The 59,157-nt window shown below is 41.1% G+C and overlaps 1 protein-coding gene across 1 annotated transcript; it reads right to left on the bottom strand.

The window, feature by feature from the left end:
* Positions 1 to 14,842: 14,842 nt before the first annotated feature.
* TGM4 (transglutaminase 4) lies at positions 14,843 to 58,867 on the bottom strand. Its single transcript, XM_040353137.1, has 14 exons — positions 58,847 to 58,867; positions 51,920 to 52,099; positions 47,948 to 48,054; positions 44,665 to 44,797; positions 42,997 to 43,115; positions 37,615 to 37,722; positions 32,732 to 32,906; positions 29,781 to 29,919; positions 26,014 to 26,117; positions 22,933 to 23,184; positions 19,629 to 19,925; positions 19,290 to 19,459; positions 16,540 to 16,676; positions 14,843 to 15,424 (listed from the first exon to the last, which is right to left on the bottom strand). The coding sequence occupies exons 2-14, from the start codon at positions 52,095 to 52,097 to the stop codon at positions 15,283 to 15,285; spliced, it is 2,061 nt and encodes a 686-aa protein (XP_040209071.1). The 5' UTR covers positions 52,098 to 52,099; positions 58,847 to 58,867; the 3' UTR covers positions 14,843 to 15,282.
* Positions 58,868 to 59,157: the final 290 nt, after the last annotated feature.

The following is a 59,157-nucleotide window of genomic DNA, read 5'->3' as shown; positions in this document are numbered from 1 at the left end:
TTCATAGTATCTATTAAGCAGTGTATTGCAAAAATCTGCATTTCCATGCCATGGAGCAAAACACTGCAGTATGCATAGACCTAATTAGGGGACAGTCCACACATGCCATTTACTCTCTGGGTATTTTATGCAGCTTAGAATTAAAACAGAAGTTTATTCTCAAATCCCACCATCCTCAACCCCATACCCTTTTCCTTATTAATTAAAATAGTGTAAATATTCCTAACTTCATGCTCATGGATTACAAAGACATCCAAGATCTGGAAATAATATTTATTTTTGAATAAATCTTTTGTACCCAATAGTTGATTGTTACATTTTCAGTTAAAAGGGGAGAAATATGTGATACGTGCCCCCGTTGTTTCTTAGCAGCCTTGGTAAGGTCAAGGTGTGTCTTGGCGATTTAGCATGTAAATGTCCTATTGTCTGTCTAGCGTAGTTCCCATCTGAGGTCATCCTTACTGGAATATGGTCTAAAGGAATTATTTTATTTTATAAGAAGCCCTTTTTTTGAATAACATAAAAACTGCTGGTGAACACATAATCAGGATCAGTTTGGATCTAGATTTTTTTCTGCACGGTTCTGAAACGAAATTATCCCACACAGCGTGCAACTAAACTGGAAAGGTTAGGTACAGTATCTCTGTTTTCATGAGATCACCATGATTGGCTAACCTTATGTAGTACACTCCTAATTAGGTTGCTAGGAAGCTAGGCAAATGTACGGTAGTTTTTTTTATTTTGCTCCTCTGTACAAGATGAAGCAGTCGATTTCTTTTTGGCTGTTCTGGATTTCACAGGCTGCAGGTTTGATTGCTCTCCCCTGCTTTCCAGAGGCTTTTGGGAAATAAAGGTCTGAGCAAGGCAAATGGGCAGCCTGAATATTTAGTGTATAAAAGTAAACCAATGTTCGGCACCTATATATAAAAAACATAAACCAAATGTAGTTGCCCCTTTAAATGGAATAAATCCACTTGTGAAAAATTACAAATTATTATAGGTGTGGCGCTTACATGCAAATCTCTAACATATGAACAGTGTTACAGTGCCCTGAAAAGTATTCATACCCCTTGAAATTTTCAATGTTGCAACCAAAAACGTAAATGTATTTTAATGGGATTTTATGTGATAGACCAATACAAAGTTGCACATAATTGTGAAGTGGACAGAAAATGATAAATGGTTTCCAAATCTTTTTATAAATAAAAATGCGAAAAGTGTTGTGTGCGTTATTCAGCCCCCCTGAGCCAATACTTTGTAGAATCACCTTTCACTGCAAGTCTCTTGGGTTTGTCTTTACCAGCTTTGCACATCTAGAGAGTGATCTGTCAGATTGGATGGAGAGCATCTGTGAACAGCAATTTTCAAATCTTGCCATTGATTATGAATTGGATTTAGGTCTGAACTCTAACACACAAATATGCTTTGATCTGAACCATTCCATTGTAGCTCTGGCTGTATGTTTAGTGTTGTTGGAAGGTAAACTTCCACCTCAGTCTCAAGTCTTTTGCAGACTCTAATGCCCTGTACACAGGGCCGGATTAACAATGGGGCTGATGGAGCTGCAGCTCCAGGCCCCTTTCTCAAGATAGGCCCATTTGCCCAAAAAAAAAAAAAAAAATTTTTTTTTTTTTTTAAGATTTTTTTTCTAAGATCGAATTTGGGGGGTTGTAGCTCGATGACCAGAGGTCACAGAAACCCCACATTTGGGGGTAGGCATGGGAAGAACTACCCCACAACTGGTTAAAATATGGGACGGCTATCATTTATGGTTCCGGAGATACGGGCCTGCTTGCACAGCCTGTCAGAAGCTACATTCAGAGCGGCCAATATAAATACAAGCTGACACACTACAGCAGACTGATAGAATCACAGTGCTTATAATAATTATTTGTATATTACTCATGGTAATTAACCCCTTGCCACCCAGGCCAATTCTGACACTTCTCTACTACATGTAAAAATCATCATTTGTTTTTTTGCTAGAAAATTACTCTATGGTGGTCTTTGCACTTTTTATGTTGCACGGTACAGAGCTGCACGATTCTGGCTAAAATGAGAATTGCAATTCTTTTGCTTAGAAGATAGATCACGATTCTCTCACGATTCTTGTGGCGTAACATCATCTTTCACATTAAAAAAAAAAAAAATGGGCTAACTTCACTGTTTTGTTTTTATGGTTTTTATTATTCATTGAAGTGGGCAAATGCAGTGTGACATAAAATATTGCAGCAATAGCCATTGTATTCCATAGAGTCTCTGCTAAAATATATATAATGTTTGGCAGTTCCAAGTAATTTTCTAACAAATAATATTGCTTTCTAACTTAAGAAACAAGTGTTGGACTTTAAGTGGTTACATTTAGTTACAATGTTAGTTAGTTACAATGTTTCATTTTGTTTACAAACTTCGCAGACTTCCCAGATTTGTTCTTTACACACAGAAGTGTATCCCTTTGATCTAAGAAGGAAGTGTTAGTTACAATGTTTCCTGTTAAAAACTTGGCAGACTGCCCAGATATTTTCTTTTGACAGCTGAAAGTCTCTCCACTTGTTATATGAAAGAATCAGCAAACTCTGCATTGAAGATCGTCAGGGGGGTTGAATCGAGATCACGATTTTTTTAACGATTAATTGTGCAGTTCTAGCACGGTATTTGCGCAGCAATTTTTCAAACATGTTTTTTTGGGAAAAAATGTTTCATTCATTAAAAAAACACTAGTTAGTTAAGTTAGCACAATTTTTTTTTGGTATCCTAAGCGATGCTTTACATTTTTTTAGGTTACATGTTTAGAGTTACAGAGGAGGTCTAGTACTAGAATTATTGTTCTCGCTCTAACGATCGTGGCGTATGTAACCTGTGTGTATCTGGCTCTTATACTACCAGTGCCTACCCAGCCACTGACTACTATCTCTCCCCAGCCTGTCCCCACACACCCTCTCACCTGCTGACCTGTGGATGGGGGAATCACTCCTGCAGTGTTATTGTGTTCTGCCAGTGCGTACAATGATCAGTGTTGCTAACTTTAGCTGGCAGCACTGATTGTTTTAAGAAAAAAAAAACAGGCTGGTTGTACTCAAGTTGATTAATAGATTGACTTGTGTAAAACCAGCTAGCCCATACATAGATTGACTATGGCTGGTCTCTGCATAATTGGCGTAATTTCAATCCATGTATGACCCGCTTAACCACTACTCAGTCCCTAAATATCCTTCCACTCCTGTACATAGTGCTCACTGTCATACTCTCCACACTCCTCTCCTGTACATAGTGCTCACTGTCATACTCTCCACACTCCTCTCCTGTACATAGTGCCTGCTGTCATACACTTCTCTCCTATACATAGTGCACACTGTCATACTCTCCACACTTCTCTCCTATACATAGTACCCACTGTCATACCCTTCACACTCCTCTCCTGTACATAGTGCCCACTGTCATACCCTCCACACTCCTCTCCTATACATAGCGCCCACTGTCATACCCTTCACACTCCTCTCCTGTACATAGTGCCTGCTGTTATACACTTCTCTCCTGTACTTAGTGCCCACTGTCGCACCCTCCACACTCCTCTCCTGTACATACTGCTCACTGTCATACCCTCCACACTCCTCTCCTATACATAGTGCCCACTGTCATACCCTCCACACTCCTCTCCTATACATAGTGTTCACTGTCATACCCTCCACACTCCTCTCCTATACATAGAGCCCACTATCATACCGTCTACATTCCTCTCCTGTACATACTGCCCACTGTCATACCCGCCACACTCCTCTCCTGTACATACTGCCCCATCATACCCTCCACACTTCTCTCTGGTACGTACTACCCTCTGTCATACCCCCTCACTCTTCCTGTACATACTGCCCATTGTCATACCCTTCACACTCCTCTCCTGTACATAGTGCTTTTTTCCGTACCCTTTGTACTCCTCTCCTGTACATAGTGCCCACCGTTAGACCCTCCACATTCCTCTCCCTCACCTGCACATACTTCCCAATTATATACCGTCCATACTCCTCCCCTATGTCGCTTACCCACAAAAACAGTTCTTTAAAATTATACTGAATATCCTCAATGTTACCAGCTCTAGAATGGACACACTTTTGTTAGTTCAACTAAAGGAAATATCAGTTCTCATATTTGTTCTGCCCCATTATTAGTACTCATTTAATTTTGTGATTACTACTATGATGTATAGAGGAACATCGGGGATCTCAGCTACTCTAAATATAGCACTTATATAAAAAAGTGGCCCTGAAAATATTTTTTAAATGTTGGCAACTGTGCACTTAGGCACTGCCCAAGGGCCACCGTCCACCGGGTCAGTAGGGGGCCCCATGAGAGGCTCCTGGGATCCTGTGATAATAAAGCGGTAGTAAACTTTCCTGACATTACTACTTTTTAGAGGCCCTGGGGTAGGTTATGCCACAACGTACAAGTATGCACAGCATATTAGCACATTAGTGTACACTTCAATTTTCAGACTGAGCCCTCCAGTGCTGCGATGAATCAGGCGGGGCCTGGACACTTCCATCTTCACCCGGTCTTCCTTCTGGGTTCTGTGCCTTTGGTCACTTGCCTTGGCTGGGCTGCGTTCATGTCATTCCCACGCATTTATTTATTATTTATTACACCCCATTCACACCTCTGCGACAAAACGCCCGACGCCGGCCGCTCGTGCCGCTGGAGGGGAGAATTCCCATTGCTGTCTATGAGATGGTTCACATCTCATAGACGCCGTACACCTGCGGCATGGACCCTTTTTTTCAGGCGGCATTGGCGTTCGGCCATACAAAGCAATAGGAAGGATTTGTAAAAAAAAAGTTACACTATTCGCGGCAAAATACGCCACGTACGCGGCGTTACTTGTCGCAGAGGTGTGAATGCAGCCTAAAAGGCCCCACCAAAATCCTCAGCACCAGGCCCATGATGTTCTTAATCTGGCCCTGCCTGTACACACAGCAGGAATTTCCTATGGGCTAAAATCTGATGGAATTTTCTGTCAGAATTCCGTTCAAGCTGTCTTCTATCAGTCTTGCATACACACTGTTAGACTAAATTCCGACCGTCCAAAACGCGGTACCTTAAAACACTACGATGAGCCAAGAAAAATTCATTTCAATGCTTCCAAGCATGTGTCGACTTGATTCTGAGCATGCATGTTTTTTTTCTCCATCGGAGTTCCACACAGACGATCGGAATTTCCCATAGGATTTTTTCCAGCAGAAAAAAATAAAACGTTCTATTTCCAAAATCTGATGGAAAAAATCCTATGGGGCCCACACACGATAGGTATTTCTGATGAAAAGAATCCATCACAGGTTTTCTTCTAAGATTGCCCTGTATTTGGCTCCATCCATCTTCCCATCAACTCTGACCAGCTTCCCTATCCTTGCTGAAGAAAAGCATCCCCACAACATGATGCTGTCACCACCATGATTTACGGTGGGGATGGTGTGTTCAGGTTGATGTGCAGTGTTAATTTTCCACCACACATAGCACGTTTTTTAGGCAAAAAATTAAATTTTGGTCTCATCTGACCAGAGCACTTTCTTCCACATGTTTGCTGTGTTCCCCACATGGCTTCTTGCAAACTGCAAATGGGACTTCTTATGGCTTGTTTTTAATAATGGCTTTCTTACCATGGGCCTCTTGTGTTGGTCTATCACATAAAATTTCAATAAAATATATTTGTTTTTTGTTGTAACATGGCAAAATGTGGAAAATGTCAAGGGGTATGAATACTTTTTTAAGGCACTGTATAAAATGAAATAAATAAGTAAAACAAGCCAATGTGACAAACAACAAATTTCCAGTTTCTTCACCACTTGTGCGCAAAAGTGTGAATTTACACTCACCAGAGATGTTTGAACCCTTTTTACAAGTAGGTCAAAAAGCATTTTTGCCTGAAATCCCCCTGGGATTAGGCTCCAGTGTCTCTCTAATTTTACTGATATTCACTCATAAGATGACCGAACGGGAGACAGGATGTAAAATTTAATTGTGTAGTATTTATTAAAAGAGTTGGAAATTAAAATACGAATGGTTACACTGACATGTAAGCATGGGCGTAGGAACCGGGGGGGACGCATCCCCCCCAGGAAATAATGCGGGGGGGACAGGTATTGTAAAATCCCCCCCAGGTTAGAAGGACTAGAGCCGCGGCCGCCTCTCGCAGACGATCGGTGGTCCAGGGCCGCCTGCCCCGCCGATGACACTGTCTATTGTGTCTGTGAGTGCGGCATGTCTGTGTTGCTGCTGCTGCATACTTTACATGTTCTGTTCCGCTCCGCTCCCGATTGGCTGGCGGCAAACAGGGGCGGGAGCGGAGCGGAACAGAACATGTAAAGTTTGCCGCCAGCCAATAGATGATTTTCTCACTTTACAGCCCCGCCCGGCGCTCGTCCTGGCGGCGTGACGTCACTCACGCCGGGAGGGGATCATCGTGGGACTGATGGGAGGAGGCTGAGCTGCTCTGCTGCACCTAGAGGAGCCATCGCCGCTGTTAAGGCAAGTTTAAAATGGCTCAGTCAGGCCTAGCCCTTAAGTTAAGACAACCCTCATAAGCTAATACATTGCCCCCAAAGCAATCAAGCAAACCTAGGCTGACATCACGCACTTTGCACATTGCTAATGTTTGCACTGACATTTTTTAATGGCTCCCCAATGCACTAAAGGAACACACCTGCATTGTAGCACTGGGCACATGGTGCATGGTAATGCACTACCTATGGCATATGTTTTCCTGACATTCCATATTGTGTACTCTCCTTCTTTTATTCCTTATTTCTTCTGCAAGCTAAATCCCATAATAGGCCGGCATCATGTGACATAATGAGCCACCAGGAAAGGAACAATACCGTGTTTCCCCGAAAATAAGACCTACCCCGAAAATAAGACCTACCCCGATTTTCAGAAAAACCTGCAATATAAGCCCTACCCCGAAAGTAAGACCTAGTTTAAAGTGCTGGTGAAATACTAGTGTTATACTACAGTGTTATATAGTGTAGACTGTGTGTGTGTGTGTGTGTTTATATGATCTAGTTGTGCCAAATACCTTCGGTATAGCGCTGACCTCCCTGACCTCCCGCTCCTCTCAGCTGATCTTACGCGGCTCTCCTCTTCTCCTCTCAGCTGTCAGGGGGGATCTCGGGCCCCCCTCCCTCTGTATTCTTTAGAGCTGGGAAGAGACCTCCGGCGGGCCATGGAAGCGCTGAGCGAGCGACGCTCAGCTGATGTCATGCTGATCTGCTCTCTGCTCTCTGCAAGCTGTCAGTGGGGAATTTGGGCCCCCCTCCCTCTGCATTCCTTAGAGCAGGGAAGAGACCTCCGGCGGGCCATGGAAGCGCTGAGCGAGCGACGCTCAGCTGATGTCACGCTGCTCTGCTCTCTGCTCATCTGCAAGCTGTCAGGGGGAATATGGGCCCCCCTCCCTCTGCATTCCTTAGAGTCCTCCGTGGGCCATGGAAGCGCCGAGCAGGGTTCAGCTGATGTCATGCTGCTCTGCTCTTCTGCATGCTGTCAGCAGTGCTCGAAGAGGGAAAGAGAGCTCCAGGGGGTTACAGATGCACCCAGCACTTGAAGGAGGTATGTGGAACAATTGAATTGCAGACATACACATTTTGCAATATGTGGTGCTGTGAATTTTAGGAATTTACAAGCTTTTTTACACAGTTCCACAGGGGATTTCTGACAGGCAGAAGGGAGAGAAGACAGCCCCCCGGCATGATAAGACCTACCCCGAAAATAAGCCCTAGTGTCTTTTTGGTTGCCCAAATTAATATAAGACCCGGGCTTATTTTCGGGGAAACACGGTATGGTCAACAGTTACACAGTTTTCTATATTCCTGGTACTTATCATGCCGGCCTATTATGGGATTTAGCTTGCAGAAGAAATAAGGAATAAAAGAAGGAGAGTACACAATATGGAATGTCAGGAAAACATATGCCATAGGTAGTGCATTACCATGCATTGTGGTGTGCCAGTGCTACAATGCAGGTGTGTTCCTTTAGTGCATTGGGGAGCCATTAAAAAATGTCAGTGCAAACATTACATTTTTTTTTTGGGGTGAACTCCCGCTTTAAGGGGATTGGCAACAAAAACCTTCACATTTTTCTTTGTATATATACCCTTAAAGTGCCAGGTGGGTGCACTGGTCAGTGGTCATAGTAACGCATGCATTAATGTCAGTGCAGGACATTAATAGGAGTTACTATGACCAGTGCAGGACATTTACCCCCCTCCCCCTCGCCGCCATGCTGTATATTAAAAAATGCTAATGCTATATGTCGGTTTATTTTTACTAATGCTATATGTCGGTTTATTTTTACTAATGCTATATGTCGGTTTATTTTTACTAATGCTATGATGGTTTATTTTTTTATTGCTGGATTTTGCTCTTCGCATTACCCTCTCTGGATTGCTTTAATAGTTTGATTTATTGGCTTGAGATACGAATATACCTGGCGAGTAAAAATGCTGTCCCCCCCAGATTTGTAAGGGTTCCTACACCCATGCATGTAAGGGTGCCTATATAGAGATTTGTTTGTGAGCGCCACACCTTTTATTAATTTGTAATTTTTCACAAGTGAATATTTAGTGTGCTCCAGCCAATCCCTAGGGGTGTGCCCAGAAAGTGGCTGAAGAGGCACATAAATAGTCTGAGATTTAGAGAAGAGGGGCTCTCTGTTCCCTGTGGATGGAATCTACCTGTAGCAGTTCTCCTGGTTTCAGCTCATTTTCATTGAGGTCTCCGCTGTGGCTTAGCTGGGGGGCCTATTCCAAAAGACTCCTTTTTGAAGATAGTCTGGTGTCCTGTGGTATTGTGAACATTAACTTCTCCCTAATTGAAGAGTGTCTGGTGGTACTGGAAGGAGGAATCCTCATCCTGCCTGGCTTCCTCTGCAATAACTCTGAAAGATTTGGAGTTCCTTTCTCTCCTTATGATCATTATTTGGCTGCATTATTCCCACTGTGGTCTGTCTGAGTGTGCTCACGGAGAGGTTCTGGTTCCATACTGGAGATTTTTCAAAAGAGTTCCCATTGTACACCCCGCAGAGGGATATTCTGGCTGTTTGTTTGACCATCCTAGTAATAGGTGGTCCATTCCATCTGGTAAGCGTCCCTGCTCACTGGGTGTGAAGTACCATTTTGTTGGAAGCTCTGCACGATTACTTGGTAGTGGATTATTTTGAATAAATGCCTCTACTCACTTGGACTTGATATATGAAATAATCATCATAAGGATTTTTTTGCACACCAATTGCTTAGAGTTTTAAAGTTAATTATTTATGCACTGCACTTTAATGTGTATGACTAGTGCAATTTTTTTTCTATACAGTTTTCCTTGCTTATGTCACTGGGATCAATTGCTGCTGTTATATAGTTATATACCAATTTATATTTTCTTCACTTTAGCGCGGTATAACAATACACATTTACTTTTTTGATATAAAATCTACTTGCTGCTTTTCATTAATATTTTAGATACATCCAGTCTCGCAATATTGATGTATTTGATTATAGAGCCTCCAGAGTGGTCAACACTAATGGGGTGTTCGAGGTGAGGGATGAACCCCCTGTAGACTTAGGAGACTTATTTATGAGACTTAAAAATCTCATGGTCTCTGAAATTCACTCAATGGAACAAAGCTTTCTTGGATGAATACTTTGCGACACAAAGGTTCCAAGAAGCTTAAAATAGAACTTCATCCTACAAAAAGAGGAATTAGAACTCGAAGAGTGGTTCAAGTACTTCAATGAGGCAGGCGTAAAGTTCTTGAAATTTTTGGTTTTAAGGAAAAAGAGCAAGCTATCTCGTCTGGATGGAGAGATTAAGCTCATAAAAGATGAGCTGTTTCCTCATAAAGAAGACGATGAGTACAAGGAGAGATCGGCTAACCTCAAAAAGGTTTTGGAGAAAGAGGAAATTAAACAAAAGAATAAAAAAAGGAAAACGTTTAACCAGGATGTGGGGGATTAAAAAAAAAGGGGATTGTCTTTAATTGTCAGAAGAAAATTGCAATAGCTGAGGGTGAGTCTAGGACTCCTATAGATACTGGTGGTAACTTAAGCAAGCCATGCTATCACCCTCAAACATCTAATACTCCTAATCAACATCCTCTATGTCCAAGTGGACCATCATATAGGTCCCCTGACAGGAACTAGAGACCTCAGGTAACGAGACCCCCCCCCCCATTGGGACCTCCCCAATCAGTATAGATCCTCTCATTAAGGACAAAGGAAAACCTGGTACATGTAGAAGCCTATGATTATCATCCAGGCATTTATCATACTCCGCAAAGAGGAACCCTGGAGATAAACCAGGTTGGTACCCTCCCCCACAGCAATATAGGAGTGGGGAAACTCCCTGTACCAGCAACGGGGGAATCAAGGTCCTCCCCAACATTGGGGTTTTCCCAGGAAAGCACAAGGACAACCACGTCCGATAGAAGAAAGAGAGGAACTAGGGGGAGGATCAAAAAGAAAGAGAAATGAGTGAGGGTATCTATAGCCTTAGCAAAACTGTCCTCACAAAAGCTGAAACCTCAATTTTAGATAAGCGCCTCAAATTTGCTCCCCCAAAGAAACTTAACAAGTTCCAAACTTACTTGGATATACATAAGTACATTGGGAAATTGAACGTAAACCGGTATCTGCTGTCTAATCCTATCACGAACGGTAGAATTGCATCTAGCGACATTCAACACTCCCAATTAGCCAACACCTCCCTTTTCAACCCTCCGGGGGTTTGGCCCCTTCATTGAGGGTTTCTAGGGATGTCCTCCTTAGGGATCTTGATAATTTAAAAGTTACAAATGTCAAAATGACTAAGGATCTACAAGAAGGTCTGGACCAATTATGTCGAGGGAAGGAATTGGTCATTCGACCAGCAGACAAAGGTCTTGGTCATAGTCTTGGACAAATGTGACTATTTTATTGAACTTGATAGGATAGTGGGGGATTAAGATATTTACTCACCTCTCCATAAATATAAAATGTAATTGGAAATCATTGATAGGGGTTTTGTTTCAGGCATATTAAATAAGAAAGAAAAAGCTCACCTGGTCCCCTTGGCTCCTCGCACTCCAGTTACCTACAGTGGAACCTTGGATTACAAGCATAATCCGTTCCAGGAGAATTCTTGTAATCCAAAGCACTCGCATATCAAAGCGATTTTCCCCATAGAAGTCAATGGAAACTAAAAGAATTTGTTCCGCATTGACTTCAATGGCATGCAATACCGCATGTGGCCAGAGGTGGGGGCAACAGAGAGTCTCAGAGATGACCGAGGACAGCTCGGCTTACCTTGGAAACCCTTGGAGATGCTCGGAAAAAACTGAGAATGGAGTATTTACGAGTATTTTTGAACTACTCGAATCAGCTCCGCTCGACTCTGCTCGGCTCGTCTTTCAAAATGCTCGTTAACCGTGTTACTCGAAAAACCAAAGTTCCACTGTACTAACTTCCTAATATTCATAGAAACCCAGTTCATCCACCTGGTCACCCGATTGTTAGTGGAATAGAATCTATACCATCGAGAGTGGGTAAATATATCTACAATTATTTCCAACCATTGGTAAAATTATGCCCTTCATATGTCAAGGATAGTAGACACATTAATTAATAAACTTAAGAATTGTAAGTTTAAAGGAGGTTTTTGGTTGGTCGCAGCAGATGTCGCATCCCATTATTCCACACCATTGGGGGATGATGTCAGTGGAACATTTCTTGGATCGAGATCTTATGTTGTCATTTCAACCGAAAGCATTTATTATGGAACTTTTGAAATTTTCTACGACGCATAATTATTTTTGGTTTAAAAATCATTTTTTTTAACAGAATAGAGGCGTGGCAATGGGAGCCAAGTCTGCCACAAGCCTAGCCAATCTAATTATGTAAAAATGGGAGGAGGATATCCTCTATGTCCAACATAGACCAGAGTTGGTCTTGTGGGCTAGGTACATCGATGATGTCGTCCTCCTATGGAATGGCTCCTGTAAATCATTGAGAACCTTTATGGAATCCCTGAATACCAATGACAGAGGGATAGAATTGAAATATGAGGCTGATCAACTTCAATTGGATAAAACTGATGAATTTCTTGGATTTAAACATTTGGATAGAGGGAGATAAACTTCTGACTTTTACCCATTTTAAAGTGACCTATAGGAATTATTTTATCCCTCAGGCAACCATCCTGGTTGAACTCTGTTCCTAGGAGTCAATATGTGCGTTTACGACGCAATTGCAGTAAAACTAGTGATTTTAGGATACAGGCAGAAATCCTAACCAAAAGATTTATTGATAAAGGTTATTCAATTGATAGCGTGAATCAGGCAGTGTTCACTACACAAGAAATGGATAGAGAATACATCTTGGTAGAAGAACCAAAAGTTAGGGAGAAAGATAATAAATTCTCCCTTCCTTTTATTACATCATATTCTTAACATTGTAAGGAATCCGTCTGCAGACATTGGCATATTCTAAAAAATGACAACATTTTGGTAATACTCCTCCTGAACAACCACAAGTGGTGTTCAGAGGAGTATCATTACTTGGAGAAATAGTGACTCCCAAAGTGTGTGATCCTCCAAACACTGAAGCCCTTTCCTACGATCGGTTTGTCCGATAAAAACACTGTTTTCATCGGACAAACCGATCGTGTATCGGCCCCATCGGTCTTTTTTCCATCGGTGAAAAAAAAATAGAACATGTTTTAATTTTTTTCCTATGGATAAAAATTTGATAGCAAAAATCTGATCGTCTGTGTGGAACTCCATCAGAGAAAAATCCATGCATGCTCAGAATCAAGTCGACGCATGCTCAGAAGCATTGAACTTTTTTTCAGCACGTCGTAGTGTTTTACGTCACCGCGTTTTGGCACGGTCGGATTTTTGACTGATGGTGTGTGGGCAAGACTGATGAAAGTCAGCTTCATCGGATATCCGACGAAAAAAGCCATCGGATTAGATTCCATCAGTTATCCAATCGTGTGTACAGGGCTTAAGTTGATGTTTTTTTCAAAATATGGTTGGATTCTATGAATGCAAAGGATGCCCAGTGTATTGTATTAATAGTATCAGTAATAAAAAGATCACCAAGTTTACATCACATAGTTCGTCAGAGGATTACAGTATGTAGGACGTACAATACGCCCCTTATATGTTAGACTTGCTGAACATATTGGCAGCATTAAGGGGGGCTTTAAGGGTCATCCAGTATCCAGACAGTATCTGGAGGTTCACAATAAAAACCCGGTTGGTACCTCTTTTGTGGGGATTGATAAGCTAAAAATGCATTGGAGGGGAGGAGCAAGGAGACGTGAAATTTCAAAACTAGAGATGAATTGGATCTACAAGGCCCAGTGTCTCAGACCTTTTGGTTTAAATGCAGATATTGAGGTTAATGATTTTATTAACAATGCATGATGGTATTGACTATTATTTTTTTTAGGTACAGTGTTGGAATAATTTTTATTTATGAATTTATCAATATCATTTTTTAAAGATTGCATATATGTATATCGTGTTACTGGATGTTTGGAAGTCACTTTCCCCATCCATTTGTATTATTATAATTTGTTTTCTTAATTTTCCCCTTTTTTTTTTTTTATTTATGTAATTTATGTGGATCTTTTTAGAATGTATGTGAATTTATATCAGCATTTTATTTTTTGACCACTCGAGGTCCCCTCGATATTATTATTTTTCAGTATGATCAATTATAACTGTATTAAAGTTTTTTTTAACATAATTCTATCTATACTTTACATTTTGTGTTGATGTCTACTAATACAATCCTGTTCATAATTGGGCATACAATTGGACATCAACACTGCTATTTCCAATTACAATGTTGTTGTATGTTATGGATGGGAAGGAGACTTCTATCTGTCATGGTCGCTGTGTGAAAACGAGGCCTGGTTACTCGTATTTAACGCGATGTCTCAATGCGTCGCCCATGCCCCAGGAAGACGTCATGTGTGACGAAACATGTCGGTGGAGCTACACGCTGATGCCATCTCAACTTATGTGACCCGGAAGTGCGGGTGTTCGTATCTGAAAGTTTGCTGGCAAATTAGCTTTTTACATGCAAGATTGATGTTTTTAAGCTTGTAAGTAGCCCTTTGGCTTTTGCTAATTTTTCAATAAATTGTCTGAATGGAATCACACTATTGGAGTTCCTTTCTCTCCTTATGATCATTATTTTGCTGCATTATTATTAATGTGTATTACTAGCGCAATTATTTTTTTCTAAACTCCGAAGAAGAACCAGTTAAATTACAGCAGCGCTATTCTTGGGTATCATATAATAGGGACAGACAAAAACGTGAAGCCGCCTCCTCTCACCCTGCACCCAGAAGAGATGTCATCTCCAATCTCCCCTGTGTCCCCCACTGTTCCCAGAGGCTACGAATGCTGAATTCCACCTGCACGAGCCATCAGCTGCACTCCAGAGACACAGACTTTCAGGAGAAAATCCCACCCGGATCTTGCTGGAGGATTACTACTACATTGCTTGTATTCATGCTTTTGTGAGTAGTTTTACTTTTGCCTTATCATTAAATGGTTTATCCATACTGCTGTGTTTCTTTTCCTTTGTATCATATAATATGGAACAAAGTATTTCCTGATCCTCAATGTAGCATCTAGGGCAACTAGAAGACAATTTTTTAGCAACCACAAAGATCATTTGGAAACTATTTTCTGAAAATATACATGTGTTGTGTTCATTTTCAGGTATCGGCTACATTAGGTTTCATCCAAAAAAGAAATAAAAAAACCGACAATCAATGACTTAATGATTAATAGATATTAATAAATACACTAAGGGTTTTTGATAAGTAGGGCTTTATTGTGTTTTCTGTTCATACATATAAGATATTTTTTTTCACTGAGGACAAGCTTATTCCATGAAAGGCTAAATTACCTGTTTATAAAGATCTAAACACATATTTTTACATTCTTTTTAAGGGCGTTTCACATTTCTCTAAAGCTGTATTGGGCAATATTGACAACCTTTGCCATATTTAAAAAAAAAAATAACTCAGCAAATGTATTTATATGTGGTCTACCATTTTGTGTGGAAAATTTAGTTGATCATTTACGAAATCCTAAACAGGCATAATATATAACTTTAATAAATTGGGGAAAATTGTAGTGGAAAATCAGAGTGAAAGGGGGATATTTGTACTAGATGATGACAAATCTTTATGAATAGGCCTATTGGCTCTTTTAGCTTTCTCCTTGACTTAAAACCCTGTCATCCATATTCTACTTGGTAATGGTGATCATCCTTTCAGCAGAAAGTCCCTTGACCTGCTTGGAAATTAATTCAGCCACAATTTTCTTTTCTCCAGCTTTCTTTGGAGCACAGACGATCTTACACCGGAAGATTCCTCCAGGTCTGATGTCTCTGTGTACAGGGAGAAAATATACATTTAAATACACACCAGTTTATTAATGACATCTTCAGTTAAAGGAACACTTTGGTGGAGGGTGTGGAATGTCGCAGACTTCAGTAAATAATTCTTGTATTCTTTCTGGTTTCAGCAGTAGTGTTTGCCAATAGTTCTGCTTCTGAATAGAACAGCACCCTGGCTACTGAAAATGGAGAGACACATGGGGAAGAACCCTCCAATATCATTGAAGATGTTGTGCATGTATGGAAGCACCATAATTAGTATATTGGAATATTATATCAGCATCATACTGAGGCTCTGTTCATACTTGAGCGATGCTACTGCGTCATGTCTTTGGGGCTTTTTTGAACCTCGTTTTTGGAGCAGCATCATTCAATAAATCAGTGGGCATCCCTCTGCTCCAAAAAATGGACCAAAGAAGCTCATGTAGGTCACACATGTTTTTACCACTTTTTAATGGGTTCTTATAGTGTGTTTTTGGATCGCCACCATTCATTTGAATTGACCTCCCTCTGCTCCAAAAACAAACTAAAGAAGCTCATATGCCAAATTTTGGACATGAGCCACATGTTTTTGCAAATTTTTGGCACACGAAAAATGCACTATTGGGGTGCACTATTGGGGTGACATTAAGAAATAATGTCATCGTAAGCATGTCATGCATTTGCAGAAATGCTTGTTTTTGCTACAGCCAGATGTGCACGGGCCATTTTAAATTTTGGACATGAACCAAGTGTACTTTGCGTTGCATGTTTTTGTGCATTTTTCGCATAAAAAAAAAACACATGGCGGGTGCATTTGGGGTGACATTAAGAAATAATGGCACTGCATGTGCATTGCGCATTTCAGTCTGTTTTCACGTGTTTGCAGAAACACCCAAGTGTCAACGGGGTTGTGTCAGGAAAAACAGAAGCAATAAATGTTCTTCCCATCTGCCAACAACAGCACATCCTAAAGCAGGAAGATGGGTGGGGACCACTTGGTACATGTCCATGCACCAGCAATGGAATGCAGACCCCAGAAACACCACTCTAGCTGGTAGGTGATAAAAGGTTCAGGTGGCTCTTTTTCTATGTACAATACTGAACCCCATTTGGTATTTACATACCCGTGTTCAAATTTCTCAAGTTTGAAGATGCCCAGTCCTTCCACATTCAGCTCACATTTCTCTAGGGGAATGCTCAGGGTATTCTTAAATGTAAAAGTACAGGTGAAATCTTCATCTATCTTGGCAGTTTCTGGCATCTGTAGAAAACAATGTTGACAATATAAATTCATTAACTTTTGTACTGATCAATTATAAACAGCCAATATCATTTAAGCAAACATTGATCTAAATCAAGGGTCTCAAACTGGTGGCCCTCCAGCTGTTGTAAAACTACAAGTCCCATCATGCCTCTGCCTGTGGGAGTCATGCTGGTAACTGTCATTCTTGCAATGCCTCATTGGACTTGTAGTTTTGCAACAGCTGGAGGGCCACCAGTTTGAGACGCCTGATCTAAATGGTAAAGCTGCTCTATCCAATTACTGTTATGCCCCGTACACATGACCAGGTTTCCAGTGGGAAAACTGCCCAAAAACCACATGACAAAAAAAGAGAACCTGCTCTCATTTTTGGCAGTTTTCCTGTGGGGAAAAAGCATGATGGAGCATACACACGGTCGGGATTCCCAAAGAAAAGCTCTCATCTGAGTTTTCCCGACGGGAAAACCGAACCTGTGTACGGGGGAAAAGTAGAGAGCAGGTTCTTGGTTTTCTCCTTGGGATTTCCGACGGATCTTTTGCTATCAGAAATCCTGGTCGTGTGTACAGGGCATCAGAGATAGCAGTATTCCTAAAACATGTGCTGTCTCTTTTTGCTCCTACACTGAACTCAAGCCTTGCCTACAGTCTTGCACATTTGTACAGGCTCCTATCCTGTATTGAAATAGCTTTCTCTAAATCATGGGTCTTCAAACTACGGCCCTACAGTTGTTCAGAAACTACAATTCCCATCATGCCTAGTCATGTCTGTGAATGTCAGTGTGTTACAATGCCTCATGGGATGTGTAGTTCTACAACAGCTGGAGGGCCGTAGTTTGAGGATCCCTGCTCTAAATTGAATTGTACATTGCAAGCTTCTTACAGTGTACACTAGTGGTTGCAGTAAGTCAGAGGGAGTCTGCCTACCTCATTTCCTCACTGGAGGACATTCCTCCCAAGTCAAAATGTCCCTGGACCAACCCTTTCTATACACTGGAGGACATTCCTTCCAAGACAAAACATCCCAGGCCCGCCCCTTTCATTACACCTGAGTATTACCTTGGGTAGCCTGCATGTACAGTAAATACAGTTTACAGCACCTGGTATTCCCAGGCGGTCTATCATCCAAGTACTAACCAGGCTAGACCCTACTTAGCCTATGGCCTCATCACCCTGAACATGCCTGATCTTGGAGGCTAAGCAGGGCCTAGTTAGTACTTGGATTGGAGACTGCCTGGGTATACTAGGTGCTGTAGGCTAGTCTATTGTCATATCACCCTGAACATGCCCAATCTCATCTGATCTCATCTGATCTCGGAGGCTATGCAGGGTTCGGCCTGGTTAGTACTTGGATGGGAGACCACGTAGGAATACCCTGTGCTGTAGGCTAGCCTATGGCCACATCACCCTCAACATGCCCGATCTTCTGATCTTGGAGAAGGCTAGGGAAGGGTCGGGACTAGTTAGTACTTGGATGGGAGACTGCCTGGAAATACAAGGTGCTGTAGGCTGTAAATACAGTATACCAGTAAATACAGTATACCTAGGAAAGGCCTCTCTTCCAGTTTGACACCAGCCCATGAAGGTATTTTGATGTTTGCACAATTTCTCCCAAGAGTCAGCCCACTGCTTGTTGAGGACTTTTGAAAGGAGTACTGAGGTTATGTGATAAGATGTTTAAAGCAAGCTATGTGAAGCCCCTCTCATCAATAATGACCATCTGCCTGTATTACACAGGAAAGCACAGAGACCCAGAGAGGATATCACTGGGTCTAAAATAAAGTATATAATGAAAACTGCAAGGTTTTATTTAAAAAATAAAATTATCACATTCATTGAGGGAAAGAGTTGGGGAAAAAAAGATTAAACTTCAATTTTGATAAACTGATAAAAACACCAAAAAAATACAAATTACCATGACAAAACGTGAGATCATTCTTTACAGGAGCTGCTGTAAAATACTACAGCCCCTTATACTTATGTGACCAAAATGAATTCCAGCCTTGACAGCTGATAATATGCTGTACTGTGCTAGGCGATACCTCCAAATTGTCCTAGTCTGCCTTATGTTTTAACGTTAAAGCGCTGCGTAAGCTGTTTTGGCGCTATATAAATCCTGTATAATATTAATATAATAGTGGTAGAGAATGCAACTGCTGACTTTTCTCCACTGCATTTAAGCAACACAGGGTGACTATATGCCTTTAGCCTGTTCTTTGACACTGAAGGAGCGGCAGCAGACTGATGATGTCATCTTTTTGTTTTTTCCTATCAGGATGTTGCTTGTTAGCACATGTACATGTACGAAATCTGATTGACACATAGTGCTGCTGCTTCCTTTTCCAGTCTGTGGGCTGCTGTACTGAGGACTAAAAAAAGTCTGAGCTGTTCTCAAATGTAATTATTTACACTAACTGCATTTAAAATGGCACTTAATTCCTTTTAATAGATAAATAACTATATCCATTGGTGTATTTATCTACCTGGAATTCAAGGTAAATATAAATTAACTGGGGTGCATAGTGTATGCCCAGGATTTGATTAAGATACTGTATATTATACATTTAAACGTTTAGTCAAACACTCATGTAGATCTTTGTGATTTGAAAAACTCACCTCTACTTTGAGTGGTGGATAAGTAAATGGAATCATCAGACACTCATTGATTTTCTCATTTTTGTCTTTTGTTTCTACCATGATATTGACTCTCATCATAAGCTCATCCTCCACTAATATCACAGACTTCATGTACAGGTCGGCAGGCACGTTAAATGGGACTGATCCAGCTACAAACATTGTTTCGGGTAAAGCAAGTACAAAGAAAAATATAGTGAACAAATAGAAACTTGCAAACAGGAATGTTAAATGCATATATAGTTAATTAGCATATAATACACAAAAATTGTGCCTAAAAGAATACTTCTGCTAGATTGTTAAGTTACATATTTACAGTACCTTGCTTCCCTGCCACTTCCACAGTCTGGTTGATAGATGCCAAGGAGGCAATGACTTTGCCTGTATAGGTTTGCAATTGACTTCCAGAGGTGACAGTGACTGTCTTTGTCTCATCTGATTCATTTTCAACCACAATATTCAGACACAAAGTGTTCCCGGGCAGTAATTCCTTGTCTCCTGTGATCTGTAACTTAATGCCAGCCGGAGGAGGAGGTGGAGGGGCAGAAAACACCATGCAGATGTCTGACTTCAGGTGAGAACAGGCAGTTCCGAATGCTGCCCTCTCTTCTTCAGAACCTGAACAACAAAGAAGATACAATTGGAGACAATGATGTGTACCATACTTACACAATATAATGCTTTGATAGGGAAACAGAGCTGCTCCTTAACATAATGCCAAACCTATCTAATAAGATATATTAGTTGAGTGTCTGAAATGGTGGCAGATGGGGACCAAGTAAGCATCCCTGGCAAGAAACAACTTGGTTACATTCCTTTACAGAACCAAACCCTTCTATTTTTGTAGTACTTCACTGTATACAATTATCTTAAGCAAGTGATTTTTGTGAATCTGTTGCAAAGTTTCTTATCTGGGGAACCTGCCAGTAACAGCACTTCTTGTTTCAGACCAACAATGCTAAGCCTCAGCCTTGCAATTAGCAGAAATGTTGTCAGTCTTGCATATCCTTCAGCAGGCCTGTGAGCTAAATATCAGGTCTATCAGCTCACTCAGCAAGTTTTACTAAATTCACCAAAAAAAAAAAATATTTTAAAAATTGTATGCAGTGAAATATAATGCCAAACATACTAAATATAGATTTATGATTTACATACATTTTAATGAATTGGCCCCATTTCATTATAGCACAGTAATGAAGGACAAAAGCAAAACTGATGTGTACAAGAGATCATTAAGGAAATTGCTGGAAATTTCTACAAAGTCAAAGCTAGCATCCCAATTATTCAACAGGCAACTAATATTTATGGTAACCTCAAAGTACCGGTATATGTCAGCCCAGGCCCTAACCCTACAAACTTTAAATAGAAAAGATTTTGGCCATCAAGTCTTCCAACATGGAGGAAAAGACCCAACATATCCAACAATCCTATATGAGAATGGTCTTAGAACAGTTTACATCCATATATTATTCAGCAAATGTAAAATATCACCACACAAAAAAGCAAACACTGCTCTAGGTCAGTCCACACTCAAGGCTCAAAGCAGACCGGCAAACAGGCTTGTTTATAACCAAAGCTTGTATTCAAAAGGAAGAATGCATACCGGTGAATGCTCAAATTTCTGCTTTATTTAGATGTCATCATGTGAAGAAACAACGCTCTGCCCAGCAGCTTAAAGAGGCCACCAGAAAGTACTACAGGTATATATTGAAAACTTAGGTTGGTTGGAGCACCTGCACTTGATCTGGATCTGATCGGGCATAAGAGTTATTTGCTTCACTGTATAAATGCTGAACATAAATAAAATATTATTTTCTACAATGAACGTATCACCCTTTGGGCAAAGTGTATACCCTTGCCATGCCCCTAGTTATACAGTTAATGGAAATTTAAAGTGTATCTTTTAGTTTTGGGTTAAGTAAAGGCCAGTTAAAATCTTTCTCCTAGCTCAATGTCGGAAGCGACCATAATCGTAATCCACAAGGAGGGGAAGGACCAACTGGACCCTTCATCCTACCGCCCAATATCGCTACTATGTACGGATGTAAAGATACTGGCCAGAGTACTAGCGACTCGTTTAAATAGATGTATCAATTACTTAGTCCATCCAGACCAGTCAGGTTTTATACCAGGTAGAGCAACTAGCACTAATATTAGAAGGCTCTTTCTGAATTTACAGGCACCAATAGACAACGAGGGCTCTAGACAAAAGAAAAAAAAAAGAAAAGTAAAAAAAAAGAAAAAAAAATCTTTCTCAGGTTTTTATTGCTCTCTGTGTCCCCACTGAGGAGATTCAGCCTCTCTATTTGTTCTGAAGACAGTTATCACTTTGACATAATGTAATCGGAAATTGTATATTTTACAACTGTCACTGGAACAGTACATGCAAAGAAATCTTCTAATGGGGATATCTTTTTTGTTGACAACTACCTAAGAAGAGAGCTGCCCTCATTTTAGAGACGTTTCCTCCCACTTTCTGTTTACCTGGGACATGAATATAGGGGAAGTTCCCCAATGGCACACAGTTATCAAAAAAGGTGAACTAAATGAAAGGCTAATGTAGTATAATGTGTGTAGTTAAATAATACATATTTATAAAGATCTATAAATCAAAGATGAATGATGGAAGAGGAAAAAGTGACAGTTGCATTTGTTTCCAGAAGACAGACTATTAACAGTTGGGAGCTATGAATAAGTGCTATTATTGTTATTGTAAACTTGTGTACTTCCCTTAGATGAATGTACCTGAATATAAACTCATTGGGCCAGATCCACGTAGAACGGCGTCATTTTAAGCAGGCATAGCGTATCGTAGTTACGCTACGCCGCCGCTACTTTGACAGGCAAGTGCAGTATTCTCAAAGCAAAGTTGCGGCGGCGTATCGTAAATAGGCCGGCGTAAGCCCGCCTAATTCAAATATGGAACATGTGGGCGTGTTTTATGTTAATGTATTGTGACCCCACGTAAATGACGCTTTTTTACGAACAGCACATGCCGTCCGTGAAAGTATCCCAGTGTGCTCCAAATTAACCCACAAAAAGCTCATGCTTTCGGCGTGAACGTAAATGACGCACAGCCCTATTCACGAACGACTTACGCAAATGACGTAATCGACGGAAAATTTGACGCTGGCCCGACGTCCATACTTAACATTGGCTGCGCCTCATATAGCAGGGGTAACATTAAGCCGGAAAAAGCCTAACGTAAACGGCGTATCTGAATTGCGACGGCCGGGTGTACGTTCGTGAATTGGCGTTTCTAGCTGATTTACATATTCTAGGCGTAAATCAGCATACAGCGGCCAGCGTAAATATGCAGTTAAGATACGACAGCGTAGGCGACTTACGCTGGTCGTATCTTAGCAAAATTCTGGCGTATCTTGTTTTCTAAATACAGAAAAAAGATACGCCGGAGCATCCTAGAAGTTACACGGCCTATCAATAGATACGCCAGCGTAACTTCTTTGTGGATCTGGTCCTTAATGTTTACTGTGTGTAGAAATTGTTAAATAAACCATAGACATTTTAAGAATTACGGCAGAGCTTTAAGTTGCTCCAATCTGTTTTACTTCTAGGTAAATGACGCAACTGACAACTTACAGCAATAAAGAGTATTTATTCTTACCCTCTCTGTGCTTGTATTGTATTGTAATGTCTTCTTTAAGGTTCTTATTAACCATCTTAGTACTGATGAATTTGCCAATGCTCCTCGGCTCTTCCTTGATCTTGGTGAATTCCTCCTCATCATCTATGCAGGTCACCAGCCATTGAATCTTATCTGCATTTACTTCAGCAAACAAAAATTTTCCATCAAATGGCAGATACACAACTCCCTCTTTAATGGCTTTCAGAGAACAAGGGCCACACTGAAAGACACCTGTAAGACAAACAGAAGTATGCAGCATACATGCTATTAGATGCTAATAGACAGTGGAAGGAAGAACTTGTGGAACAAAAAATGTAATCAAATCTACCTTGTAATAGACAGATAGTTATGAAGCTATTTATTAGAGCTGCACAATTAATCGTCACGAATCGATATCGATATATTTTTTCCAGTTGCGATCTTAAAAAAGTTTTTCCTGATCTTTCTACGCAGAGAATTCTCTCTTCTTTGCTAAAGACATCAGCCGTCAAAAGAAAGGAAGAAAAAATCTGTGCAGTCTGCCAAGTATCCCAACATTCTTTAGCAGTGGAACGTAAAGGGGTTGTAAAGGTTTGTTTTTTATTTTCTAAATAGGTTACTTTAAGCTAGTGCATTGTTGGTTCACTTACCTTTTCCTTCAATTCCCCCTCTAAATGTTTTTTTTTTGTTTTGTTTTCTTTGTCTGAATTTTTCACTTCCTGTTCCTCCTCAGTAAGGTGTTCAGTAAGCTGTTCTAAATGACTTTCCACCACTCGGATGATGGTGGAAAGCTTACTGAGGAGAAACTGGAAGTGAGAAATTCAAACAAAGAAAAAAAACATTTAGAAGGGAAATCGAAAAGAAAGGGTAAGTGAACCAACAATGCACTAGCTTAAAGGAACCTATTTAAAAAATAAAAGAAGAACCTTTAGGCCCCTTTCATCAGTAATGATCCGCCTCCGTATGCTCCGTATGCTCAGCGGGGATCACTCTGTTGATCCCCGCTGAGCTGGCGGATGACAGGGCGGTCCCCGCACACTGTGTGCAGGGACCGCCCTGTCTTTTCTCCGCTCTTCCCTATGGGGGAATCGGATGAACACAGACCATCTGTCCGTGTTCATCTGATCCGCAGACCGAAGGAAAAATAGGATTTTCGTCCGTCTGCAGAATCGGATCTTTGTGGAGGAGGACGAGATCGGATGTTCATCCGCTGACACCCACAATCTCATAGGGACCAATGTATGTCCCTTTTACATCCGCAAACGGATGGATGAAAAAGCGGACATACGGTTAGCATGTGTGAAAGGGGCCTTATGACCCCTTTAAGTCTAAACATTGTAACAATTTGTCCTTTACATCAAAGGAATACACTTCTGTGTGTAAATGAGGAAAGTTTAACCACTTAAACATTAAACACTAAACATTGTTTTTTGCTAGAAAATTACTTGGAACCCCCAAACATTATTTATAAATATATATATATTAGTGCTGTCAGTTAAACGCGTTATTAACGGCGTTAACACAAACCCATTTTAACGCCGTCAATTTTTTTATCGCGCGATTAACGAGGTTCACCCTTTAAAAAAATTTTTCTTTTGTCAGCACGTACCTCTTAACCCTTTCACGCCAACGGGACACATATATGCGTCATCGGGGTTCGGGGGTTATACCAGGATGATGCCTGCAGCCGCAGGCATCATCCCGGTACCGTTGTTTAGAGCGGGCGATCGGCTATCCGGCTAAAAGCCGCTCGGTTGTTATGCCGGAGGAGCGGGAGGGGACACCCCCCCCTCCCACCACCTTTCGCCGCTCTGACCGGGCCTCCCGTCCCACCGGGAGACCCGATCCTCCATCCGCCGCGTTCTGTGTTCAGGCGGAGACTGACACTAAGCCGTAAACGGCTTTGATTCAGTCTCCGCATTGAAACCACGGAAGCGGCGTCATGACGTCACTTTCGGGTTTCTCGGCTGCCAATGGCCATAAAGAGTACCTGTCACCACCTATTGCTGTCACAAGGGATGTTTACATTCCTTGTGACAGCAATAAAAGTGATCAAAATGTAAAAAAAAAAAAAAACACAATTTATTTTTATAAAAAAAAATAAAATAAATAAGAAAACAAAAAAAAAATGTTTTAAAGGGTGAACCTCCTTAATCGCGCGATTAATCGTGAGTTAACTATGACATTAATGCGATTAATCGCGATTAGAAATTTTAATCGCTTGACAGCACTAATATATATATATATATATATATATATATATATATATATATATATATATATTTAGTAGAGACCGTAGAGAATAAAATGGTGGTTGTTGCAATATTTTATGTGACATGCGCAGTGGTCTTTCAAATGCAACTTTTTGGGAAAAAATTACCTTAATGAATAATAAAAAATAAAAAAAACAACCAGTAAAGTTAGCCCAAATGTTTTTGTATAATGTGAAAGATTTCACGCCGCGAGAATCGTGATGTTTACTTCAAGCAAAAAAAATTTTGATTCTCATTTTGGCCAGAATTGTGAAGCTCTACTATTTATATATAAAATTAAGTTCACTATAGGCTCAATGCCATTTGCTATCTGCAATGTTGAGTTGTTTGCTCATGTGACCTTGTCAGTCTTGGAGCAATAGATGTTCTAAAACGATGTCATTCATGGTCAGAATATTGATTTCTTAGAGAGATAATTTAGCAGCAGAAATAAAAACGTTGTGGTCTCAGGTTCTCCAGTAGCAGATTTTTAAAATGTCATGATCCATAGCATGAGCATTTCAATTTCATCCACCACAATGCAAAGACAAAACACAAACATGGGAGGGATGCTTATTTGGGGTGTGTGACAACAAGGACACCTGAAAGTTGATTAAATCAGGACTTAATTGTTTAATTATTACATAGTTTAAAAGAACAATAGACAAAACTATACATAATGTGGAAAAACCTTCTAACCCTCTCTACTAAAGTCTCCATGGATTAGCATTGAAAGTCAATCCTATCATATGGTAGTTTATGACCCTGATGATGTCACATGTGACAAACTACTTTGGACCAATTACTTGCTTGTCATTTTACACCTTACCCTGACTTTTCTCTTGCGGGGTGGCATCAATTGCCTGCCAGCCATCATATCCATTAGGTAGGTCAGGTCTTTTCATCCACACATCATTCCACACGTGAAAGTTCCTAAAGTAATATGGAACATAGTAAAGTCCACACCATGAAATGAATAAAGCAACTTAAATTATTCAAAACAATAAACCAGTGTTTGGTGCCTACTCCAAAATCAGACAAACTTAACAAAAATCTTAGTTGCCCCTTTAAGAAGGGTAAATCCACTTACAAAATATACATAGTAAAAATATGGCGCTTGGTTCTAAATGATAATAAATAATAAATAATAAAAATAATATTAGTAATTTAATGTAACATAAAAGTATTGTAACTATATAATTACTTTGATTATTTTTATTTTTATTTGTATTGTTTTTATTACAATACTTTTATTACTGTACTGTCACATGTCACTTCTATCATCATTTAGAACCAATAACTATACCTTTACTATATATATATGTTAAATTATTTAAACCGTTGTCAAGAACAGCAATACCCCATAGCAAAGTCCTTACAACATAGGGCTTTATGAGCAACGCCTGTAGAGGGTCCTTGCTGCCAGCCAAATATTCTCTTTCACTTTTACTGTGCTAAAAAAAATGAAAAGAAGAAAACTAAGGAGTCCAGGGTTGACTCCAAGCAAACAACTAAATACACAGCTGAAATCCCTTCTGTATAGGGAGTTGTTTTTCCTTATCTGAAATCTACACAGGCCCAGTCAGACAGCACAGCCAGGTTGGTGACCTGACTTTTCTCTACTGCAGGTGAAGCAATACAGTCTGGTCACCACCCAGCACGCAATAGATCACTTTTTCAGAGGGCAGTATAATAGCGGTTGGCAGGCATTCAGTAGGTGATCCTGCTGCCTCCTAAAAGTGTGCTCTTCTTTCAACCCCAAGGGGGTCTTTGTAGTAGTACTACCCAAAAGTGGAACTTCCGCTTTAAGCACTCCTTGCCCCCTGACATGCCACATTTTTTGTGGGGGGGAAGTGTGTACCCTATTTTTAGTGGGACTTCCTGTCCAACGACCTGCTTCCTTTCTTCGGCCGCCTAGGCGTCTCCTCCTCTCGCCCTAGGCGGCCCCTCCCTGCCTGCGATCTTCAGGGAGACACCTCAGGTCCCAGAAGATCGGCTGGCCAATAGGAGAGCGCAGCGCGACTAGCGCATGCACAGTGTGCACCCGGCTGTGAAGCCCGAGGAGAGGAGGGGGAGAGGAGCGAGCCTCCAGGCGGCCACATCGCTGGACTGTGGGGCAGGTAAGTGTCGGTTTATTAAAAGTCAGCAGCTATGCTTTTTGTAGCTGCTGACTTTTAATAAACTAAAAAAAAGGGTGGAACTCCGCTTTAATGGGCAAGTTTTACAAATGGTGCCTCGTGTCATAACCTTCAGCCCGAGTTTAAAATGCCCTGGCCCTGAAGCAAAGATTCTTGGCCATGGCATGCGTAGAGCCTTATCAGGCTCCAATGTTAGCATTTGGGTGGGGCAGACTGGTGGATGAAAACAGCTCATCTGCCTGTTTTTTATCTGCCCCCCAGCATCCTGTTGAAAGAGCCCTAAGTATATGAGTACCAGGTCACTAGTAGAAATACAGTGTAAATCAATGCAAGATTTTTGCTCCAACACAGTGCTAGTTATAAGGACGTGTTTTTTTTTTTTTTTACTACAAAATTGTTTGCATTATCAAAGCAGTAGTACATCAAAAAATTGTAAAAAAAAAATAATAAAATAAAAAATTATTATTTGATCTCCTGGAGATTTTGTAGGTTTGCCCACTTACAAAGAAATGAGGGGTCTATAAGTTTTACCAAAGGTGTATTTTAAATTAAAGATGCAGAATATCAACCAAAAACACATGATACAAATGTTATAAATTGAGTTGCAGTTCGTGAGGAAAATAAGTATTTAATCCCCAAGCAAAACATGACAAACAAAGTACTTGACAGTGAAACCCTTGTTGGCAAGCACAGAGGTAAGATGTTTCTTGTAGTTGGTTACCGGGTTTGCACACAACCCTGGCAGGATTTTGGTCCACTCTTCTTTGCAGATCTTCTCTAAATACTTAAAGCGGAGGTTCTAGGTTCTAGGGGAATCGGCTAGTTGTTTTAAAATCCGAGCAGTACTTACCGTTGTAGAGGGCGATCTTCTCCGCCACCTTCCGGTATGGTCTTCGGGACTGGGCTTCTTCTTGATGACAGTCTTCCGACAGGCTTCCGACGGTCGCATCCTTCGCGTCACGGGTTTCCGAAAGTACCGAACGTCGGTGCGCAGGCGCAGTATAGAGCCGCACCGACTTCGCTTCTTTCGGCTACTCGTGACGCGATGGATGCGACTGTCGGAAGCCTTTCGGAAGACTGTCAATCAGGAAGGAACGCCCACTCCCGAAGACCCATACCCGGAAGTGGCGGAGAAGATCGCCCTCTACAACGGTAAGTAATGCTCGGATTTTAAAACAACTAGCCGAGTAAAAAACAGCATTTATCGGTGAACTCCCGCTTTAAGGTTTCTTGGCTGTCTCTTGGCAACTCGAATTTTCAGCTCCCACCATACATTTTCTATAGGATTAAGGTCTGGAGACTGGCTAGGCCACTCCATGAGCTTAATGTGCTTCTTCTTGAGCCACTCCTTTGTCTTGGCAGTATGTTTTGGATCATAGTAATGCTCGAAGACCCATCCAAGACCCATCTTCAGGGTTCTGGCTGAAGGAAGAAGGTTCTCATCCAAGATTTTACAATACATGGCCATGTTCATTGGCCCCTCAATGCGACAAAGTTGACCTTTAGCAGCCCCAAAGCATAATGTTTACACATCCGTGCTTGACTGTAGTGATGGCGTTCTCAGGGTCCTTCCTCCAAACACAGAAAGACGAGTTAATGCAAAAGAGCTCAATTTTGGTCTCATCTGACCACAGCACTTTCTCCCAATCCTTCTCTGAATCATTTAGATGTTCATTGGAAAACTTCAGACAGGCCTGTACATGTGCCTTCTTGAGGAGGGGGACCTTGCGGGCGTTGCAGGATTTTAATCAATAACGGTGTATTGTGTCACCAACTGCCTTGAGATCATTCACAAGCTCCTCCCGTGTAGTTCTGGACTGATCCCCCACTTTTCTCATGATCATCCTTACCCCATGAGGTGAAATCTTGCATGGTGCTCCAGACCGAGGGAAATTGATGCTTATTTTGTAACTCTTCCATTTGTGAATAATCGCTCGAACATTTGTCTCCTTACCAAGCTTCTTGCTGATGGTGTTGTAGCCCATTCCAGCCTTGTGTAGGTCTACTATCTTGTCCCTGACATCCTTTGACAGCTTTTTGGTCTTGCCCATATTGGTGGGATTGATTGAATGAAAGAAAGAGATTCTGTGGACAGGTGTCTTTTATACACATAACAAGTTGTCGTTAGGAGCACCCTCTTAAAATGGCAGGACTAATCTGTGTACCACATGAGCACATACTGTGGCCAGTCTGTGGGAGCCCAAATTATTGTTGGTTGGTAGGGATTAAATACGTTTTACTTACTGAACTGCATCTCAATTTATAACATTTGTATCATGTGTTTTTTCTGGTTGATATTCTGTCTCTATCATTTAATATACACCTATGATAAAAATTATAGACCCTTTATTTCTTTGTAAGTGAACAAACTTACAAAATCCCCACTGTATGTAAGAAAAAACGGGAAGCCCATTTAGGACCTGTTTTGGTTAATATTCTCAGGGAACAAGCCACCTACCATACAGAATCACTTGAAATATCATCTATTGTTTCTCCTTGTTCATTCTGGTAATAATCAATTTTCAGATTCTCTTCAGTGTCATGAGCTGAGTTAAAATTAGTGACACTTCTCGCTGGGATTCCTAAGCTTCGCATAACTAGAGAAAGGAGCAAAATTTTAGTAAAGATGTGAAATGTAATTGTAAAGACCATACACACTCATATATATTTTCATTGAACTGTGATTTGTCAACCAGAGTTCCTCCAGAGGCTGCAAGGGGTTCCTCAGGCAAAAGGCCATTTCTGCCTCTCAGATGAGTAACCACTGACACTAATGACCTTTTTAGCTATCTGTAAGTTGGGAATTCATCCCAACGACCATAAAATGTAAGGTGCATTCTTCCCAGTGACCATCAGACTAATTTATTGTGAGCTGTAAACATAATTATTAGTAGGGTTCCCTGAAGCTCAAAAAAATTATTTAAGGCCCATACACACGATCTGACTTTTTGACAACAACGGTCCGATGGACTTGTTTGATCGGACAATCCGGCCGGGTGTATGCTCCATCGGACAAATGTTTTTGCTTTTTCATCGGACAAACTTTTCGGCAACAAATGTCCGATGGAGGCTAATCTGATCGTGTGTACACAAGTTCATTGGACTAAAGTCCAAAGTACAAACACGCATGCTCAGAACCAATGCTAAAGATCAGACAATAGCAGAAGTTGCCCAAAGGGTGGTGGTAAAGAGCTGAAAAAACACGTGATTTGGTGAAAGTTGGCTGAAATGTTCTGCCATGTGTATGTAGAACAAGCTCACGGCCAACGCCCATTTGGACCAAAATACACGGAAAAGTCAGATGGAAGTCCGGTCGTGTGTATGAGGCTTAAAGGTTTCTTCATTTTAAAAAGGTTGAAAAGGGCTGTGTTAGAGCAAAAACATCTACCAAAAACTGTGTACACACGATGAGAAAATTGGACGAACAACATTGCCGTGCGGCTTCACTGCCCATTTCCTACTGCGCATGCGCGAGCAGCGCGGCGCTTTGTAAAATGGGCCTGCTGCTTTCTGGGATACACACAGTTCCCAGAATGCAGCGCGCCCCATTTACAAGAAGAAACCGAGGAAGAGAATCTACTGCGGAAGATGAAGAGGCAGATTCGGCACTTCCGCATAGCAACAGCTATTTAGGGTAAGTAAAACATTTTTTTTTTTTTTTTGGTGTAAAAAAAAATTTCAGGGTGGAACTCCGCTTTAACCTGCACGGTTTAGGAGATATCCCCTGTCCCCTGCATGTGCCGATGTAATCAGCACATGCGCAATGGGGCAAACTGAAGCAATGGCACCTATGTGCCACTGCCTCAGTCTGTGTGCCATTACCAGCGGGAGTGATGTCATCACAATCACAGCGCCGGAGCCGCGATGCCCAAAAGCAAGCCCCGGGCGACATGTCGGCGACCAGAGGGGGAGACGACGACGGCTGCAGAGGCTTCGATGTGAGGTAATTACTGTATTTATTGGCGTATAACACTCGCTTTTTACCCTGAAAATAGAGGGTAAACTGTGCCTTTGTGTTATACGCAGGGGGCTGTGGAAAGTTTTTTTCTCTGAAACGTCCCTCCTAAAGTTAGGGTGCGTGTTATACGCTTGTGTTTGTTATACGCCGATAAATATGGCAATTTATAAAGAGCTAGTATGCTATGCAGGTTTTTTTTTTTTTTTCTTTGGGTTTACTTCCTCCTTAAGCAGGACATACAGTAGTAGAATTTAATTTAAATCTTTTTATTTTAAGAATGTTTGTTTGATTTTCTAATGGTTAGTGGAGTCAAAACTATGTTCATTTTTAATCCATGATGTGATGAATCTTTCTCAAATTAATAAATTCTATCAATGAATGTGGTTTTCGTTCAGGAAAGTAATTTTTTTTTCAAAATTTAAGATTAAAGGGAAATTAAATTGTGAAGTACTTTTGAATGACATTTGTCAAGTCATCAGATGTACAGAGAATTAATGTTTATATGCTAATCTATTAATGTATGGCCAGTTTTAGCTTCTTACGCATATTACTAAGCGGAGGAAAATAAACTAACCAGGATTCCCTCAGTAACGGCGAGAGGGAAGAGCCCAGTGCGGAATCCCCATCCATCCGGCGGGCGCAGGAAATGTGGCGTATGGGACGCCGGACCCACCCCGGCATCGCTCGGGGGCCTAAGTCCTTTTGATCGAGGCCCAGCCCACGGATGATGTTAGGCCGGTAGCGGCCCCCAACGCGGCGGGACCCGGCCTCCCCACAGTCGGAAACTAGAGCTGTCCACTATTTTCAGTGAATTGCTTTGTACCTCTACTGAATGATATGTTATGGCTTATGGTTGATTTTTTTATGCAATCTGTTACATGTTCTGTCAGACATGTTCTTTTTCTCAAATAAATATTTAAACCTATTGTCCACACAAACCAGAAAGAAAAAAAAAGAAAATATATATATATACATTCTCATAATTATGCCATTTTTTAAATGGTCTGTCCACTGAAAGGTTCTTGGTAGATTCTTGCGCATTAAATCACCACCTGGTCGGTTTTAATATCCCTTAGAACTGTATTGACCTTTGTGTTGAGTATATAGGTCTGCACACCTGCTGTGATCATTATGAGGAACTGCCTTTTTCCCTGTTGGGTTTCATATTCCTATTATATTATGAAACATGCCATAGAAGGAGTCAGAACAAATAAAGGTAGGTCAGCAGGAACGACCCAAGCCCTCAGATAAACCAGAACATAGTTAGTAATTACAGCAGTGAGATCTGGCTGTTGAAGTATTCCAAATAAATAATACGTCAGAAAGTAACTCGCTGTAACCTAAATATCACTTTTGAGGGCACCAAAGATGTAGCTATGGACATTTATATTAGAACCTTTGAGACCAAAAAAAATTATATTTAGAATTGGAAGATTGTTTTTATTACCTACCTGTTGTTAAAACTCCAGAAAATACCCAGCATTGTCCAAAATGAACAGGCCTTTTGGTTTTGTAGTACTGCTGTAGGATGGCGCTACTTCCTGTCCAGGCGGTGGGGGAAACACCTGCTGCATAGTTCCCTGACCAATTACCTGTCAGCACTCCATTATCGTCATTGGAATTCACCTTTGGGGAAAATAAATATTTTTATTACTAATGAAATTTTGAATCAGTAAAGAATAAGGCAGTCTTGAAAACACACAGGCAATCCTAGGCCAATAAATGTAGTGCACTATCAACAGAAATAAGTCAGGTTACTGTAGTGAGATGACTAAGGTATTCTAATTGGATGTGGACTGAGCTTTATAATTTATGGAGCTGATTTACTAAAAGCATGTAGGCAGTTGCACTTTGCAAGTAAATTTTAACCAGAGCTTAGTGAATGTGAGCAAATTTCACTGTGCAAAGAATACCCAATTACATGCAAGGAAAATGAAAAAAAAAAAAAATTTCTTGTACGCGATTGGATAATATAAGTCAGCATTGCTTCACTTTCATTTAATAAACTCTGATGAACCACTGCACTACCTGCCTGAAGTTTGCATGTTTTCCCTGTGCCTGCGTGGGTTTCCTCCGGGTACTCTGGTTTCCTCCCAAGCTCCAAAGACATGCTTGTAGGTTAATTGGCTTTTGTCTAAATTGACCCTAGTATGTGTATGTATGAATGTGAGTTAGGGATCTAGATTGTAACTCCTTGAGGACAGGGACTGAATGTAACATTATATAGTGAAGTGCTGCGTACATTTTTGGCACTATATAAATACCTGTAATAAATGAATGATTAAATAAATGAAAATTCCCTTGTAAAGTACAACTTCTCTTTCAAAATGCACATTTGCCTTTAGTAAATCAGTCCCATAATCCCCAGTTATTACCAATGTTTTATTTTTTCTTAAAGCGGCGGTCCGGTTAGAAAAAAATAATAATTTAAAGTCAGCAGCTACTAACACTGTAGCTGCTGACTTTTAATATCCAGGGTTCCCTCGATGACGGCAGCCGAAGCCGGGCAATCGCTCGGGTCTCGGCTGCCCTGCCACCATCCTCGTTGAGGGAATCAGGAAGCGAAGCCTTGCGGCATCACCGCGGCGCGACGTGAATGGATGATGTCTCCTAGGACACAGACAAGGTCCCAGAAGACACCGCTCCACCATTCCACAGGAGGCAGCCGAGGAACAGAAGAAAGAAGACGGCTCGCGGATCAGGAAGTGGCAGATTAGGACGATCTGCCTAGCAACAGGCACTTCTGGTATGTATAAAAAAAAAAATTCTTGGTGGAGCTCCGCTTTAAATCTGGTAGTCTTTTTTCCTATTAAAATCGCTTTGCATTTAACAATTACATTACTCCCGTTTTCTATGGAAATAGACCAAGTCTAATTTATAAAGTAACAACAATTTTATGCTTTCCCTCTTGAGGAAATGCTTTTTCCTTCTCATTGTATTTTCTTGTTTCCTTTAACATCTCTGTAGTTAAACAGAAACTGTGAACATGCAGAGCAAAACAACATGTTCACGTTATATCCTTCTTCCCCATCACTATATACTTAGCTTCCATTTATTCCCCCACCTCTCCATTCAGCCATGGAGAATGAGAAAAAAAGAATCTATGTGTAAGCTCAAGTCAGGTTTACAGTTGAAGCTTACACAGGGCTCACTGTCTTCCTGCCTCTATGCAGCAGTGCTTGGCCAAACTCTGAAACTTCTGGGTAGGGGAGAGCACATAATGCTCACACAATGCAGCACTGGGCAGCCAAATTGCCACGACTTAAAGTGTTTGTAAGGTCACTATGTGATTTTTTTCAAAACATGTATCCCATGCAAGTATGCTGCCATTAAAGCGTTTGTATACCCGCAGGAAAAAAAAATAATAAAAAAACCTGTAATGCTCACCATACACACGGTCGAAATTTCCGTCAAGAAAATGTCCGATGTGAGCTTTGGTCGGAATTTCCGACCTTGTGTAGGCTCCATCGGACTTTTCCTGTCGGAATTTCCTCCAACAAAAATCTGAGAGCTGGTTCTCAAATTTTCAGATGGAAAAAACAGTTTGACGCATGCTCGGAAGAATTGAACTTCATTTTCTCGGCTCATCGTAGTGTTGTACGTCACCGCGTTCTTGGCGGTCGAAAATTCAGAGAACTTTTGTTTGAACCATGTGCATGGAAGCCAAGCTTGAGCGGAATTCCGTCGGAAAAACCACCCAAGGTTTTCCCGACGGAAAATCCGATAATGCAAGGATATAATGAGCTATATGCACCGCACACTAGCTCAATATTAAATACGTACCTTAATACGAGGCTCGGTCTCCAACTGACATTTTGCCCTCGGCGTGTCCTTCCTGGTTCGCGGCCCTGGGAAGAGTCTTCTACCCGGCAAAGTCTGGGAGCATCTGCCGGACCTTCAGCCTGGCATTTACAGCTGATGCGCCACTGACGTCAGCGGTTGCATGCAAAGTGAATATCTCCTAAACTGTACAGGTTTAGGAGATAATAATTTTACCTACAGGTAAGCCTTATTATAGGCTTACCTGTAGGTAAAAATTAATAATTAGGGTATACAACCACTTTAACAAAATTGTAATGCCACGTGCACACGATCGGAAATTCCAACAAGAAAACTGTGGATTTATTTTTCCGACTAAATTTTGCCTCAAACTTGTGTGCATACACCGGTCACACAAAATTCGACCATCAAGAACGCGGTTACGTACAACACTAGAATGTGCTGAGAAAAATGAAGTTCAATACTTCTGAGCATGCATCGACTTGATTCCGAGCATGCATGTTTTTTTTTAGCGTCGGAATTGCATACAGAAGATCGGGATTTCTGACAAGAACTTTTCCCATCTGAAAATTTGAGAACCAGTTCTCAAATTTTTGTTGTCGGAAATTCCGACAGAAAAAGTCCGGTGGAGCCTACACACACTCGGAATTTCTGACCAAAAGCTCACATCAAACTTTTCTTGTCGGGAATTCTGACCGTGTGTACGTGACATAGTGTTTGTTTCAAATGAAAAGGCAAAATACCATTTCTGACACCGCACCTGTGCGGTCACCTAATCCCCTTGTGCTGACCAGCCCCGATCTATGGAGAAAAGCTGGAGGGGCAGAGATTTCCCTATGACGTCAGCCGGCTAGCAGAGGGGAATCTCAGCCCCTCCTGCTTCTCTCCATAGATGGAGGCCGGCCAGCACAGTGGAATCACGTGACCGCACAGCTGCGGGGTCAGAAAAGGTATTTCGCCTTTTCATTTTAAACAAACACTTACACTTTTGTTAATGGCAGAATACCTGCATGGCATACATGGATATGTGCTGCATATGTGCTGCATTATGCAGCTGAAAAGTGGCGTGAGGGGCAAGGAGGAAAGCGCTCTCATGCTGACAGCGAGGTAGGGGGGAGAAACTGTCAGAGGAGAGAGCTGTAGATGACAGAGGCACGTAAATTGACCAAGGTAATAAGGGCTCAGCAGCCATGATTACTGTGGTCAGCAGAGGCAGGGGACATAGAAACTGGTAGGATCAACCAGGTTTATTAGATAAGGAAGATAGGAAGTGAAACATTGCACAGCACAAGCTCTGTGCTGTTATTCATACCTTAAAAGAACAGGATCTACGTTTTTTTTTTTTTTTTAGGGTTACAAGCACTTACCTGTAACCTGGGGCAGGGGCAAAGTCTTTAGTGCTGGGTAGGCTCCAATCCAGAGCCATCACTGAACTCACGCAGTGATATTTGTGGAGGCTGGTTGGTGGGGGAGCGAGTGAAAGAGCAGTACACAAGTCATAGTTGAATTACTAACCATTAAATTTGTAATTTTGCTCTGAATAGGCAAATACAGGGTCATTTTAAGTCTATTCGTTTTTATCCAGTGATAAAAGCTATCCCAAACCAGTGGAAGGATATCAAGATATTTAGGATAAGCTTGTCATAACAAATTGATATGGGAGCTTAGGGTTCCTCCAGAGGTTGCTAGTTTTTCTTTAAGCAATGTCTGATGGTACCTAATTATTTCCACCGCCAACATAAGGAGGAACTTTTACTGACCACCGATGATAAAGGGTATTTCTCTACTGACCACCAATGTAAAAGGGCAGTACAATTTGCACTATGTGTATTTCATTTCTTGCCCTTATTAATATAAGATATGATTATTACTAAAAAAACAAGTTGGTGTCCAAAAATGATCTGCTCTGGATGTCAAATAGGCTAAGAAAACTATATTCCATATACCTTTGTTCATTCTTAAAGCTCCAACTTTTGACCACACTAAAGCCTCGTACACACGACCGGTTTTCCTGCCATGAAAACCACCAAGGGAGCTTTTGGCCGGGAAAACCGGCCGTGTGTGTGTGCTTCCTCGCAGTTTTCCCGACAGGAAAACTGCCGGGAATCCCGGCGGGAAAATAGAGAACCTGCTCTCTGTTTTCCCACCGGGATTCCCTGCGGTTTTAAACCGGCAGTTTTCCTATGGGGAAACACTGCAAGGGAGCATACACATGGCCGGAATACCGCGGCCAAAGCTCTCCCTGCATTTTTCCCGACGGGAAAACCTCTCGTGTATACACTGGAAAAGTTACCGAGCAGGTTCTCGGTTTTCCCATCTGGATTCCCGGTGGACTTTATACCGCTGAGAATCCCGTTCGTGTGTACAGGGCTTAAGGGATTGTGAGCTGTAGATAAAAAAAATTGTAGCAGGGGCTCCCAAACACCTGAAAATTTGTTTGAAGTTTACCCTCATGGTAAAAAGCTTTCTAAAGACTAGTACTGAGAAATCAGAGGTAGGTTCAAGACTAATAGATTTAGTTATGTGATCTATCATATGTATCTATCCAACGTACTAAAGCAGAGAATTTTCTTGACAGAACAACCGGGTCCTTTTTTGCTGAAGCTTTGAGATCACTTTTCTCAAGAAGATACATGCAACAGTCCAGTACATCAACTTCATGCTGAAAATAAAGACAAAATCTATTAGCCACTGTATTAACTAATAGTCTCATTTTAATATTGTGGACGCAGTTCTAATTTTATCGTCATCCTTTTAAATATCCAATTTAGCCTTATATAGAAAAACATAGCTTATCATATTACAGCCTTAGGTGAAGCTCACACTTCAGAAAGAAACTGAGGGATACAACAAAACTGGAGATACCTCAATAACTTAATATGTACAGTCTGGAGGAAAGAAGGGAAAGGGGAGACATGATTAAAACCATTAACTACATCAAGGGGGTAAATAAGGTTCAGGAGAGGAGTATTTCAATATGAAGCCAAGATCAAGAACACGGGACAAGACTTCAAACTAGCAGGAGGAAAGTTCAAAACTGATCATAGAAAGATTATTTTACCAAAACAGTAGTTGTGCTTGGAATAGACTTCTGGCAAACGTAGTGCATCAGTCAACAGTAAGTAGATTCAAACATACTTTGGATAAACATAGATCTAGACTTAGGCAAAAAAAAAAAAAATCCCCAAAATTAACAAAAACACGTATAAATAAAAAAGGAAAAAAAATTGGGCAGACTTGATTGACCACTTGTTTTTTTTTCTGCCATAATTCTGTTTTTTTTTAACAAATGGCAATTATCACTGGAACTAATGCACTGCACTTGTGAGCCAGGCATGCAGTTTTATTGACTTGAATGCATGCGTTGTACAGGTGCTGCTGTCAACTCAACCATGTTAAATCTGCAGCAAGAATTGACACAAAGTAAAGTAATGTCAACAGGCCCCTCCTGCTAAATTGCAGGTTCTAGGTAGTTAGTTAGGGGGGCATAACACGCTCACTGCCTGTTTTGTTTCCCCCTGGCTATCTGTGTGAAAGAGGCCTTAAAAAACTTTAAACATTTATAATTTAGGCTTGGTTCACACGTTTGCAAACCTCAAAGTGACGTGACTTTTACTGCGACTTTGCCAGGTGACTTCCTGGCGGCTTGAGTACTACTATACTACTAATAGAAGTATAGAATAAAAGATTATAGAAGTCGGATAGAAGTCGCCTTGAAGTAGTACAGAAAACCTTTCCTGAAGTCGGAGAAACCTTTCCTGAAGTCGGAGCGACTTCAGTAGTGCTAATTAGGACAGCTCTATTTGACTAACATGAGATTTCACATGTCACATAACTTGGGGTCTCACAAGTAGGATCCCAAGTCACGGCACTGTGAACCGAGCCTTAAAGGGGTTGTAAACCCTCATGTTTTTTCACCTTAATGCATTCTATGGTGGTCTCACTTGAAAACGTTACTCAAAAATTCAACTGGATAATGATTAATGATAAACTCTTGTGTACCCTTAATAACACCCAGTCAAAGTTTGATAAGACCTCTGACCAATGAAGGGAATCTGTACCCAAGTGCCTGTCTACTTTTTCCCCTTCATGGGGGGTCTGTTTTGTTAAATGTAGGGTTGTCCCGATACCGATACTAGTATCGGTATCGGGACCGATTCAGAGTATTTGCGGGAGTACTCATACTCCCGCAAATACCCCCGATACCAAAATAGAATACCCCCCGCCGACGCATCTCCCCGCTACGACGCATCCCGCCGCATCCCCGCTTAGTTAATACGAGCGGGGAACATTACAGCATTCATTTGAATAGCTGTAGTCTTTCCCGCCCCGCCGCGTATAGACACTCCCCCTTGCTCGGGTGAACTGTCCAATCCGGAGCAAGGGGGAGTGTCTATACGCAGCACGGAGCGAATCATTACATCTATTCAAAGCTGTAATGTTCCCTGCGCGTATTAACCAGTCGGGCTGGCAGCGGGATGCAGGTAAGGAGACATGGCTGGATATGGGGGGAGACAATGGCTGGATATGGGGGGAGACAATGGCTGCATATGGGGGGAGACAATGGCTGCATATGGGGGGAGACATGGCTGGATATGGGGGGAGACAATGGCTGCATATGGGGGGAGACAATGGCTGCATATGGGGGGAGACAATGGCTGCATATGGGGGGAGACAATGGCTGCATATGGGGGGAGACAATGGCTGCATATGGGGGGAGACATGGCTGCATATGGGGGGAGACAATGGCTGCATATGGGGGGAGACAATGGCTGGATATGGGGGGAGACAATGGCTGGATATGGGGGGAGACAATGGCTGCATATGGGGGGAGACAATGGCTGCATATGGGGGGAGACAATGGCTGCATATGGGGGGAGACAATGGCTGGATATGGGGGGAGACAATGGCTGCATATGGGGGGAGACAATGGCTGCATATGGGGGGAGACAATGGCTGCATATGGGGGGAGACAATGGCTGCATATGGGGGGAGACAATGGCTGCATATGGGGGGAGACAATGGCTGCATATGGGGGACATGGCTGGATATGGGGGGGAGACAATGGCTGCATATGGGGGACATGGCTGGATATGGGGGGAGACATGGCTGCATATGGGGGGGGAGAAATGGCTGCATATGGGGGACATGGCTGGATATGGGGGAGACATGACTGCATATGGGGGGACATGGCTGCATATCGGGGGACATGGCTGCATATGGGGGACATGGCTGGATATGGGGGGGGACATGGCTGGATATGGGGGGGGGGGGACATGGCTGCATATGGGGGGAGACATGGCTGCATTTGTGGGGGCACATGGCTGCATTTGTGGGGGGACATGGCTGCATTTGGGGACACATTTTAAAAAAAAGTATCGGTATTCGGTATCGGCGAGTACTTGAAAAAAAGTATCGGTACTCGTACTCAGTCCTAAAAAAGTGGTATCGGGACAACCCTATAAAAAACACACTGACAATTCACCCCCCCCCCCCTAAAAAAATAAATAAAAAAATCACTGTAAAAAAAAAATAGTAAAAAAAAATAGTAAAAAAAATAAATAAATACTGCCACTGTCACATGACATTAAAAAAAGTATCGGTATTCGGTATCGGCGAGTACTTGAAAAAAAGTATCGGTACTTGTACTCGGTCTCAAAAAAGTGGTATCGGGACAACCCTAGTCTTAATGAGATCGGCACCTGAGCAATAGACATGTGCACAACAAAAAAATTTGTTTTGTTTCGTCTCGTTTCCGTAGATTTGTAAAGATTTGTAATTTCGTTAGACGCGAGTTTTAATATTCGGACTCGTTCGTATTTTCCTAACAGTTTTATTTTTGTTGATACTGAATGGTTCATAATTTATTTTCTTCGAAATTCGTAATTTTGTTAGATAATAATTTTAGTTTATTCGTTACACTACTCATAATTTAGTATTTGTTACTTTTTTGAAATTGTCTTTTCCGTTGATCTGTAACATTGTTTTGTTTTCATTGATTCGTGTCTACTACCGTGCTTCGAATAGATTTGTACTTTTGTAAATACATCGTGGTCATTCGCAATCTCGTATTTTAGTTTTGTTTTCAACATGCGGCTTTAGCCTCCTACCGTGCTTCGAATGTATTCGTACTTTCGTAAATACACCGCAGTTATTCGTAATGTATTTTAGTTTTCAACACGTGGCTATAGCCTCCGCTCCGCCCCTGTACGCCATTTTGAGAGGGTGTATCTGGCTTAATTTCTAAGAAAGTCCTGTACTTACTCCCAGTCCACTCCCTCAGTCACGAGACCTGACTCAGTCTCCTCCTCAACTGAATCTAAAAAGATTCAGGAATGCATTGTGACTCAGACACAAAAGAGATAAGCTGATTGGCTAAGATATTAAGTAAGATACATCACACACTACACTGCCCATTAGAAAGAACGATTCGAGAACATCAAACTTACGAGCAAAGAAACTAATTTACAAACATACGAATGAAAATACGAACATAAGAAATTACGAACATACATATTAAAGCGGAGGTTCACCCTTAGAGAGCACATTTTCCCCTTAGATTAATGCTCGTTTTGTCTAGGGGAATCGGCTAGTTGTTTTAAAATATGATCCGTACTTACCGTTTACGAGATGCATCCTCTCCGTCGCTTCCGGGTATGGGCTGCGGGAATGGGCGTTCCTTCTTGATTGACAGTCTTCCGAGAGGCTTCCGACGGTCGCATCCATCGCGTCACGATTTTCCGAAAGAAGCTGAACGTCGGTGCGCAGGCGCAGTATAGAGCCGCACCGACGTTCGGCTTCTTTCGGCTACGAGTGACGCGATGGAGGCGACCGTCGGAAGCCTCTCGGAAGACTGTCAATCAAGAAGGAACGCCCGCTCCCGAAGACCCATACCCGGAAGCGACGGAAGAAGATGCATCTCGAAAACGGGTAAGTACGGATCATATTTTAAAACAAATAGCCGATTCCCCTAGACCGAACGAGCAGGAATCTAAGGGGAAAAGGGCAAAAATTAAATAAATGGGTGAACTCCCGCTTTAAGATACACTTTCTTACACTGTCCATTCAAAAGAACGATTAGAGAACACGAACAAACAAAATTACGAACACACGAATGAAATACGAACATACAAAATTCCGAACAGACAAAGGATTGAAAATACCGAATGCAAATCATTCGTTATAGATGTAATTTCCATTCTTTTACTGTTTCGGTGTTTCGTATTTTCGTAAGTTTGTCCATTCGTAAGTTCATATTTTCGCATGTTCGTTATTTTGCTTATTCGCAATTTCGGAATTTTCATATTTTGGTTCTTTCAGCTATTCGGATGTTCGAATTGATCCGAATTTACGAATACTAACAAATTCGTATGAAAATCTATTAGTTACGAACCGAATCGCACATGTCTACTGAGCAATGATCTTATAATGTATACTGTTGTATCATAGCTGGAGCATCCTTTTTTATGTGGTGTTCGGCTATTATAGCAATCACTTTTTGGATTTGATTTGGGGAGCGGTGCTGCAAGATATCTGTGGATGTTTTCATAGCCGATGATATGTTTTAGATTGCGCTTTGCTTGCGAAGCTGGAGTATTTTATTTGCTTCTTTTTTTGTTATATTTGAAATACTTTTGGTTTAACTTCTGTTTTGTCTAGCCCATCAATAATCTTGATTGAGTTTGTACAGTATATAAGTGGCTCAGCTGTTGCTGGAAATCAAAGCCACCCTAATAAATGGATAGGTAAATCTCTCACCTCCTACCACTTATAGGTAGGAGGTGAGAGGTATAGTTACAGTCTAATTATAATATTTTATTAAAATATACATTTGAATTTTCCATAAACATTAAATAATTTTATGTGCAAATATCACCTGATTGCACGCTTATCAATTTTAAGCTAATTTTCACAGTATACAACCAAGGGTCCATACCTGTCCAAAATTCCATGGCCTAGCAGTAATTCTAGAGCTTGTGCCCACATAGATGTATCCAGTGTCATTTAGGACATATTCCATTCTTTTCTCCTCATCTGCCAAGTATACAGCATCATCTAAAAATATAAAATGTATTTATTAGTTGTAGCTTGTATCATGTTTATTACATTGAAAGAATTTGGATGCATTAAAGAGGAAGTAAACCTTCATGTATTCTTTGTACCTATAGGTAAGCCGATAATAAGACTTACCTATAAGTACTGTAAATATCTCCTAAACGGGCGCAGTCTAGGAGATATTTGCTGTATACTGTGCCGAGTACATCATTGACGCATGCGCTCTGAAGGAACGGCTGCCCGTGCGGTCCATGGACCTGGAAGGAAAATGAGCAAATATGCGGCCTCCAGCAGGGATGACGAGGGCTTTGTTTGCAGGTAAGTTTAACATAATGTGCTAGTAGGCAATGCATACTCGCACATTATGCCTTAATTTACAGATAAGAAAAAAGAAAAGAAAAAACAGTGTTTACTTCCTCTTTAAGAGCCAGTAGAGATGGATATAAAAATGGGAATACGCCCCTGCTTACTCAGAGTACAATCAGTAGAGTGCATGAATTTGGATGATTGTAGAGGTCTTACTAAGCAGGAGGCATCGAACCACAAAGAGCAGCCATCATGAATTAAAATAGGTTCCATACCAAAGAAATTTACCATTTTGCTGTATTCTCAGTGTATCTACATTATATTATTTATTTAAATTTAACTTCAATTGGCCTTTAACCAAATGTCTTATTTTAATGCACAACACTAAGTTAAACTCTTGATATCCACTCTCATCAAGAAAAGGATTAGATCATGCAGCTCTTGGGCCCATATGTGGCCATCCATCTATTGGGCCCATGCCATACGTGGCCATCCATTTCTTGGGCCCATGCCATACGTGGCCATCCATCTCTAGGGCCCATGCCATACTTGGCCATCCAGCTCTGGGATCTATGCCATACGTGGCCATTCATCTCCTGGGCCCTTGCCATATGTGGCCATCTATCTCTTGGGCCCATGCCATACTTGGCCATCCAGTTATGTGATCAATACCATACTACTCTCGGATCAATGCCATACTTGGCTATCCTGCTCTCGGATCCATGCCAAACCTGACCAGACTGGTTGGTATAAAAGGTAGTCAGCTCATTAAAACCGTAATACCTACAGTATCCTGCAGGCTTTAGCTATGTGGCACAAGCTGTTTTATTTGTCTTCCCTAAACCCCTTATGGGAGAGTGGCCACCAGATTACAGAGTGAGATTCTTCAATCAACAATAGCACAGTGAGTACGGGGATTAAAAATTTAAGACCGGCATACCGTAGCTCGCGCTACGATGCCGAAAGTAATGGAATAATGGGGTGAAGGAGGGTGAACTACCGCTTTAATCACCTTTCTAAACAGACTTGTCTGACACACAATCTAAGATTAACAATCTACACTAAACATGTCAACCAAACCCTGGCTGCTTTATATGTTTCTCGCATATGAAATCATTGTACTACAACATATAATACATTGCAGAAAATGTGTGTTTGACATCCTATGGTATTGCTCCTATGTAGGTGGTCCCAATGTATAACCTACTATTATACTCTGACATTCAGCCAGTAAAAGTTTTACCTTCACACCAAGGGTTGAATAGGATGTAAATGGGGCAATCCCCCGCCATGTATACAACTCCTCTTCCCGTTATTACACTTAGCTGGTATTTTCCAATAATTGCATTAGCGGGACTATTGACGGTGATGGTATACTTCAAAAAGAAAATATAGATGTTATTTTCAAGCAATGCATTCCTTCTTACAACATCATATTTGTTAAAGGAACCATTATTTAAAGTTGAACTCCAGTCAAACATATAAATATATTCTAAATAAATTAGTACTCATGGTATTTCTCCTGATATTTCCTGTTTTGTTGCACTCAGACTGGAGGAGGGAGGGTAGCATTGTAAGCTAGTCACACTCTTTGGCATTGCAGAATGCCTTCCCTTATCATGCTTACAGTAGTGATGAGCAGAAGGATTACTTCATCAGTTTGCTGTTGCTCCTCATTATCAGCAGACTAGGGCAGACTAGTGACCAAGCAGTACTGTTTAACAAAGCTTTTCGCTAGTGATGCCTTGATCACCAGTCAAGAGTAGCTCATCAGAATCTTAAATATGTTCACAGATAGACAGTTCCCATATACTGTTTGTGTTTAATCTGTGTATATAGGTGTGTGCCTGGAGTCCAGCTTTAGGATGGTAATCTTTTAGAATGATAACACATGACATTTTTTTTCTTAGACTTAAAAGGGTTGTAAAGGTAAATGTTTTTCCACCTTAATGCATCCTATGCATTAAGGTGAAAAAACATCCGACGGTACCGCCCCCCGAACCCCCGTTTTACTTACCTGACCCCTCAAAAGTCCTGCGTGCATCCACATGATCCTCTTTGGTTCCCAGCCTGGCCGTTGATTGGCTAGGCTGGACGGATTGATAGCAGCGCAGCCATTGGCTGGCGCTGCTGTCAATCACAGCAGATGACGCGGTGTGCCGGGGGGCGGGCCGAGTGATACAGTCGGTGGCTGTATCACGGGAGCGCGCTCGCAAAAGCTTTCCACCATGCAAGCTCGCTCGCATGAAGGTGGAAAGCTTTTGCGAGGAGGAGCCGAGACAGCCGCCGAGGGACCCCAGAAGACAGGGTTAGGGGACACTCTGTGCAAAGCGAGCTGCACAGTGGAGGTAAGTATAACATGTTTGTTATTTTAAAAAAAAGTTTTCCTTTAGTGTTCCTTTAAGTCTCCATTGCCCTTGCTCTAACAGCATAGCTCTCAACTGTCCCTGATTTGGACAGACTGACCCTGATTCGGAGCAATGTCCCTCTGTCCCTCTTCCCCCCTCATTTGTCCTGATCTATATAGTTGTATATAAAATGCACTTTTTAAAGTGTCTCACAGTGCTAAACTTTTCATCTAATTTCTAAATTGCTGCATTTGTAAATTTTAAAAGCCAATATAAAGGAATAGTAGTGTTAAAAAAAGCCCTTTTGGATTTCATAAACTTTTTTTTGCTAATTCACCTTTAAGGGGGTGTGAAAGGGGGCGTGTCCTATGCCTACATACCTTTGCTAGTAGGTGTCCCCCATTCCCATCTCAAAATGTTGGGAGGTATGCTAACAGGTATAGTCTATGACATACCAACATTGCTGTCACTGGCAACAAGAGACCACATGGAACTCCTCCTGAGATCAGTGTTCAGTGTTGACATCAGACACTCAGATAAACATATTAGAAAACAAAAGTGTTGTCATAATTACCTTTATTGAAAGAAAGGCAAAGACCTTGCTAATTGACAGTCATACCCTTCTCCAGTAGATAGTAAAGTGTGCCAATTACCAGTAAAATTTAAGGTAGTCACCAGCAAAAGAGAAGAGGGATACTTAAAGTCAGGGCTGAACTGGGACAAAAATGTGGCCCTGGACTTCATCCAGACTGGCCTACTTTGATAGGTCTCTCCCATGGCGGCTGGACAACTCCCGCACCCCCCCCCGGCTACCCAAGCCCCCTCTTCCCCCCAGGTGAGCGCTGCGGGGAGGGAGAGGAGGTGAGCGCTGCGGGAAGGGAGAGACAGGAGCGGAGGGGGGCGTGGTCCGCTGTCACTGAAGCCGGCCCACTGAGCCATCGGCCCACCGGGAAACTCCCTGTAGTCCCAATGGCCAGTCCATCCCTGCTTAAAGTGGTTCTTCACCCATTTTCACAAATGTACATACTCAGTTCTGTCTCTTAATGCAGTGCCCCCCTGTCTCTGTGTTTTATTTAAAAAAAATCCTCCTTTACCGTATCTCACGGCGGCTCCCGGCACTCATGTGACCGGCCATGTTTCCTCTCTGTCTGTCTGACAGAAGCAGCGGGAGGGGCCATGATTCCCCCGCTGACATCAGCGGGACGTAAGGAGGATAGGAGAGAGGACACATGGCCTGTCACGTGATCCCCAACAGCCGCCGTGACATACGGTAAAGGAGGATTTTTTTTTATAAAACACAGAGACAGATGGGCACTTCATCAATAGACAGAATGGATAGTATACAGCTAAATTTGTTATTCCTGCAGCAGGAGGGGGATGTGGCGGCACTGTCACTAGGTGACACACAGGGGGGAATGAGGACAGAAGAGGACACACACACAGGAGAGTAGGGCTGCGGATAATTGAGGCATGCAAACTGACCACTGTGTCAGGGCTCAGCAGCCATGATTATCATGGTCAGTTTACATAGGGAAGGGGGAGAAACTGGTAGGATCAGCCAATTTTTTTAGGTGTTACAGGGATCCAAAATACACAGCACAAGCACTGTGTTGTATAAAATGCTTTAAAGGAGAAGGATCCATTTTTTTTTTTTGGGGGGGGGGGGGGGGGGTTAACAAACGCTTTAAAAAGAGAGATGATTAATAGAGGGTGCAGGAGACAAATGTGCTACAACAGAACCTGCTGTAATGTACAGGTTTACTTGCTTGTTCTATCATAGCTGAGAGTGATACAATGCTTCACATGTGAAAAGGTCACTAGAGCTCTACTTGCTGGCTAAAAAGAAAACTGCATAAAATTAATATGATTTTTTTTTTTTTTATTGTAGTCCTAATGACAAATTTTGGAAACAAAAATGTTAAAACCCACTATACTGTACATACTGAAAGTGTAAGTGGTTCTCAAGCTTTGTTAGCTGGGAAACCTATTTAGGTAATAAACACCTGACAATTTGAGATAATAACATTTGATAGATGGAAATAACAACACATACATTACTCTGACTTGCCAGAGCATTTTGAATTACTGGAATGTTAAATCCCTCCTGTAAAACCGAGGTGTGTTAATGTTCAACTTTAAGCGCTAAATGAATAAATTGATTAAGCCTGTTGAAATTACCTCGTTACCATTGCACTCGGAGATTGTCGCACTCCAGTCTTTTTTAAGGGCAGCTGGAGTTACATTAACATGTACAAGTGATCCATTTGCTTTCGAAGGACGAGGGCCTAAAAGATGAAAATTATGTTCAATAATTCATTCATTTTTATATTTTTATATTTTTTTGTAAATAAGAATATTAAATCATTTTACGGGAATAATCTTACTATTCTTGTATTAAGTGTTCTGTACTGATCTCTAAAAAAAGATTAAAGTGGATGTAAACCCAATTTTTTTTTTTTATGATGTCACAATATATAGTAGATTTCCTATCATCTGTGCCCAGTCTTGCCACAAAGAGTTAATCCAGCTCTGAGCAATCCTCTTTTCTTTTTTTTAGTGAGATAAACGGACAAACAGGAGAAAACTTTTGTCCGTTCTTCCTACTTGCTGTGAATGACAGGTTATTTACATATCTCATGCACTAGCCTGAGACAGGCATTATTTTTTCATTTCCACCCCCACTCCTTTTCTGAAGTCATGTGGTTACTTTTCTGGATTTTGACTGCATGTTAGTGATCGTAGCAGAATTCAGTGTAAATAATACACAGGAAAAAATGCATGTTGATAAGGGGAGTGTAGAGGTGGGCGGGGAGTCTACTGACATCACGACTCCACCCACCGAGCTCCAGACAACAGATCCACCCACAGAATCTGCAGTTTTTCAGGTTTAATAACAGACAGAGGGGAGACATTTGACAGGTAAGGATACATGCAGGAGACATGTATATCCTTATAGATCAGCACTATGGCAGTAGTTTAGAAAGGATGAGAGTGAGTTTACATCCACTTTAACTTAAGAGTCAGTAAACGTCCGCTTAAGGTTACCAAAGCCTCCCAGCAGTGTCTGGATGCCAAAGTAGCAAAGTCTTCTTTTGTAGTGTGCCCCCCTCTGATTTGCTGAAATGCTACATTAGCCCAAAAAATCTGAAGGGAAAAAAGTTATTATATACTTACCTTTCACCTGGTTTCTGTGGTGCAGGCAGTGATATCATCATTCTGGAGAATGCTGAGTACGCTAAATATTTAAAGAAGTTGTTGCAGCACAATACAGGATCATCTTCGAGATTTGGGCTACCCAACATTCTCCAGGATCTTGCAGTAAAGAGGATAACGTTGCCTTGCATAGGCACTCATGGCCAAACCTGAGGTAAGGTAATTTAACTTTTTTTTCCCCATAGACATTTTCATTTAGATTAATAAAGTGTTTTAACAAGGTTCGGGGCAGGAGGGCAAACTAAATAAGCAGACCTTGCTATTTAGGTGCAATTACACTGTTTTAAACAGAATGTATTACATAAAATGTTGCTTGAAGAGAAACTATAATGGTGTGGGGTCAACTTTATAACAAGTTTTTAAAATGATGTGCTACACATTTTTTTTTTTTTTTTTACTAATCATATGCAATGAAATATGTAACGTTGTGTGCACCTGGGGCACATAATCAAAACAGCACCATTTTTATGGAGCCCTCTTGACAGGAAGCTTTCTTTTTGTCCTCAAAGAGGGGGTGCATGACTGCTAAGTAAACTGCAGGCTTTTTTTTTGTGTAGCAAAGCAGATAAGGATGCCCTGGAAGACTAGTTAAAAGGAGCCTAGAGCACCACCTTCAGACTTAAAATGAGAATATAAAATAGTTAAAAAAGAAAGAAAATATATACAAACTACACAATTGGGGGATTTACTAAAACTGGTGCACACATAATCTGGTGTAGCAGTGCATAATAACAAATCCACTTCTAGGTTTTAGCCCCCGTTCACATTGGAGCAACTTGTCCTGTTATTTGACAAGTCAAAACGCATAACAAGTCGAATCCTATTGCCGGCAGTGGCACTGTTCAAATTGGTGCGACGCCAACTTTGTGGTGCCACACTGATTTGAAATAGTAGTACTACTTTTGGTGTTTTCGGGTGCGACTTTAATATACATCCGTGCATTAAGCCGCAGAGATGTCTTCCAAGTCGCACCCGAAGTCCCACTGAGATGAGGCTTTGAAATTGTGCGATTTCAGATGAAGTTGCACGATTTCAAAGCCGCAGTCAATGTGAATGGGGGCTTATTGTCAAAGCTTAATTGAACAAGCTGAAGTTACAAGCTGATTCGTTACTATGCACAGCTGCACCAGAATCTGTGTACACCAGTTTTAGTAAATCTCTCCCATTGTTCTTAGGCTTTCACATTCTCTAGAGCAGTGGTTCTCAACCTGGGGGTTGGGGCCCCCTTGGGGGGTCAAATGATGATTTGCCAGGGGTCACCAAATCCTGGGCTGTTACTGAAGCCCGCACCACTCTCACAGCCTTTTTGCGGCCACCCAGCAGGACTGTCCCTGGAGCCTGTGGCCACCCAGCTGGGCTGTTCTTAGAGCCCGCGGCCGCCCACTCACCCTTTTCGCAGTCGCCCATTCAGTTCAAGGCATGGCTGGGGGCAGAGACTAGAAATCAGCAAACTGGTGAGAAATGGGAAGTGGGAGGGACTGAAGGAGACCCTATCTCCTGATTTCAGCATAGGTGTCACTGCTACGTGACACCACAAATTCGGAGACACAATTAGTAACACTACCTGTGATTATAGTTGCCATTAAAAGTCCCCACTACAGTTCTCAGATCAGCAGATGACCTTGATCAAGAGCACCTAAGTTGGCCAATCAGAACTCCCCCCAACATTGCCACACATTTCAACTCCCCCCACCAGCACTGCCATTCATCCCATTCCCCCCACCAGCACTGCCACTCATCCCAAACCCCCCGCCAGAACTGCAGCTCATCCCATTCCCCCCCACCTCCCCACCAAGGAGTAAGAGAAGGAATACAAATAGAGAATACATGAAAGGGAGAGGAAAAGAGGGGGAGGTACAAAGAAAAAGTGAGGGAAAGAATAGGAGAAAAAACAAGAAATTAGAGAGGGATGGGGGATAAAAACAAGAAATCAGGATAGAGAGATATAAAAGGGAAAGAAAGGAGAACAAAGGGAAAGAGTGGTACATCCTAAATAGTACCCAGGGAGCGCTAAATGTCCGTGGGTTAGGGGCCAAACTACTTGTCTTGTCTTGAGTGCTGACAACCCATGCTACGAAAATAATTTTACTATTAGGGGTCCCCACGACTTGGGAAATTTTTATCAAGGGGTCACGGCACTAGCAAGGTTGAGAACCACTGCTCTAGAGGGATATGGCTTCCTGAGAAATGTTTGAATGTCCTCTAAACAATACACACTACATGTTTCTTAAAAAAAAAAAAAAAAAAAAAACCTTCAAGCCAGCATTAGAACAATGGTTTCAGATAAAAATAAAAATGTACATTTTATAGCAGCATACAAATTAGGTAGAAAGACAGCCAGTGAGGCTTAAATAAGAATTTATCAAAACTGGAGCTGCCAGAATCTGGTGCAGCTGTGCATGGCAACCAATCAGCTTCTATCTTCAGCTTGTTCAGTTTAGCTTTGAAAATTAAATATATAAATTGACTGACGCCATGAATAGCTACTCCAGATTCTGTCAGCTCAAGTTTTGATGAATTCCCCTCTACAGTAAAACCTTGGATTGCGAGCATAATTGGTTCCAGAAACATGCTTGCAATCCAAAGCACTTGTATATCAAAGCATTTTTTTACAGGGTATAAAAGAGAAGAGAGGCACCTCCAAGGGTAGCAATAAGTTGCTAAATGTTGTACCTTCATTACATGTAACCATATTGCTACACTTGGAGGCTCTTCTCTTTTATACTCAGTTGTGAGTATCAAGACATCGCTTGTATATCAAGACAAAATTTATTAAAATGCTTTGCTTGTCTTGCAAAACGCTCTCAAACCAAGTTACTCTCAAACCAAGGTTTTACTGTATATACATAATTTCCTTATCATGTCTTGCAATATTGTCAAAGGCAAAGCTGGCTCTAAGTTATCACCCATTAGTGAAGGATAATGTTATGTTCTTACTAGTAGTAAACTGCAAGACAATGTTGTCCCTTGGAGTCACTGCCCTACTGAAGGAAGCCTTCAAAGTGAACTTCTGTCCTCTTCTCAGAATAAGGTGTGGATTGTCATAATCAGCCGTGTTATGATTACAGGCATTCTCATGCTTCATAAAGTTTACTTTAAGTGTTCTCAAAGCCATTTCTGTAAATAAAAATAGAAAAAAATAACAACTGCTTAGTTTATGATCCCGAAAGCTTACCGGTATATGCAATTGTTCATCTTCTCTGATGAATTTTCCGTCCCAGACAACAAGTGAAAGCATTTTGTTGTGAGTTACTACTACTACTATTCGTTAAACACTGCAACTGTGCAAGAGTAAAATAATTCACCTCATGCTGAGTTTTGTGTAATTTCCTGCAGATTAGACACAGTTCCATACAGGGGCACTGGTAATGTACTTCCTGAGGCTCGTACTGTGTAACTTCCTCTATGTCTGCATTCGTCATCACCAAAACATACAAACTTCCATAGCAGGATTGAATATCATTATTGTCTGCAGGATGTTTATAGTATCTGGTTTTCTGTGAGTGAGCAGGTGCATTTTATAATCTACAGATTACAAACATAAAGGCGTGGGAGTGATCTGAATAAAAAATGAACCTACTCAACTGGTAGGTTAAAGAAAAGCAACCCTCCATTTGTCCATTTGTATATCCAATTTTAAGCGGTGAGCCAGGAACAGCTCTTAGAGTTTTAATGATATGGCAGCCTCATCCTTTCCAATCATTTTTTATTAAGGTTATAAACCGTACAGATATAAAACCAAATAATACAAATTAGATAAGTACCGGTACATAATAACATTATTGGTCGCTAAAGAACCGGTATAAGGCTAATTGGGGCTCTTAGGAGCACAGGAGACATCCTCCAAAGAGGAACTGCATGGCCGGAAGATGCTCCCATGGAAGACGAGGGGTCGTCTCAGCCATTAATCAGTCATGGCAGTTGGTCTTTGTGTTTACGTACACGGCCCTTAAACTAAAGTGGGGCCGATAGTGGTCGACCACAGGCCCCTTGCTGCTCTCCATACTACCCAAAGAATTTAATAAGTAGAAAGAAAAGAAACAGGGTAGGTGTAAAGAAAGAAGAAAGGGGGGAAAGAAACAGTGAGCTTCTCCTAAGGCACTATGAGGCTAGCCTCAGATCTCACAAGGCTGTCCATGTCATATAGGTGATCCAGGGGTCCCAGTTTTTTTCAAATCAGGGAAGCTTGTCTTGCAGGATGGCAGAGAGGCATTAATTTAACATTATCCAGGACAATTTGTTCTTTAAAGGGTCAAAAAAATGGCACTGGGGATTTCAAAGATCTTGCGATCGTTATTCTGGCTGTAAAAATGAAGGATATTAGGTGTTGGGTGGGTCTCGGGGGTCCCCCAACAGGGTGTGCGAAGAGTGCCTGTCGCGGGGATTTCGTCAACTTAGTCCCCATGAGGAAATAGATAAAATTGTAGATGCAGATCCAGTATCTACAATCTTTTGGGCGCATCCACCAAACGTGATATGCCGTTCCCTCTTGGTCGCACCCTCAAACACATGGGGGAGGCTCCCCGCACCCATTGGGTAATTCTGGTGAGGACCAAGTACCATTGCATTAGTACTTTGTAGTTGGCGTCTATTAGGAAGGTGTGCGCCAGTCTTCGCTACCCCGCAGGGTCCAAGACCCTGTCCCCATTTTATCCTGTTCCCATTTTTCTATATAAGGAAGTTTGTCATTCGTAGATGTCAAAATGCTGAAAACCTTGGATATATACCCTGAACAGTGGTCAATACATTTACATTGGGGTTATTGTAGATAAATCGGAAACCCTTTTCATTGAAGTGATAAAGTGTGCTATCTGATTATATCGATGCGTGTTGTTCCTCAAGGGTTGCCAAAACAAAACATACCTCTGTAATTTTAATTGAATGAAAAACCTCCACAATTTTTCCTTCACAAAGGGCCCAAAATACATCCCTGGGAATTACAGACCAGTTAGCTTTACATCAATAGTATGTAAGCTCTTGGAGGGGATGATAAGGGACGGTATCATTAGCAGTAATCAGCATGGATTCATGAAGAATCGTTCTTGCCAAACCAATCGTTTAACCTTCAATGTGCAGGTGAGTTGTCATCTAGATAAAGGAAGGCCCGTAGACATGATGTATCTTGATTTTGCAAAAGCATTTGACACAGTTCCCCATAAACGTTTACTGTACAAAATAAGGTACATTGAAATGGACCATAGGGTGAGTACATGGATTGAAAACTGGCTACAATGGCGAGTTCAGAGCGTGGTCAAAAATGGGGAGTACTCGGAATGGTCAGGGGTGGGTAGTGGGGTCCCCCAGAGTTCTGTGCTGGGACCAATCCTGTTTAATTTGTTCATAAACGACCTGGAGGATGGGGTAAGCAGTGCACTCTCTGTATTTGCGGGCTATACTAAGCTAAGCAGGGCAATAACTTCTCCGCAGGATGTGGAAACCTTGCAAAAAGATCTGAACAAATTAATGGGGTGGGCAACTACATGGCAAATGAGGTTCAATGTAGAAAAATTTTAAATAATGCATTTGGGTGGCAAAAATACGAATGCAATCTATACACTGGGTGGAGAATAGTGTTGCTCACGAATATTCGCATTGCGAATATTCGACTCGAATATAGCATATTCGAGAAATCGCGCTATATTTCGAATTTCGCGGTGAATATTCGCAATTCCGAATATTCACATTTTTTCAATTTGATTTTTAAAACAGATCACATCCTATCGACGTCTAAAAGCATTGCTGGTATGATTAGAGACCCTGGGCCGAGTAGCTAAGCTGAGGCGATCCTTTTATGTTGCCAAATTGAAAAAAAAAATTGCGATTTTTCGCTATTGCGAATGCGAAAATGATTGCGAATTTTCGATAACTGTGGTAGGAGAACTCTGATTGTCTCTGATGCAAAAGGGGGGGGCTTTGTGTATGTGTATGTTATGAATATTTGTATGTTTGATATTATTATTTTTTGTAAGAAGGAAAAAATTGCGCATACCTTAAAAAAGGGGAGAATACAGCAGCAACTCAAAAATGTTATACAACATAAATTAATACAAGACAGAAAATGGAGTCGCTCTACAAGAATAAAAAATATGTCTAGTGACAAGACATGTGGGCAAATTATAAAATAAGCAAGCGCAAATAACTTGTGAAATACACAGTGAAACAAATATATAAAGAAATATAGTCCCAATAATAGAAAAATAATCTTTCATAAAAATGTCTTTGATATGTGAAGTGAAAAAAAGTCCAAAGCATGCAGCATGAACGTGTTCAATCTTCAAGGTGTTTGATTGACAAACGGCTGTGACAGATGGATAGAGTAAAGAATCACCACCAATGCAAAACACTTTTTATTTTCTATTGTAAAATATCAAGAATATTCTGAGCCAATCAGAGTGCTCCTTCCGCATTTGCCGAATATTCGCAATTATTTTGTATTGTAAAATATCAAGATTATTCTGAGCCAAACAGAGTGCTCCTTCTGCATTTGCCGAATATTCGCAATTATTTTGTATTGTAAAATATCAAGAATATTCTGAGCCAATCAGAGTGCTCCTTCCGCATTTGCCGAATATTCGCAATTATTTTGTATTGTAAAATATCAAGAATATTCTGAGCCAATCAGAGTGCTCCTACAGCATTTGCCGAATATTCGCAATTATTTTGTATTGTAAAATATCAAGAATATTCTGAGCCAATCAGAGTGCTCCTTCCGCATTTGCCGAATATTCGCAATTATTTTGTATTGTAAAATATCACGAATATTCTGAGCCAATCAGAGTGCTCCTACAGCATTTGTCGAAATTGCGCAATAAATATCGCATTCGCATGTTGCGATATTTCGATAAAATATCACGAATATTCTGAGCCAATCAGAGCGCTCCTCCAGCATTTCTCGAAATTGCGCAATAAATATCGCATTCGCATGTTGCGATATTTCGATAAAATATCACGAATATTCTGAGCCAATCAGAGTGCTCCTACCGCAGTTATCAAAAAATCGCAATTATTTTCGCATTCGCAATAGCGAAAAATCGCAATCATTTAATTTCGATAAAATATCACGAATATTCGAATTTAGCGAATATATCTCGAATATTCGAATATATATTCGAGATATATCGCGAAATCGAATATGGCATATTCTGCTCAACACTAGTGGAGAACCCCTGGGGGAATCTAGGATGGAAAAGGACCTGGGGGTCCTAGTAGATGATAGGCTCAGCAATGGCACGCAATGCCAAGCTACTGATAACAAAGCAAACAGAATATTGGCATGCATTAAAAAGGGGATTAACTCCAGAGATAAAATGATACTTCTTCTGCTCTACAAGACTCTGGTCCGGCTGCACCTAGAGTATGCTGTCCAGTTCTGGGCATTAGTCCTCAGGAAGGATGTACTGGAAATGGAGAGAGTACAAGAAGGGCAACAATGCTAATAAAGGGTGTGCAGGATATTAGTTATGAGGAAAGATTGTGAGCACTGAACTTATTTTCTTTGGAGAAGAGACGCATTAGAGGGGATATGATTTCAATTTACAAATGCCATACTGGTGACCCCACAATAGGCATAAAACCTTTTCACGGAAGGGAGTTTAACAAGGCCAGTAGCCATTCATTAAAATTAGAAGAAAATAGGTTTAACCTTAAACTATGTAGAGGGTTCTTTACTGTAAGAGCGGAAAGAATGTGGAATTCCCTTCCACAGGCGGTGATCTCAGCTGGGCCATCGATGGTTTTAAGAAACTATTAGATAAGCACCTAAACGACCACAACATACAGGAATATACAATGTAATACTGACATATAATCACACACATAGGTTGGACTTGATGGACTTGGGTCTTTTTTCAACCTCACCTACTATGTAACAATTCTGCAAAAATAAGCTACCCACGGGAGTACGTTTTCAGGTTAAAATGCTGCAAAAACTAGTTTCTGCCATGTCCTTTAATGTATAAATGCGATCAAACTCTTGTTAGATATTTTTCTTTAATTCATGGAAATCTTAAAAAAACATGGTCCTTGATTCCACCAAAAAGCATGACCAAGAAGGTTTTCCTTATGCTAAATATTACATGGGCTCATGATCAGGTAGTTAGAGGATGATGTTCCCTGACAAATTCCCATCATGTTCTAAATATGGAGAAAAGGGGAGGAGGGAGGGTGGGGACAGTTGCTGAGGTTGTCCAATCACACACGCAGACCGAAATGAAAAATTGTGGACTATCCCAGTACTGATAAACAATAATCAACTTGGAATAAAAAAATATAATTTATTACATATAAAAGACATACAGATTACACAATCTCAATATAAAAGTGGAAAGGGAAATTTCAATACAGTATACAGATACTTGTAGACTTTCCCAATGGTTATGGAGTTTTCCTCACAGATTAACAATCCTCTACTAGTTACGCAGTCCAAAGGCCGATTTGTCAGGAGGAATAATCAATAAGACAGGTAATATATTTAGAAACAACAGACAGAGATTTACAGACATATTTTTTATACATGTGAATCAGAAGTAACACTAAGAAGTTGCTTACCTGAGAGCCTCCCCTTTTTTCTATATAATATTTGGATGATGGTACTTTTTATGCCTAGTTCAATGCTTTAATATTTGAGGCTATATTCAAAAAATGAATCATATGTTCTAAATATGGCCTTAGAAAAAAAGATGCAGAGCATCTCCTGGAACTCTTTTTTAACCTGTCCAATATTGTGTGTAGGCAAAGGAAGCAAAAAACATAGGTTTGATAAAAAATGTATTTGTATTACCAAGGAAAGTGCCTAGCTGTCTTACTTCTTGTTTGTTATTTCATAAGGGTAAATAGCCTTTTTAATGCATGATAGTACCCTGCTACCTTTGCTTGCTGCAGCTTGGCATTGCATTCTATTTAAGAACTCCCAGATCGTTTTCCGTCTTTGATTTCCCCAGAGTATCTCCCTCTATTAGGTATTTTGCATACACAACTTAAACACCTATTTGCATAAGTTTATATTTTTTCAATATTAAACCTCATCAGTCATATACGTAACTGCACTTGCCTTTATAAAGGTCTTCTTGTAAAGTTGCTTAATCCTATGAGGAACGCGGTGCCCTGCATAGCTTGGTATCATCAACTAACACTGAGATTGGACTATTTATTCAAAACTCTATATTATTTATAAATATATAGAAGTATAAAGTTACACTAAATTGGTCTTAGGACAACCTGCTAGACCATTTAGAAAAAGAGCCATTTAATACTACTTTGTATGCATGTTCCAGTGACTAGTTTTCTATTCAAATGCACATATTGAGCAATATCATTGACAATGTCCCAAAATCTTTATTGAAGAATGGATTGCATCACAGTGAAATTGTGCAACATTTTGGAGTTGTGCAGGATCCCTTCATCAGTGCATGTCTGATGAAGGGATCCTGAGTGGCCCTGAATGTGCACTATGTGCATTGTGAATATGATCATTCTCCTAAACACTGCAAACAATGCTAAATATTAGCATTTTTATATCCAGGCCGTTTTGAGCATCTTAGTGTTCATGGAGCCTAAAACTTCAGCTGTGCCATGCCGCAATGATGAAGGACTCTGGGGGAAAAAGAATCTATAGCTAAGTATTCTTGTTAAATTTTTTTCATATTATTAAATTTGTTTATCTGTATCAGTCATTACTTAATTGGATGTTATCCATACAATGTTTGAGTGATCTCTCTTTGCACATCTCAAAAAAACAAAACAAAAGCGTAAACTATCACGTAACCTTGATAAAACTGCACCTTCTCCTTAGAAACATTCAAAAGGTAAGAAATATGTTTTACATTTTGTTTAGGCATGCTATTTGAAAATAAACACATAACAAACCTATAGTGTGGTTTTCTCAAATTTGACTTCAAAAGTGGAAATACGCTTTCAGCATTAGTCACCTGCTCCCTGCCAAAAGAGAGGCAGTGTTCAAGCACAGCCGCTAATGGGCTGGGTCTGTCCAAACATCATTCCCGATCAGAAATCAAGTAGTAACAGCCAAGAAATTGTAAGGTAAATTAAGCTAAAAACAATAATGTGTGTACAGTCACCACTGGAAACATAAAATAAACTTTGAGGAGTGATGACAGACTGGTTGTAACAATGCCAATACAGTTCATGATCTGTGTAGAAAAATGCTTAAGTCTTAG

The sequence above is a fragment of the Rana temporaria genome, chromosome 5, assembly GCF_905171775.1.
Source record: "Rana temporaria chromosome 5, aRanTem1.1, whole genome shotgun sequence".
Taxonomy (NCBI): domain Eukaryota; kingdom Metazoa; phylum Chordata; class Amphibia; order Anura; family Ranidae; genus Rana; species Rana temporaria.
Note: the sequence above shows the minus strand (reverse complement) of the source record. Positions and strands in the feature narration are given on the sequence as shown.

Excerpts from the sequence above, each read along its gene's own strand:
- TGM4 (XM_040353137.1), bottom strand. The coding sequence starts at position 52,097 with ATGGCTTTGAGAACACTTAAAGTAAACTTTATGAAGCATGAGAATGCC. Across the intron at positions 48,055-51,919 it reads TGTCTTGCAGTTTACTACTA|GCCCTCGTCCTTCGAAAGCA; the intron begins GTAAGAACATAA and ends TTCATCTTTTAG. Across the intron at positions 44,798-47,947 it reads CCGAGTGCAATGGTAACGAG|TATACCATCACCGTCAATAG; the intron begins GTAATTTCAACA and ends TTCTTTTTGAAG.